Genomic DNA, 60,948 nt, shown 5'->3' on the forward strand with positions numbered 1-60,948 from the left:
GACAGCAACTATGTCTGGTTCATCTTTACTTAGAGAGCCAGTCAGAGCAGTAGGCAGCGAAAAAATGCTTGTGGATTTAGTGAAAGCACTCTAAGGAACAAAATTAAAATAATTAGTACTTATTTTTTTTGTGTGTGGTGCCGTGAATGGACCCAGGGTCTCACACATGCTAGGAAAGTGCTCTAACACAGAGCTACATAGAGACAGAGCCATGTTAAGCTGCCTAAGGCTGGCCTCAAACTTGTGATTCTCTTGCCTTGGCCTCTCCAGTTGCTGGGATTACGGGAATGTGCCACCAAGCCTGGCTGAATGTTATCTTAATTTCTTTTAAAATTCAGTATAATCTAAGTGCATTAAAAATTTAAAATCCGGCTGCATTGGCACAGGCCCGTAATCCCATCAATCTGGGAAGCTGGAGCAGGATGATTGCCAAGTGTATGATTCCTAAAAAATCTTAATCAGAAAAAAAATTTTAAGATGTGGGTCTCATGGGGATAAATATGTCTGAAAGCATTCTTAAGAGAGAAATGAACCTCTTCCTTAATTCAATATAACTTGGCCAACATATTCATTCCAAGGCCTTAAAATAATCATGTTATTCATATGCAAGTGTTTTAAAAAAACTAGGATGACATACACAAAACATAAAATTAACCATTTTAAAGTATACAATTCAGTGACAGTGAATGAATTCACAAAATTATGCAACAATATTAAGTTCTGAAATAATCTCATTAACCTTAAAGATAATCCTGTACCCATTAAGGATTTAGTCCACCGTCTCCCTCTGGACCCTAGAAACCACTAGAAACATTAACTTTTAAGATGTACTAAGTAACTGGGTTTTTTTGGTAGTGGAACTGAGCCCAGGGGCACTTCATTAGTGAGCTACATTCCTAGTTCTTTTTATTTTGACCCAGGTTCACCCTGAATTGCTGAGGTCTGGCTAAGTTGCTGGGGCTGGTTTCAAATTTGCAGTCTTCCTGCCTCGGTCTACTGAATTGCTGGGATTAGAGGCATGTGCCTGGTTGTACTAACTTAAAATATACACAGTAGATATTTTAAAAGACAGATTTTAGAGGTGTACACACATATTTTAGTTATACAGAAAAGAGAAGTACAGTTCTTTTTCAATAATCTCAAAATTTTCAGTTTTTATTAACCATTTTATGTACATTGATACTAAGTCCTGAAACTGATAGAAACATGTCCAGAGTTTCTTACATAGTTAATGTACAAATACTCATTTATATTTTGCATAATAATGAAAGTGAAAATAATACAATAGTTACAGTTACATAAAAATATGTACAAGGATACAAACTTTATTATCTGACTTATAAAAGTGTAGATACTACACAAAAAAATGAGATTATAATTTTCAGAAAAGGAAAATGTGACCAAAATCCCTTTTCTTCTTAGAATTTAAAAATAAAATTGCTGATAATAAATTCCTAATGGACAGCCAAATCTTGGACTAATTCAAATTAGCAAGGGTTATCGAGGTGAAGCATTATGCTTTTTTCCCCACAATGCTCGGGGTGGAACCCAGAACCTCAGGAATGTTAGACAAGCACTCTATCATTGAGCTACATGCCCAGTCCAACATCAGGCATTTAAAAAATAAGGTTTGTAGTTTAAAAATACATCTTCTAAAAATTAAAAATGGCTTATTCATTTTCTTCCAGATTCTGGAAACACACTAGGAAAAGTAAATGTTGAAAACTTGATTCTTTGGAAAGATGTACCTCTAGTTCTGGAAAACATTGTCAGGGGGACCTGGTGGTCAAACCCTAAGAAGAAACTCATGATATACCAATAATACTCAGAACAAAGAGGGAGAAATAATAAGCACCTGTTTTACTGATCTGCATTAGAATTATAAGACATGACATGATTTTAATGAGTTTTGAAAAGGATTTCAAATATTAGTTTAGAGAACCACTGATCTTATGACAACCTTGAAAATAGTATATCACACATTATCAAGATGCTATCTTTTTTTGGTGTGGGGGTATATTGGGCACTGAACTCAGGGGCACTCAACCACAGAGCCACATCCCCATCCCCTTTTTGTATTTTATTTAGAGACAGGGTCTCACTGAATTGCTTAGTGCCCAGCTTTTGCTGAGGCTGGCTTTGAATTCTGGATCCTCCTGCCTCAGCCTCCCAAGCCACTGGGGTCATAGGGATGTGCCGCTGCACCCAGCTCAAGATGCTATCTTACTAAGGAAATTTAGTTTTTAATAAGAGTAATTAGAATTTTATTCTACTGGCTTGAGAAGCAGTTTCCTATTTTGAATTACATGACAACACAATCATTAAGTTAATGTCATAAAAAGAATAATGATACTAGTTTAGAAAAGGAGCAAGAGCCTCTTTCACTGGGTTGTAACAATGAGCTCAGAGGGGTCAGGACTGGAAAGCAAGCACTGGGGGCAGGGCAGGGGCTCAGGTACCAAGCTGCTTATGTTCAAGGACAGAACAACACAAGGCACCCAGACAATTCAGAATGGCAGTGGCACCTGGATGCATAGTTACCATAGAGGGCCAGAGAAAGGCTGCTGCTGCATCAGCCTTGGCCCATGTACTATGGGAATCAATCCCTGCCTTCAATAGTAAATTGAAAATAGAAATATCTAAAAGCATACTTACCAAAAATAGATTATTTATGCTCATATTACAAAGCACAGAGGAGACATAAATTTTTTTTTTCTTCTGGTACTGGGGATGGAAACTAGGGATGTTCTACCTTTGAGCTACATTCTCAGTCCCTTTTAAAAGTATTATTATTTTTTATTTTGAGATAAGGTCTAGTTGCTAAGGCTAGCCTCCAACTCCTGCCTCAACTTCCAGAGTCAGGAAAATTGGTGTGTACCACTCTGCCTTGAAACATTTGATTATTATTGTCATTATTATTATTTAGTACCAGGGATTGAATCCAGGGGGACTTTACCATTTGAGCTACATCCCCAGCCCTTCTTAAAATATTTTATTTGGAGACAGGGTCTCTCTGAGTTGCTAAAGCTGGCTTTGAACTCATGATCCTTCTACCTCGGCCTCCCAAGCTGCTGGAATTACAGGCATGCACTACCATGCCTGCAACATTCGATTATTTTTAAAAGAAATCTAAACAATGATGAGGTTTCTCTTTACTTCATCTTAAAAACTAACTTTGAGGAACAAACACCTAAAAAATCCTATGACTATTAATATGTAACAAGGCACTTGAAACATTCCTTTCCAATCCAACTAAAAATATACCTGTCAACGTTCTGGGAAAAAACTTTTTAAAAAGCACTTAATTTTGGTGCAATTTTTCATGTAACCCAGTGATATTTATCATTTACAAGGCAGAAAGCCCCAACTTCCTGCAAAACAACCTGAAAAGTGCTTTCATCAGTAACAGGAACACTGCTAGTGGTTTGCTCTTTCACTGACAACATCCTGCAGTCGTTTGAGTAAAACATCATCATTTTCTTGGCAGAGGCGTTTGGCAGGTGATTCTGCATCTCCACTGATGGCTATTGCTCGCTTCTTGGTTCTCTGGTCACCTTGCCTTATCATGTTGTTGATGTCTTTCAAACTCTATGCAAAAGTAGAGAACGTGTGAATGAAAGGAGTGGGGTAGGGAAATACTAACAAAAACTGCTTTTTCCTACCCTCTTTTACTCAAATCTAAACATCGGAGTAGAAATTATTTTTTGAATCTAGACCAACCTCACAGGGATAGCTAGAACTAATTTTTTGGGTGATTTTAAAAGTTGATGAACCTCATAACAGCACTCCTCAGACCAAAGCAGCAGAAGCATGTGGGGACTTATTAAGAATACAGATTCTGAGTCAGACATTTTGGGGGTGGCCTCTAGAAATCCATATTTTGATAGGCCCTTCCAGTGATTTTGATGCTGTCTAAAGTTTGAGATCCTCTTCCTTAGAGTAGTGCTTTTCAAAGGTTAAGATGGTTACTAATCATCTGGGAATCTTGTTAAAATGCAGATTCAGATTTAGCTGGGGCCTCTGATTTTTTATTTCTAATAAGTTCCCAAGTGATGCTGATGTTGCTGGTTCATGAACCACCCTGAGTAGCAAGGACTCAGAGAAGTGACTCCTGAAAGATGTGCATCACAGTCATCTTGGAAGTGTGTAATAGTTAGAGTCTCAGAACTGCCTGCTAGTGTTTTGTTTTTCAGGAGGTCTGTGAGACAGGTTTTTGAGTTCAACCAGTTTCCCAGGTGATTCTGACTCATGGTTTCAGAATCACTACCTCAGAAATCAACTGGTCCAGGGCTGGTGCTGTAGCTCAGTGGTAGAGTGCTTGCCTAGCATGGGTGGCAATAGGTTTGATCCTCAGCACCACATAAAGTAAATAAATAAAATAAAGTTACAAAAAAAAAATTAAAAAAAAAAAAAGAAAGAAATCAACTAGTCCACCCCTTGATCACAAGCAAGGATCTCTTCTACATAGAAATCAATTTCTACGAGGAAGAAGTACAGGTCTGTATCTTAGTCAACTTTCTTTGCCAAATATAGTAATAACTCAGTAAGTGTCTGTTGGAACTGAATAGGAAATTAATGAGCTTAGGAGCTGCCATTGCATTTGGACCAAGAATTTATTCCAGTCAATACTGATCTGTCTTCTGGAGACATACTGAATATATCTGCTTGACAGCCCAAGATATATCTGAAAATGCCAATCATATATATCCCTATTCATCACTGTATGGAAATGAAGATGAAGATAATATTTTCATAAGAGTGTACATAAGAGGAGGCCCTTGTTTTCAGACTTTTCACTATCGTGGTTGTCATCCATCAAATGCACTTGAAAGTGCATTCCTAGTCCTTTAAACTTAATATTCACCAACGAGGAATGTGCTACAGTTCCAACTACTCAGAGATTGAGGTAAGAGGATCACTTAAATCCCGAAGTTCAAGGCCAGCCTGGATATAGTGAGATTGTGTCTCAAACTCAAACACACACACACACACACACACACACACACACACACACACACAACACTCCCCCCATGTCTGATCACTTGTAGATGCTGCCTTCCTGATCTCTTCTTGAACAGGGATATCCATGGGACTTTTGAAGTGAACTCTTTTAACACACCAATAACAATAGATCAATAGATATAGCAGTATATTCAACAGAATATACTGCTCCTTTTTATTTTCTACTTCCTTTTTTTCAGTGCTAGACCCAGAGTCTCATGCCTGCTAGGAAGCACTACACTACTGTATTGCACCCCTGCCCCCTGAATATACTGGCCCTGTTGTGTATTTTATTTAGGGACAGGGCCTCACTGAGTCGCTTAGTGCCTCACTTTTGCTAAGGCTTTGAACTTGTGATCCTCCTGTCTCAGCCTACTGAACCCCTGGGATAACAGGCGTGCACTACCTCGCCCAGCTGGAGCAGTTGATATTTTATCAGTAGTAACTTTACAAAAAAAAACAAAACCAGAATCAATGATTACTGACTGATAATTTGAAAGCCATTATTATTATTATTAATTTTTTTGGGGGGTAAAGTTACTAGAAATCCAACTTTTCTGGCAAAGTTATATGACAATCTTAGCTTGAAATCCATTTTTTTTTTTTAAATGTGGTTTTGGGGATCGAACCCAGTGCTTTACAGGTGCTAGGCAAGCGCTCTACCACTGAGCCACGACACTAGCCCTGAAATCCAATTTTAACAAGTACACTCACTTAAGTTGTTTTGGAGTGAAGTCTCTGTGCACCTTACCTTAGAAGGACTGCCATTGAACTTGTACAGCAGAGCACTCCTTGGTGTAAGGCCTGACCCATTCTTGTGTGGCGAAACATAAATGGAATGCTGCTGAGAAATTCGGCGTGGTGAACCAGGTTGTTGCTTAATATGTGGAAAAGGAGAGAGTGGTGGAGCATCCATCTAAAGTAACCCAAAAATCAGATTAAAAAAAAAATTTTTTTTCTTGTTTTGAACTCACCTTTGTTTTTGTTTTTTTTTGTACTGGGAATTGAACCCAAGGGTGCTTTATCACTGAGTCACATCCCCAGCCCTTTTTATTTTTATTTTGAGACAGACAGGGTCTTGCTAAGTTGCTAAGGCTGGCTTTGAACTTGTGATCCTCCTGCCTCAGCTTCCCGAGTGGCTGGGATTACAGGTGTGCCATCACGCCCAGCTAGAGCTTTCTTTTTTATAGCCCATGCCTGGTCTTCTGGAGCTACCTCAGCCTAAACAATGGTAACACTTCCTCAGTCCAACTGTTACTGCCCAAACTGGGGTCTATGTAAACATTTCTCAGTATTACCTTTATTAAAGATCCAGGCCTACTTATTTCCTTTGAGAAAAACACTCAACTCACAATATAATAAGAGAAACCAAAAGCAACAGAAAAAAAAATACCCAAGTACCCAAATTAATTGTTTTAATATTTTCTTGTTCCCACTGAGCCTTGCCAATATGTATACCTAATTTTTAGCAATAAAACCACAGGTCTCTGATCTATAACAGCCTTACTCACTAATTTCCTAGTCATTCTATAATTAATTGCCAGTGAATATGCTACTATATAAAGCACCAGTGAGGCTTTAAACTATGCAATACTTATTTAGCAAAATACACCAACTATAATTATTAATTTAGTAATAAAATGTAAAACGTACCACATGATCCTGATTTGACAAGTCATATTTCAGTGCAAATGACTTCACTCTTCCTACATATATTGTATTGTAAAATTTGATAAGATCACCTCTTTCCTCTTTCACTGGTCCACTGGGACAGTTAGGTGTTTTTGTGGCATTTTCCAAATCTGTTAAAAAAAATTCAGTGTTGTGATAGGCTTACTTTAATATACAAGCTAGTGATTTGAATTATAGCCATCTTTATGATATAAAAAACCCCCACAAATCCTTATGAAAAGCAATTAGCATTTCCAGAGAAGGTTCATAAATCCATCTGCATTATTTATAGATCAAATTGGAATCTAAAGAAATATAAGCATGTGAACTAAAGGTGGTGCTCTTTCTCTAGATGCCACTTCAGCAAGCATTTTTCACAGCCATAGCCTTGAACTCACCATCAAGGTTGCACCATCCTTGGCTAGAATATAGTTAAAGCTTCATGGTATGGGTGGCAATAGCAAACCCTGAGCTTCAGATAACAAAAAGGCCTGCAGATATTCTGACTCTTTTTTAAAAGGTAAAAAAAAAAAAAAAATTTAAAAAATTTTTTTTTGTTGTTGTTGTAGATGGACACAATGCCTGTATTTTTATTTATTTTTATGTGGCGCTAAGGATCGAATCCAGGGCCTCACACATGCTAGGCGAGCGCTCTACCGCTGAGTCACAATCACAGCCCTCAAGGATGCCCTTTTAAAAAGAAATGATGTTTAATCAAGTTGTCCCATCAGTCCTATATAATAAGAACATATCATAGAGCAATCAAGAATGAGTTCTGCAGCCAGCCATCTCAGAGTTAGCACCCCTAACTGCCTCAGCCTACTGAACTACTGGTTATTAGCAATAAGAAACAAACAAAAAATAACAACAACAACAAAAAAAGGGTGTGGGGTGGGTATTGTGTGGATTAGCTGGGGAAAGCACATTTGCAAGGCTCTAGAAACCTAAGTGTTAACCATGGTGAGAATCTGTGTAGCAGAGAAAGGTGTAATTTTAGTGAATGTTATATTAACAGATAGAACAAAATGGATTTGCTAGGCAAGTGCTCTACCACTGAGCTACAACCCCAGCCCAAAATACAATAAATCTGACACTGCTTATAAACAAAATAGTAAATAAAAGCTGCTATTTACTGAGATATTACTGTAGGCAAGCCTTATGTTAAATATTCTATAATTCTTTTTAACAAGTCCTAAGTAAATACTGTAAAATTTTCAATTTACTATATCTACTTGAGCATTATTATGTTATTTAAGTCATAATTTAGTCCTCATAAGTCTTCAAATCAAGAATGCCAGCCTGGGGTGGTCTGCTAACATGGCAGTGAAGAATTCACAATCCACGAGTGGGGGGCTAATATGTTCATCAGGTAGCTCATTCTCCACAGGGCTGGTCTTAGGCATAGCTCAAACAATGAACAATGCTTTGCTAATTAATATAATCAACATCAGAAATGGGTTTTTGGTGATGAAAGAAGTGACCATTTATTAAGTGTGACTGTAACAGGGGTCCCTTTCACAAAATGGAGTCCACTTCATGCTTTGCTGCTAGACCACTGGCAACTTATTTTAAAACTGACATATTTATTCATCCTTCTTCTCCCTTTCCCCTTCCCAACCACAGGAGAAGGAAGATTAATTCCTGCCCTAAGTCGAGTTATCCGAACTTCTACTCACTATGCAAAAGAACAAAGATACTGTGAACCTGGACACAGAAATAACAGCTCTTTTAAGGACATAAGTCTTAGCATGGTGCATAAGATGACAACAGGGTGCAATCTTGCTTGTAGTGGCAGAAACATCTAGGGACTTATAAACAGGTAATTTCCTTAATTGGCTCCTCAAGAAGATCATGGACAGCTGTTTTCCCTGTCATTCATATTTTCAAATTTTAAGAATCTTTTATGTGTTTGATCAATGTATATATTTAGAGTAGAAAACTTCACCCAAAACACAGTTTACAGAGGACAAATTAATGATCCCTGTGGAAGAAAGCACATGACACATTCTTTTTCTCAAACTTATTTCCTTTCTTTTTTTTTTTTTTTGAGACAGAGTCTCACTATTTCACCCAGGCTGATCCTGAACTCATAAGCTCAGGTGATTCTCCCATCTCAGCCTCCCAAGTAGCTGGGACTATAGGCCAGAGTCACCATACCTAGCTTGTCTATTTCTTTTTTAAAAAATGTGTGTACTTCCCACCATACCTACATCATGACTCTGTGTTACCTGCATCCACTATGTGATGTACAAGATAATCAAAGGTGTATTACATACTGTTGTATACATGTCAAATTGGATAGCTTACCATCATCTGTCATTTCAAAATCACCATTTATATTACTGTATGCCACTTCTTTTGGAACACTTTTCAAAAGAACACTTCTATACACCTAAGGGCCAAAGGGAGGGAAAAGTATAGCTGAATCAAAGATGCACATGTTCAGCAAAATCAAAATAACAAGAGAAAAATATCAAGCCAATTAAAAAGAATGTGTCACATGGGTGATAATCAAAGATAAAATGTTATTAAATCTCTTAAGTGTAGACTAGGGCAAACATCATGGAAGAAGAAATACTAAGGCAGAGCCTATTACCTAAAATGTACCATCTTAGTTTATAAAAAAAAAAAAATTAAGAAGTAACTAGTCTCATAACAGGTTCTTATGAAATAAAAATCACCTCAAAGATAAGAACTCATTCTTCCTTTGAATTCATTTTCATTTTTTTAAGTTATCTTTTTCTTTAACATTTATTTATTTATTTATTTTTGTGGTGCTAAGGATTGAACCAAGCACCTTGCATATGCTAGATGAGTGCTCTACCGCTGAGCCCCAGCCCCAGCTTTGGGTTGCCCCTAGAGCATTCCAATCTCCTTTCTGATGGAGAAAAGGAAATTTTTTTCCTCCCTGATTTTTCTACCTCCAAGATAGCTGGAAAAACAAGTTCCATTTCCTTTTATCCTATAGGTAATTGATCTTGAGAAGATATTCAGAAAGTAGTGGCTAGGCCCATTTTTAACCTACATTACTCATCTTAAACATCTTTAGGGACAATCTGAACCTCTCTAGATTCTGCTCCTGAGGAGTTTTTCCTAATGAAAAGACCCAGAAACTTTTAGTTTGTCAAAAGACTTAAATTCCTGTAGTTGGCCTTTTCCAAGTCTCTATCTATACTACCCACCACTGGTCTATTTTGGGGCTTCAGGAAAGAAGTAAAACTACTTTTAGGTTCTCTTACAAGGAGGTATGACTATCTGCCCTAACTTTCTCTTTCTGTCTGTGACCTCCAGGTCCAAAAAGGAGGCTATTATATACTACCTAACAGCAAAGCAAATAGATTCTTGAATGACCAAAGCCTTAAGTTGTTTTCTGCTGCAATAGTAACAATGGGAATTGAAAGTTCATTAAATACTTCCTAGGTACCAGAGTACCATGCCAACATTTTACATTTCCATGCTAGAAAGGATTTACTAGATTCTCATCACAACTATTGTAATAAATTATCAGAGATGCTTAACATCTAATCAAAGACGCAAATGTAAAGATTCTCCATAGATGGCAGAAGAAGCTGTAATTAAATAAATTAATCCTCAAATTTCACCAGATTTAAACATTATCAGAGAATCAAGATTTAAATTATTTTTTAGTTGTAGACAGACACGATACATTTATTTATTTATCTATTTATTTATTAGTAGTTATTTTTTTAATTACAGTTGGACATGATACCTTTATTCCAAACATTTAGTTTTTTATGTGGTGCTGAGGATAGAACCCAGATAGAATCTGTGTATGCTAGATGAGCGCTCTACCGCTGAGCCACAACCCCAGCCCCAATTATTTTATTTATTTATTTTAACGTGATGCTGAGATTGAACCCAGTGCATCACACATGCTAAGCAAGCGCCCTACCACTGAGCCGCAACCCCAGCCTGAGAATCAAGTTTTATATAATGAAGACATATTATTATAATACATCTTTCACTAGACTTCCTAGTACAAAATGTCTCCCCACAAGAAATGGACAAACAGAATGGCAGTTCTTGTGAGAAGTACATCTAAGCATTTGGATGAGTCAGAAACAAGACTTCTCAGCTTCTGCTAAAATTGTCCTTTAATGAAACTAGCTCTTGAGTTTAATGGTATCCACTAAACCAGATAATCTAAAGTTAAATAAATTAATCCTCAATTTAATACAGTAAAACTATAAAGGAGGTTTATCTTTTATGTAACTCATTAGACAAAAAAAAAATAGTACAAATCTATTTTTGGATAGTAGGAAAAAGAATGTAACTCACATGACTATTAGCTTGAGGCTGATTCCTATAACTTTTCATTATTTCTTGAAAAGTTCTTTCTTCTTTTGTTACCTAAGAGAAATAAAAAGCTACATTTGCCAACTGGCTTTTGAAAGAAAAATGGTTTGAACAAAAACTTCAATTATAGGTTGGCACTGAGAGCAGCCTTGCAGAAAAGCCATTAACCCAAGGGCAATCCATGACTAAAACCCACTAACATTTATGATTTTTACTACCTTTAAAGTTCAGGTTTTTATGGCCAGTGGGGGGACTCAGTTAATAGTTTCATTAATCAAAAAGCACTGAAATTGCTAAGATATAAATCTACTGAGAATGCATTTCTTTATAAAAAGAATGAGATAAGAAAACTCAGACCTGCTGAACCCCATGCAGTCTCCAGTTTTCTTAGTTTTAAGTACTTATTTAAGAGTAATTTAACTACATATTAAATAATAGAAACTGTTTTACAGTGATTCACAGTAAAACTGAATAGCTATTATAGAATTAGTTTTTTAACATTTCAGGACAGAGTAGGGTTTCTAATATTTAGATGTCAAGAGGTGGCTCACAGAAAGGAAATATGGTTAGTGATCCAAAAGCAAATCCATTTTGTTCTGTTAATATAACATTCACTAAAATTACACCTTTCTCTGCTACATAGTCTATTAGCACTAAACCTGCTGTCTACAATGATGAGCTAGAAATGACAAAAACCTGAACTCTGACAGTTTTCTGGAAAATAGAAATGGTTAGTTTTTAACATTTATTAAGACCTATTTTGTACAGAGATTTTTAAAGAAGCATTGTGGGAGGAGGTGCTCACAAAGGAGTTTGAAAACATGTCCTTTACTTTAAAAATCTTTAAAAAATTACTTCTTAAAATTGTATTCACGAGGAGGAGGGAGGAAGTGCTGGGGAGTGATATTACCAAATTATATTGTTGTATTGTGTGCATGCACAAATATGTAACAACAAATCCCATCACTATCTACAACTATAATGTACCAATTTAAAAATATTAAAAATATGGGGATTGCATATACAAGGGCCTGGGTTCAATTCCCAGCACCAAAAAAAAAAAAAAAAAAAAAAAGTAGGGGAACAAAAAACCAACTATACATCAGTTAGAACTGATGGTTTGGCCTACAGTCAAGACAAAAGTAGAAAGAAATTTTTCAGATACAGAATCTTAAAAAACAAGTAAAATATGCTATTTTATGTCTTAAAACATGGTGTAGCATGGACTGGGGTTGTGGCTCAGCGGTAAAGCGCTCGCCTAGCATGTGTGAGACCCTGGGTTCCATCCTCAGTACCACATAAAAATGAATAAGTAAAATAAAGGTATTGTGTCCAACTACAACTAAAAAATAAATATATAAAGAAAAAAACATGGTGTAGCAACTTAAAGTAAAATGCATTTCTGAGGCAGCACGATAAAACACCAGAAAGAAATATAGAAGCATTTTGTTTTTTTTTTTCCTTTTTTGGGCAATACTGAGGACCGAACCCAGGGGCACTCTGCCACTGAGTGACAACCCTAGCCCTTTTTATTTTGAGACAAACTTGCTAAATTGCTGAGGCTGGCTTCAAACTTGTAATCCTCCTATCTCACTCTCCTGAATTCCTGGAATTACAGGCGTGTACGACCACATCAGGCTAGTACAGAAGGTATTTTACATTAGATTATAAGTGAGGAGATCCTAGGTTGCTACTTACTGTGTAACTTGGGCCAAATTATTTTGAGTTTTGGGCCTCATTAATTCACCTAAAATGTAATGATTATTTAGTTTATAAGTATCACATCAGAAACGTCAAGGAGTAGGGGTGGAAATGGCATTATTCATATATTCTCTTTTATGACCAATTTACTCTTATGAAATGAAAAGCTGTTTATGATGAAACTAACTGAAGAGTCCAGGGAATAGAGTATCTTAAAATTACTACTTAATAATAGTGGGTACTGTTGTTTTGTAGCACAAAAGCAAACGAAGGATCAAGTTCAAGAAATTTTTGCTTGATATTTTAAATAAGGTAACTAGAGCCAAGACCTTCTCTATGCTTACCTTCGCCATGATGTAAAAGGCACAAAGAAGGAGCTGGTCCAAATGCCTATCTTTCATCAAATCAGGGCAGTGAACTAAGGTGAATTCAAAACATGTCCATATCTTTCTTCGTAATTCATTTGAAACATCCAGTTTTAAACATAAATCGCGTAAGCGTACACTTGCTAAATGATAAACCTAAGATATAAGATAACACATTGATATAAAAAAATTAAGTGAGTCATTTCTCAAGCTTTTATGTTTTACCACTGAACATGGGCTTACAGACCAAGACAAAACAATATCTAGGCTGCTGATATTTTACTTAAAATTTCTGTTCAATAACACTAGTTAACTGCTATGGCAAGAGTACACAGATTAAAGAGAAATTCTCTTTGGAATAACCCTTGCACCCCCAGTTTGGGACTAGGGATTGAACCTAGGGTGCTCTACCACTGAACTACAACACCAGTGCTTTTTTGAGACAGGGTCTCACTAAATTGCAGAGGCTGGCCTTAAACTTTGCAATCCTCTTCCCTCAGCTCCCAAACCACTGGGATTAGTCAAGCAGATCTTTAGCATACTTTAAAAAACTTCCCCTCCCCCTATTTTATGGTGCTGGGGATCAAATCCAGGGTCTCTTATATGCTAGACAGGTGCTCTATGAATGAGCTACATTATGAATGAGCTACATATCCAGCCCCTAAAAACACTTTTTAAAGATGCTACTTGTTATTCTATGTTATTAACTATAGATGGGGCTGGGGATGTGGCTCAAGCGGTAGCGCGCTCGCCTGGCATGCGTGCGGCCCTGGTTCGATCCTCAGCACCCATACAAACAAAGATGTTGAGTCCGCTGAAAACTTAAAAAAAAAAAAATATTAAAAAAATTCTCTCTCGCTCTCTCTTTAAAAAAAAAAAAAAAACATAGAAAGTAAGAAATACTAAAAAGTAGGGTTTATCTACATGATGACCATTATGAATGCATAATTTTTCAAGTGGTCAGGAGTTTATGTTTGTTTTCTTTGGGTTTAGGTAAAATTGTTAGAAAGGTTAACATAGCAGACAGTAAAGAACTAAAAGTTGGGGCTGGAGTTGTAGCTCAGTGGTAGAGCACTCGCCTAGCAGGTATAAGCACTGGGTTTGATCCTCAGCCCCACATAAAAATACATGAAATAAAAATATTGTGTCCATCTACAACAACAACAACAACAAAAAACTAAAAATAAATAAATAAATAATTTTTTTTGGATACTGCAGATTGAGCTCAGAGGTACTTTACCACTGAGCCACACCCCCAGTCCTTTTTACTTTTTATTTTGAAACAGAGTCTCCCTAAGTTGCTTAAGGCCTAAGTTGCTGAGGCTAGCCTCAAAACTTTGATCCCCCTGCCTCAGCCTCCCAAATTGCTGGGATTACAGGTGTGAGCCACTGCTTCTGGGGAAGGCTTCAAAGAATAGGTTTGTGTGCAAAATCATCTGGAGAATCAACTGCCCCAAAATGCACAAATAAAATAATTACAGTTGAAAGCAACAAAAGACAATGAACATTATTGTAGAAACCAGGACTGTTTCCCAGTGTCTGGTCTCTTTTTTTTTTCTACGTAACAAAACTCTTGCCACTTGCCCTCCTGAAAATTCTAAGCAGCACTGGTGAATATAACTTCTGAGATGGGTTCTAAAGGTAAGAGCGAATGCATTTTTTTTTCCTTGTTGGTGCTGGGGATTGAACCCAGGTCCTTGGGCATGCTAGGCAAGCACTTTAGTAACTGAGCTATATCCCCAGCCACTGGAATGCAGATTTGATAGCTAGAGTAGGAGCAATTATTTTGAGTTGAGTTAGCCACAACTGGGGTTGTGGCTCAATGGCTAGAACATTTGCCTCACACACATGAGGCACCAGGTTTGGTGCACCAAATCAGCACCACATAAAAATAAATAACAAAATAAAGATATCGTGTTCATCTATAACTAAAAACAAACAAAAAAAAAAAACCTAAAAAATCCCTAGAAAGAACCTAAGTTATTATTATTATTTTTTTTATTTTTTTGTGGTCCTGGAGATTGAACACAGCAATACTCTATTACTGAGCTACATTGCTTGTCCTATTATATTTCATTTAGAGTCAGAGTCTCACTGAGTTGCTCAGGGCCTTGCTAAGTTGCTGAGGCTGGCTTTGAACTCACAATCCTCCTGCCTCAGCCTCCTGAGCCGCAGGGATTACAGGCATGTGCCACCATGCCCAGCGCCCTTTTTTATTCTTTAATGAATCAAAGGATATTACCAGCAAAATGAAAAAATGACTCACAAAATGGAAGAAAATATCTATAAATTATGAATGTGATAGGGATTAATATCAATATCAAGAATATATTTAGGGCTGGGATTGTGGCTCAGCGGTAGAGCGCTCGCCTAGCACGGGCAAGACCCAGGTTCAACCCTGAGCACCACATAAAAATAAAGGCATTGTGTTGTGTCCATCTACACCTAAAAAATAAATATTAAAAAAATATATTTAAAGAGCTCCTATAACTCAACCAGAAAATAAATTAAAAATTATTAAATTAAAAATTGAAGGGGCTGGGGATATGGCTCAAGTGGAAGCGCACTTGCCTGGCATGTGTGCGGCCTGGGTTCGATCCTCAGCACCACATACAAATAAAGATGTTGTGTCCACCGAAAACGAAAAAAATAAATATTAAAAAATTCTCTAAAAAAAAAAAAATTAAAAATTATTCAGATGGGGCTCGAGTTGTGGCTCAGCAGTAGAGCGCTCGCCTAGCACATGTGAGGCCCTGGGTTCAATCCTCAACACCACATAAAAATAGATAAAAAACATTAAAAAAAATTAGTCAGAGGGGCTGCAGTTGTAGCTCTGTGGTACAGCACTTACAGACACTGGGTTTGATCCTCAGCACCACATAAAAATAAATAAAGTTATGTGTCTCTCTATAACTAAAAAGAAAGAAAGAAAAAAAGACAAATTTATCAAAAAAACATTGGGCAGAGTACTTGAATAGACATCTCTCCAAAGACAATACATAGAAGGCCACTAAGCCCATGACAAGAGGCTTAACATCAATAATAAGGAAAGTGAAAATCCAAACTACAATGAGATTCTATTTAACACCCATTAGATGGCTAAAAAAAATTAAAAGTCCAGAAAATAACAACTATTGGCAAGGAGAACTGTGTACTGCTAAAAGAAATATAAAATGGTACAGCCACTATGAAAAATAGTATGGTAGTTTTTCAAGAAATTAAATACTGAGTTATTTTTTCAATTCTGGGAAAATATCCAGAACACTGAAAACAGAGATTCAAACAGTACCAGTGTTCATAGTAGCATTTTATTTACAATAGACAAAAGGTGAAACCAACCCAAATGTCCACTAAGAGATGAATGTTGTACACACATATAACAAAGTATTACTTATCCTTAAAAAGGAAAGCAATTCTAACATATTACCACATGGATGAACATAGAAGACATTATGTTTAGTGAGGTAAGCCAGTCACAAAAGGACAAAATATTATATGATTATGTGGTATGTAGAGTAATCACATTCAAAGAGCTACAAAATAAGTTGGTGGTTGCCAGGGGTTTGAGGGAGAGGAGGGAAGAGTGAGAAGATGAAAAGTTCTGGAAATGGATGGTGTAAATGGCTACAGAAAAATATAAATATATTTAACGTTGAATATCAAACATGTTTAAGATGGGGCTGGGGTTGTGGCTCAGTGGTAGAACACTTGCTTGGCATGTGTAAGGCACTGGTTTCGATTCTCAACAACACACAAAAATTATAAATAAATGTCTATCAACAAATAAAAAATTAAAAAAAAAATAAGCTTAAGATGGCTGGGTGTAGTGGTCTACACCTGTAATCCCAGTGACTTGGGAGCCTGAAATGGCAAATTTGAAGTTTGAGGACAGCCTTGGCAACTTAGACTGTCTCAAAATAAAACATGAAAAGGATGAAAAGTGCTGAGGTAGCTCAGTGGTAGAACTCCCCTGCGGCTCCATCCCCAGCACCAAAAATAAAAAAAAACTATGATCTCCATTTATTTTTAATTTTTTTGGTAGTGCTGGGATGGAACCCAAAGCCTCATGCATGCAAGGCAAATGCACTATCACTGCAACTTCTCCACCCTTTTAATTTTATTCTAAGACAAGGTCTTGCTAAATTGCCTAGGCTGGCCTGAAACTTGTGATTGCCTGTCGCAGCCTCCCCAGTAGTTGGGATTACAGGTGTGTACCATCCACACAACTAAGATGGCAAATTTTATCTTATGTAGATTACCAATAAATAAATAAATACATAAATAAAAAGTCAATGTTTTTCTTATCTTGCATTGTTTAAATGAGCTCTTTTCATATACTATAACAACACATACCTTTCTGTAAAACAGTGCTAAGGACCCAGTCCTCTTTGGTTTGCTTATTCCAGTCATATGAACTTCTTGTGCTTTAGTCAGATGGGTATGTTTTGGAGAGGCACCAATTAATGACTGAGCAGTAAGTGATACAGGACTCTCAATGTTGGACTCCCGAGTTGTATTCATGGAAATAGGTATCAGTGTGATTTCTCCAGCATCATTGGCAATACCTGAATGTATGAGCAAGAGTTCCCAGTTTTAGAAATGAGCAATGTGTTCTAGGAAAGTTGTCAATTGTATATAGTTTGTCAATTATATAAACATGTACACATAAACATATATATGTCTCTGTATATATTAGCATAGGAATATGTTACAAAAGAAGACAAAGATTACAAAATAGTAATTGTATCTTTTTTTTTGAGATTTTTTTTTTTTTTTTTAGAAATTGTATCTTATAACTGAATTCTTTTTTCATTTCTCTCCTGAAATGAGAATATTCTATTTTCTTTTATTTATACTGGAATTAGAAAAACAAACTTTGTTCTCATTTTTGTATGTGCCTGTGATGTTCTTATACTTTAAATTATTTTGGAAAAGCAAATTTTGTTCTGTTTTGACTTTTTTTTTTTTTTTATCAAAATACAAAATACTTGCTCAATACATTCATTTGAGAAGCTGACACAACAAAATAAGTCCTAACAAAAAGGGTAATAAATTTAAAAAATGTAAAAATTCAAAAGCAGTACAGGTTCAGTACAAAAGGTGAAACACAGAGGATTTTTAGACAGTGAAACTACTCTGCATGATACTATAATGGTAAATATATATCAATATGGTTAAAATACACCAAGAGTGAACCTTAATGTAAACTAAGGGCTTTGGGTGATGTTTCAATGTAGGTTCATCAAATGTAACAAATTCTAGTGTAGGATGCTGATGGTTGGGAAGGTGTGTGTGTGAGGATGGAAATGTCTGTATTTTCCTCCCAATTTTACTGTGAACCTAAAACTGTTCTAAAAATCAAGTCTATTAAAAACAACAACAACAAAAACTTGAGAAAAAAATGCTGAGTTAGAAAGATTACATGATCCAAATCCACTAAGACACTGCTTAAATTTTTTCCTAACTCAGAAAAAAATATGATTTTAAAGTGCTTTATTAAAATGTTACCATGCAATGGAATTGTAACTTTATGTTTCGTTGTCCCTGTTACTGTGGCTGTGGCCATTGTTAGAAGAGTTTGCCCAGGTGATATGGATATATTTTCAGTAGTAATGCTTGAAGAAGGAGCAATTTTCAATTTTGTTCCTTCTGTCAAAATCTTGTCCATTAGCATTTCCTTTGGGGGGTCCTCTCCAAAAAGTCTTCTCTTGGCACTCCCTGCAGTAGGAGAACTGTACCGTTCATGGACAGAAATTGGAGACAATGGTTGCGTATCTAATAAAGAGAAAAATAAATTTAAAACAGTTTGAAACACATTCCAAAATAATAAATCAGGTTCACTTATTCATATACTAAGTACCAGGGATCTAGCAGTGAATAACATGGCATCTGCCCTCATGGAATATCCTGTCTAGTAGGTGAGAGAAGCATGAAGTAACTTATTACAATAAAATGTGAAAACTATTACAGCTCATCTTCCTGGATTCTTAACCTCTGACTGTATCAAAGGAGCAAAATAGAAGTTGAGAGGATAAGGCTGGAGATATAGATCAGCTGGTACATGCACAAGGCTCTGGGTTCTAACCACCAGCACACCACATACACACACACACACACCAAAAAAAAAAAAAAAAAAAAAAAGTAGTTGAGAGGATAAAATAAAAGCTGAGAGGTAGAATGACATGACCACTAAATTTAAGAAACAGTCCATTTAGCGTCTGTGTCCCAGCTGTATCTAGTAAATGGCACCTGAGAAAAAGGATTTTGATAGCAAAAATCAGGGATTTGGGTCATGGTTTTGCCTCCTCCCACACTTCAAGCAGTTTAAAGCAGTGGCTGTGGTCTTGTGATTTAGTAGACACAGAATCATATTTGTAAAAAAAATTTGTTTTAGCTGTAGACAGACACCTTTATATTATTACTTATTTTTATGTGGTGCTGATGATCAAACCAAGTGCCTCACACATGCTAGGCAAGCACTCTGCCTCTGAGCAACAGTTGCAGTCCCCAGAATCATCTAAATAGATTCACCAAAAGTCCTGAGTCAAGGTGCTAGGACTCTGCTGACCTGTCCTGCTTTGCATTTCTTTTCTACTAGGTGCACAGCTTCTCTAGCCTCTTTCAACCCTACATCTTTTTGCACAATTCTTCCCACTTTCCTCAACCAATTGTCTCTTCACAGGTATATAAATAATATACTTTTTTAAGATATATTTTTTAGTTGTAGATGAACACATTATCTTTATTTTATCTATTTTTAGGTGGTGACAGGAATCGAACCCAGTGCCTCACAAATGATAAGAAGGCACTCTATCACTAAGTCACAACCCTGGCCCCTATTTCACTTTTAAAGTGAAGGCAGTTTAATGTTTGTTTTTACATTCTCTAGATAATTAGACAATCAATAATCTATTTTGAAAATATGCTTAAAAATACAAAAATTACCTCTGCAATGATTTGAAAACTCTGTATTAGTGAGATGATTGGGGACATAGTCATGGTTTAATAAAAATCTTTCCATTATTCAGGTTACGAAAATAGCTCTGACTTCTTTAGTACAGAACAAGTGGAAATATCAACTGTAGCTTTCATGAACCTTTGTACAAGAGTCTACTTGCGTATTTTTTTTTTTTTAAAGAGAGAGAGAGAGACAGAGAGAGAGACAGAGAGAGAGAGGGAGAGAGAGAATTTTTTTAATATTTATTTTTTAGTTTTCGGCGGACACAACATCTTTGTTTTTTGTATGTGGTGCTGAGGATCGAACCCGGGCCGCACACATGCCAGGCGAGCACGCTACCGCTTGAGCCACATCCCCAGCCCTACTTGCGTATTTTAAAGATAAAAAAAAAAATCCAAGACGGTCCTTGAATCTGACAGGAATGTTCAAAGGTGATATTTCAAGGAGACTTGAGTTACAGACATGAAACCAGCTATAAACTCCTTTTGAAATAATCTTTTGTCAGCACAATACTGGAAAAGCTATGGCAAAGACTAAAAAGTTTAAGGAATATACAAATGAAAAACTGACCCAAGCTTACAAACATGACAATATGCTAAGACACAGAAAAGGTGCTCAGTTATAAGTTAAACTACTGGTAAGTTTTGTTTTTTGTTTTGCAGTGCTAGGTATCAAACCCAGGGTTACTTACATGCTAGGTAAGTACTTTTCCAATGAGATACACTCCCACCTGAATCTTATGAGTTTTTTTTTAATATTTATTTTTTAGTTGTAGTTGGACACAACACCTTTATTTCACTTGTTTATTTTGTATGTGGTGCTGAGGATCGAACCCAGGGTCTCGCACGTGCGAGGCAAGCGCTCTACCACTGAGCCACAACCCCAGCCCTGAACCTTACGAGTTTTTTAAGGAGAAATAACCCTCAATGTTTTATATTATGCTGTATTAAGACATTTTTACTAGCCAGGAATGGTGGTGCATGCTTATGATTACAGCCGAGGCAGGTGGATTGCAAGCTTGAGAGCAGCCTAGGCAACTTAGTAAGACAGTGTCTAAAAATAAAAATAAAGGGCTGAGGATGTAGCTCAATGTTAGCATGCCCCTGGGTTCCATTCCCAGTACTGGGGGGAAAAATTCCGTCTCTCTAAACATTAATAACTAAAAGTAAGAAGAGTTTTTTTTTTTTTAATATTTTAATTGTTGATGGATCTTTATTTTATGTTTATTTATATGTGGTACTGAGAATCAAACCCAGTGCCTCATAAATGCTAGGCAAGCACTCTACCACTGAGCTACAACCCCAGCCCAAGAAGAGCACATTTTGTGACAGGATAATTATCACCATTGATTAATACTGATTGCACTTACAGCATGCATATTTTTTTGAAAAATATTTTTAGTTATAGATGAACACAATACCTTTATTTTGTTCAGTTTTTTTAAAAAATATTTTTTAGTTGTAAATGGATCTTTTATTTAATCAATTAATTTATTTATATGTGTGCTAAGGATCGTACCCAGGGCCTCACACAGCCAGGCAAGTGCTCTACTACTGAGCCACCACTCCAGCCCTTATTTAGTATTTTTTTATGTGGTGCTAGGGATCAAACCCAGTGCATCACATGTGCTAGGCAAGCACTCTACCACTGAGCCACAACCCCAGCCCTATAGCATGAACATTTTTAACATCCTACACAGCATGTAAACTCTACTGCAGATACACATACGACAGTCCAAAAGTGAATGTAGATCTACCTTCTATGTAATCTGAATACTTGTTCTTCTGAGATTTCTTCAGAGATACTGTGGGGACAGATTTCCTTAACCCATTTTCAAAAAATTAAACAGTAATATAATCCAAAAGATGCACATGTTAGTTTGCTATATCAAAATCTAAAATCTCTCCATTGGTAAGGCTCAAAAGGAACATTTTTAAGAGATAAGTCATTTATTTATTAGATGAACTTAAGCATCCCAAAGAGAATATGAGAAGTTTTGCTTAAATATTTATCTCTCTACAGAAACATACATAGACAAAGGAAGAATATAACTTTTGTCAAATCTAGAAAAGTAGGTATGAGTTTATTTAAAATTTTTCCCATTAGCATTTTTTATGACTTTATGATTTATTTTATATGACTTTAGGAAAAGTCATATATGTTTATTAAAAGTCCAAAATACTACTTCTACAATAATTAATACTACAATTATATTATAGTGTATTGCACTTATTTTTTGTGGTATTGGAGATTGAATCCAGGGGTGCTCTACCACTGAGCTACACTCCCAGTCTTTTTTATTTTTTTTATCTTAATTTTTATTTTGTTTATTTTTTTATGTGGTATTGAGGATTGAACCCAGGGCCTTATGCGTGCGAGGCAAGCGCTCTACCACTGAGCTACAACCCCAGCCCCCCACGTTTTTTTTTAAGAAAAGTTTTATTTTGATTCAGGGTCTCACCAAGTTGCCAAGGCTGGCCTTGAACCTGCGATTCTCCTGCCTTAGACTCTTTCATTTTTAGGACTATAGGCATGTGCCTGAAATTTAAAAATTGCAATATCTGTGCTCAGCAGATACTGAAATTTTTTAAAAAGATCATATTCAAAATCAGATTAGGGCTGGGGTTGTGGTTCAGTGGTAGAGTGCTTGCCTAGCATGTGTGAGGCACTGGGTTCAATTCTTAGCACTGCGTTATCAATAAGTGAAATAAAGTTCCACTGACAACTTAAACAATATTAAAAGAAAAAAAAAAGATCATTTAAAAAAAACGTTTACTTTACTATAATATTAAAAAAATAACAACATAAAGATGTTAGAAGCACTAAGCCGCTTCTCAAATCCTGATGAAGAAACTAGATTTTTGCTGGGCACAGTGGTGCATGCCTGTAATCCCAGGGGCCTGGGAGGCTGAGGCAGGAGGATTTTGAGTTCAAAGCCAGCCTAGGCAATGGTGAGGCACTACGCAGCTCAGTGAGATTCTGTTTCTAAATAAAATACAAAATAGGGCTGGGGATATGGTTTAGTGGTTGAGTGCTCCTGAGTCCAATCCCTGTTACCCTACCCCATCTTCCCCCCAAAATAAACTAGATTTCTGAATTACATACTATCAAGACTTGAAGTTTTCGCTGACAAAAATGATCTTTGTAATTTTTCCAGTATTTTACCAATGCTGAACCTACCCCTTCGAAGACTTCCACTGTCAGTCCGAACTTCCTTGACTCTTGGATGCATTATAGGAGACATTGGCATCATGGGAAGATGTCCTTGTACATTTCCTCCATTTCCTGTTTCAAAGTTATTTGGGAATATAACCTGTAGAAAACAAAAACCCTTTGCCTTACATACAGATAAACACAAACCCACTGATTAAATCGTAGAAAAAAGTTTTCTTGAACTTCTTTTTACTGTTTTATTTCCCTTTCCTTATTTCTTTGCAAAATGTAACAACTTTCATAAAGTGTTCAATTAACGTTAAATATGAGTTTGTTTGAATTTTAAAATTTATCTATGTAAACTAATGGCTACAGTGAGTAAACCTATGAAGTAGACACTCTCATCTTTTATTTAGGGATGAGACAATTGAGATTCAGAATGTGAAATCTGCCCATAATCATACTAAGTAATAAGAGGAATGGCTTTGATCCAAGTATGTTTCCTTTAAGTTCACAGCTTTTTTTTCACTTTCTAATGGACATATACTGATGAATATCAAAAGTTGACCAATTAATCATAGTTTCCTGCAAAAGGTAAAGAAGTACCAAGCCTGGAGGATCACAAGCTTGAGGCCAGTCTCAGCATCTAAGTGAGGCCCTAAGCAACTCAATAAAATCCTGTCTCAAAATAAAAAATAGAAAGGGCTGGAGATATGGTTCAGCCTCCTGAATCACTAGGATTACAAGTGACTTCCATCATGCCTAGCTGAAAGAAAAATTTCAAGAAACTATCTTATCTTCAATTCTTCCTGGTCTTGGATCCTTCTTCCATTAGTTTGGATTAGGAAAGAATCAAGAAGTTTAGTGAAGTAAAAGGAGACACAGAAAAGTAAAGAGGGATCAAAAGATGAGAATTACAAAAGAATAACAGAGATGGAAGGAAAAACTCCTTTTCATATGAATTGGAGCTGTCGAATGTGATTTCACAGAACTTTTGGCACAAACTTTTGATTTTTTAATTCTATATATCACTAATGAAACCTTTCAACATTTGAAAAATTTAAAATGATGAGATTAATTGGTTTCCTAGATATGACACTAAAAACACAAGCAATACAGGAAAAAACAGATACATTGGGCATCAGCAAAATGAAAAATGTGGGGCTGGGGTTATGGCTCAGCAGTAGAGTGCTCACCTTACATGTGCAAGGTCCTGGGTTCGATCCTCAGAACCACATAAAAATAAATAAATTTTTCAAACAAAGGTATAAAAAAATGAAAAATGTTTGTGTTCTAATAGATAACCATATTAAGAAAGTGAAAAGTCAACCTAGAGAATGGGAGATAAGTTTTGCAGGAAATGCAAATCAAAACCACAATGAAATACCAATTCATAAGAAGGCTATAACCAGAAACACAGATACTGGGCTGGGGTTGTAGCTCAGTAGTAGAGCACCCAGTACCTAGCATGTATGAGGCACTGGGTTTGATCCTCAGCACCATATAAAAATAAACAAATAAATAAAATAAAGGTATCTTGTCCATCTACAACTAAAAATATTTAAAAAAAGAAACACAAATACTAACAAGCATGGGCAGGGATGTGAAGCAACTGTAATCTTTACACACTGATGATGGGAACAAAATTCTTGTAGCCACTTTAGAAACCAGTCTGACAGTTCTCCAAAAGCTTGAACAGTTACCACATGATCCAACAATTCCACTTGTAGATATACAACCAAGAAAAATGAAATTATGCCCACATAAAATCTTGTGCCTGAATGTTCACAGCAGCATAATTAATAAGAGCGAAAAGATAGAAACAACCAAATAGATGAATGAAGAATGGCATATCCATACAACAGAATATTATTTGACAAAAAAGGAAATGAAATATTGATATATGCTATACAGGATGGATGAACTTTAAAAATATAACAAGAAACTGGTAACCAAGGACTACATACACATTGTATGAATTAATTTATATGAAATGTCCAGAATACACAAATGTGTATTATAGAAACAGAGAGCAGAGTAGCATTGCTTTAGTTAGAAAGAAGGTAGCAGGACAGGAAGTGATAGCTAAAAGGTATGGGTTTCTTACTGAAGTGATGAATATGTGCTCAAATTGACTGTGGTGATGACTGCACATATCTACATGCAAAAAATCACTGTACACTTTAAATTGGTGAGTTGTATGGTATAGAAATATACCTCAATAAACCTGTAATTTCTTTTAAATGATGGGAAGGGAGTATTAACCTTGCCCTGACTCACTTCTTCACAGGTAGGAACTTTGTTTGCAGAAGCCTGGAGAGTCTCCCATAGTGTAGAATTATGACTCCATGCTAAACTCTCCAAAATCTGTTCTTCAATGCTGTTTAGGTGTTTTACCATGTCCCTGGAGAGTCCATCCTCTGAGCGGATCACCACCTCAATAACCTGGAGAGGAGAAAGTTGAGAAGGCAATGTGGTTTCAAGCAATCAGTTCTGGTTTGGGCTTGCAAGCACTTCTTCTACAAAGAAACTTTTGCAGTCTTTAATAAAAATATTTTCACATACATTTCTGTTTTTTCATGTCTTACAAAAACTGGTCAAAAGTCTAACAGTAGAAGTTAGGTCTTGGGTTTCCAGTTCAGTTCTAATTTTTAGTTTATTGTCCCTTCACAGACTATTCTTCCCAATATCTCAAAAGAACAGAAGGAATGAACTATTTAAAAGTAACTATGTTTCTTCTCCAAGCAAATACCATATGGTAAATGACTTTGGTTCAGGGAGGGGACCCAGAAGCCCTATAATGGGAGACCATGGCAGGTGGGTCAGGGTCAGGAAGTTTGTGGAGGCAAGCTGAGCTGTGTGGTCAAGGACATAAAGGTCAAATCCCTTGAGATCTATCTTTCTATCCATTAAGAAATCAGAGTTCACTGACTTTTTCCAGGGAGAATTTCCCTCAAGGATGAGGTTTTAGAGGTGATGCTGGTACAAAAGCAGGCTCAGGTTCAATGCATTAGTCCACGGGGACTACAATGGCCATGTCAGTCTGGGTTTTAAGTGGCTTAAGGAGACATCAATGGGGCATGCGGGGGAAACAAGATTACCATCCTCACATTGTTCCTTGCAAGATGACAGGCTTTTGTGGTTCTATGCTTGCACCCAGTGCTCCACCACTAGGCCCCAGAGGCACTGGCATCCCATCAGCCCATGTGCCCAAGAAGCTACTGCTGAAGGCTGGAACTGACAACAGCTATGTCTTAGTCAGGGTCTGTACGGACACCCTGGGCACCTTCACCAAGGCTGCCTTCTCACTGCCAATACCTACAGCTACCTGAACCCTGTCCCCTGGAAAGAGAATGTGTTCACCAAGTATCCCTATCAGGAGTTCACTGACCATTTTATAAAAATCCACACCAGAGTCTCTGTGCAGAAGACTCAGGCTATAGATAGCTTTGACTAAAATGTATAGTTTTTACACATGAAAAATAAAGTGAACTTAGAAGGCCTGCTTTAAAAAACAAAACAAACAAACAAACAAAAAAAAAAAACAAAAAAAGGAACTTCTTTACTTATATACACTATATTCTATTTTATTTTTTAATTGCTGATGGACCTTCATTTTATTCATTTATTCATACACGGTGCTGAGAATCAAACCCAGTGCCTCATACATGCTAGTCAAGTGCTCCACCACTAGGCCCCAGCCCCAGCCCCAGCCCTATAGTTATATTTTAATAAGGGAAAATAGCTAGAACAAATCTGTGTATAGACAAAAAATATTAATAGTTATTATTACTAATAACTAGATTATAATGTGATTTTAATATTCATATTTATGTGTATTTTCTGTTTTTCTTCAACAAGCATATAATTATTTATTGGAAAAAAACAAAAACAAAGGTTTGAGGGCTGGGGGTGTAACTCAGTGGTAGAACACTTGCCTACCATGCATGAGGCCTTGGATTTGATCCCAATCACCACACACACACACACACACACACACACACACACACACAGTCCTGGGGGGGGGGGGGAAGAATCAAAGGCTTTAGTTTCTTAAATGAAATGCGAATGTTACAAATTAAAACAAATTGTTGGGTTGACAGATGGCTCAGTGGTACAGTACTCAAGGCCCTGGATTCAATCCCCAGCATCAGAAAAACAAAACAAAACATAAACAAACCACTCTCAGGTTACGGGGAAAACTAAATTTCCTAATGGAAAAATCTGAATATGCACATGAAAGTAATTATAGCATCAGAACCAATTTCCCCTAAGAACCTTAAACTCTTAATCATAGTCAATAATTCAACCAGATAAGCTTACCCATGATGTACATTTTCTACAACTCTAACTGATTCGGGCAAACTTTAGGTACAAAATGTTAACTCCTGTGCTAGAGATGTAGCTTGGTGATAAAGCTCTTGCCTTAGCATGTGCAAAAGGCTCTGGGGTTGATCCCTAGCTACACACACTCTCTCACACACATATGTAACTCTTCAAACTAATTTTTTTTATCATTAATAGTTTGAAAGTAGCACAGATGACTAAATATTAACTAAATCATGCCAATAAACAGTCCTAAATTTGAAAATGAGATATCATTAATCGTTACTATGATGACATAGCTCAGTAGCTATGACATACTTTATAAGAGAAATGTTAATATTTTCTAATAGTTCTAAAGCAAAAAAGCTTTCTGGAGAAGATTTCTTTTTTTCTAACACTCCTCACAGAGAAAATAAAAAGGGTAGAGTAAGTAAGACTTACTCACAGAGAATTAGCTCAACTTTAGGGAATAAGCCTGACCTGTTATTACAACTTCACAATCTGTTTTACTTGGTTTCACCCCTGGTCCCTTTTATCCTTTTTGCAGTGCTGGTGATCAACCCCAGGGTCCTGTGCATGCTAGGCAACTATTCTACCACTGAGCTACACCCCCAGTCCACCACAATCAACTTTAGACCTTTGCTGCCTTCCTCTAGGAGAAAGGGTTTTTGTTCTTCATTGCATATTTGGTTAATAGGATTATGATTTTCATTTATAAATATGGAAACTTTGAGGTTAAGTACTTAGTACCAGGTCACATTTGCAAGTAGTGATGAAAAAAGAACTGAAGTTATGAAATTGGCTTAATTTACTTATATCCTTATTCTCTCCAGTTTGTTCTCATTCCACTCAAAAAGCATTAGAATACCTCTAGAAATATTTTTCAGAAATCACAACTGTGTTTCTTTAGCACTAAGACAAATACAACATTTATGTGTGCCACACTATAAAAGAACTTTGTTATTATCTCACCTTATAAAAATAAAATGGCTGCAAATCGAGAACTTCAATAATCCAAGGAAAAGTACGAGGTGAGCTGTAAGCAAACAGCACAATTTCCAAACAACAAGCCATCAAAGAACGATGAAATATATCCTGCTCTAAAAGAACCTTGGGGAAGAAAAAGACCACGGCTTAACATTTCTCAGCAATTTTAGTCTCTGTCATCCTAAAAAAGAAAACTATAACAACAAAATATATTATGCTAGCATATTAGAGATAAAAATCAGAATTCTTGGGCTGGTGGTATCTCAGTGGTAGAGCCTAGCATGCTTGAGGCCCAGGGTTCAATCCCCAGCACTGCATTAAAAAACAAAATCAAAAACAAAAACTGAGTTCCCAAACTAGTTTTCTTATATCTAATTTAAAAAAATATATTTTTCAGTTGTTGATGGACCTTTATTTTTATTTATTTGTATGTGGTGCTGAGAATCGAACCCAATGCCTCACACATGCTAGGCAAGCGCTCTACCACTGAGCTACAACCCAAGCCCCTCTTATATCAAATTTTGTTCAGTGATAGATCTTAAATCTACATGAGGTGCACATAACAATCTGATTTGAAATCTGAACAAATAATAAAATATTTAATATTTCCATCAAAATAAAAGCATTAGAATTGTTTCTTTTTCTTTTTAATAACAGTTAATTGTTTTATCAGCAGAGTATTTATTAATCAAAACACTGAAATGGAAGGTGAAATGATACAAAAGCTAAGACAAAAAAGTTCAGAAGAGGAAATATTTCACAGAGAAGATAAAGTTCTCTTTCACCATTGATTTTAAGACCTAATATGTTTTCATGGTTTTTTACTTCTATTTTTTTCTTCCTTTTTTGGTAGTGGGGATTTAACCCAAGTCATTCTTTTTTTTTTTTTTTTTTTTGGTACCAGGGACTGAACTCAGGGGCACTGCCCTTCTTTGTATTTTATTTAGAGACATGAGTTGCTTAGTGCCTTGCTTTTGCTGAGGCAGGTTTTGAACTCATGATCCTCCTGCCTCAGCCTCCTGAGCCACTGAGATTACAGGCATGCACCATTGCGCCCAGCCCTTTCATTTTTTATTTTATTATATTTTGAAACAGGGTCTCCATAAATTGCTAATGGTCTTCCTAAATTGTTGAGATTGGCCTTGAACTTATGATCCTCCTGCCTCAGCGTCCTGAGTTGTTGGAATTATAGGCATGTACCACTGAGCCCAAATGTAGCAAAATTCTTTTATGAAACTACTGGACAGAGTGGTCAAACTTGGTCAGATGTTCAAAGAAAACCAAGTCTTTTTTTCTTTTTAAAGGAAAAATACCACCATTTCATAATCGAAAAATCTCTGGGAGGTATGGACAAATAAATACTTTAATTATCAGTTAGCTTAACAGTATGTGTATGTGTGTGGGGTTCATTATCACTAGTTGAGAATGAAGTACAAAAATAAAAAGGACCTTAAAGGACCTACAGGAAAAGACTGCTGATGGTACTTCAAAAATAAATATTACATATTTCACATTTCTGCCTAGACCTAGCTAGCCCCAGATATGCCAAAGTCAACTAAAGTCATAATTGCAATGTTATCTTGGTCAACTTTGCTATAAAGTGTTGACCCCACATCCCTTTAGGGTCTCTCAAAACACTGTTTCCAGACTAGGGCATTTGGTTCTTGCCAGTAGCTGAGAGAGTAGATTTACTTACTGACATGTCCATTCCACGAAGTCTTCGTGTTTCCTGAACCATTACAGTCTCCAACATTTTATAATACAAAATTTCTGCCAGCTTTAGTCTGTTTATAGCAAAGTCTAAAGGGAAACAAAGGAAGAACACAAGCTATTACAATCTAGTTAAGGACTAAAGAATAAAATTTACATAAACTTGAATCTGGTATATTAAGGGCAGCGGGTGTAGCTCGTAAGAGAGCACTTGCCTCACATACATGAGGCCCTAGAGTCAATTACCAGCACTGCAAAAAAGGAAAAAAGAAAAAGAAAGAAAAAAAATAACAGAAAAGTAAAAATCTTGAATTTCTAATTTTGAGAACAATCTATTTTCAATATTGTGCCAACTTCACTTTTCTTACCTATGTGAGATCCCGGCTGTTCATCTGTTGATTGAGTATAGTGTTGGCAGAAAGTCTCTCCTATTCCTTTTACTATTTTCATAATGTTTTCCTTAGGATTCCGTATACAAGATCTATAACATATAATAGGAACCCAATTACCAGGGGAAAAACCCAGACAACGAACATTTCTCCTTTCAAGAATTAGTTTGAGGGGCTGGGGTTATGGTTCAGTGGAATAGCAGTTGCCTGGCATGTGTGGGGCAGCGGGTTTGATCCTCAGCACCACATAAAAATAAATAGGGAGGCTGGGGCTGTAGCTCAGTGGCAGAGTGCTTGCCTAGCATGTGTGAGGCATGGTGTTCGATCCTTAGCACCACATAAAAATAAATAAAGGCTCTCTATCCATCTACAACTACAAGAAAGAAAAAAATTAAAAAAGAAATAGGGGCTGGGGTTGTGGCCTAGCGCTTGCCTAAGGCACTGGGTTTGATTCTCAGTACCACATATAAATAAATAAAATAAAGGTCCACTGACAACTAAAAAAATGTTTAATAAGTAAATAAATAAAGTAGAATTGCTTTGTCCAACTACAACAACAACAACAAAAAATTAAAAATAAACTAGTTTGGGGGGGTTGAGAATAGGAAAGACAATAGAATGAATCAGACATTGTCTATACACACGACTAAACCAGTCAGGGTCACTCCAGGTGAACTGGGCTGGCGCGAAATAATCACACAGAAACAGAGAAATACCTTTATCTTTGGGTTTCTGTGATGGCTCTTCAGCTCCCACAAAGAAGGCAAGGCAGGCAAGAAAGAGAGAGAGCATGCCTCCAACCCAACCCGGGGGAGGCTGTTCCATGGAATAGTCTATCCCAAAAAAGGGCAAAGGGGTAGGATTACAAAGGAACAGATGATGTAGCTCAACCCCACCAGGTGACACCTACTTCTAGAGCCAGCCTACTCCTGGAGCCATGCCTTGTTATCTGAGTTGGGGTAATGCCCAAGTTACTGAGACCTTGACCTGGCACTGCCACGCCAGACTGAAGGCAATAATTGTTTAGAACCTGGGACATGAGGACTTAAGGCGTCTGCATCCAGGGCAGCTCCTGACAAGACTTAAATTTTCTGTGTTCATGTACGAATACACAGCCAGTTTAACTCCACATCATGTTCAACCATAAGAATGGGATCCTAATTAGAATAAGTTATGCTCCATGTATGTATAATATATATAATATGTCAAAATACACTCTACTGTCAAGAAAGAAAAAATTAAAAAAGAAATAGGGGCTGGGGTTGTGGCCTAGCGCTTGCCTAGTGCTTGCCTAAGGCACTGGGTTCGATTCTCAGTACCACATATAAATAAATAAAATATCTAAAAAGAACAAATAAAAACAAATAAAAAATTAGTTTAGTTTTTAGTGACCAGAGCTCTATTCTCAGTTATAAACCTACAAATATAAACAAAGCTTTACTTATATAAAATAATATAGACATATAATTTCATATATTTTTTTACATATTAAAACTTTGGTTTTTGTGAATTTGACTATTTAATGTACCTCATATAAATAAAATCATGCAGTATTTGTCTTTTTGTGACTGGCTTATTTCATTTAGCATAATATTTCAAGGTTCATTCATGTTATAGAATATGACACGACTTCCTTCTTTTTTTAAGGCTAAATAATACTCCACTGTATGTACAGACTGTTTTCTTTATTCATTTGTCCATGGACATTTCAGTTGCTACCACATCTTAACTACTGTGAATAATGTGCAGTGAATATGGTGTATAAATATCTTTTTGAGATTCTATTTTCATTTATTTTGGATATATTTCCAAAAGCAGTACTACAGGAGCTTATGCTAACTTTATTTTTGCTTTTTTGAGGCAACTTCAAATAGTTTCCATAATATTTGCACCATTTCACAACCCTACCAACAATGCACAGGGCTGTGATTTTTCCACACCCTCACCAATACTTGGATTTGTGGTGCAGGGGAGGTGGGGAGATGTGGCCATCCTAATGAATGTGAGGTGACTTCTCATTGTGAGTTTGATTTGCATTTCCTCAGTTCAGTATTTTTTCATAGGTTTACTGGCCATCTATTTATCTCCTCTGGAGAATTGTCTTGAGTCCTTTATGCATTTTTCAAATCGGATTATTTAGGTTTTTTTTATTATTGAGTTGTAGGAATTCTTTATATATTCTGGATCTTAACTCATTATCAGAGACATGGTTTGCAATTTTATTTTCCATTTCATAGGTTGCTTTTTCACTCTGTGGATTGTTTACTTTGCTGCATAAGTTTTTTAAGCTTGAGAGTCCCATTTGTCTATTTTTGCTTTTGTTATGATTCAGGAAATCATTGTTCACTCCAACAAAGCATCCCCTCATATTTTCTTTTAGGAGTCTTATAGTTTCAGGTCTTCCATTTAGGTTTTTAGTGCATTTTGTATTAAATTTCCAATATTGTATAATGTCTTAATGGTTCTGTATGTGGATATTCCATTTACCCAAAAGTATTTATTGAAAAAAAGACTCCTTTCACCACTGCACAGTCTTGGCACCCTTATTAAAGATAATTTGAGCACATTTATGAGGGTTTATTTCTGAGCTTTCTGTTCTGGCCTTCTGGTTTATAGGTCTTTATGGAAATACATACTATGTTTTTGTGATTACTGTAGATTTATTTTATACACACACACACACACACACACACACACACACACACATATATTTTTGATACTGAGGATTGAACCCAGGAGTGCTTACCAATTGAGTCACATTCCCAGCCCCCCCCCCCTTTTTTAGAGAGAGAATTTTTTAATATTTATTTTTTAGTTTTCGGTGGACACAACATCTTTATTTTTTTAATTTTTATGTGGTGCTAAGGATCGAACCCAGTGCCCTGCGCATGCCAGGCGAGTGCGCTACCATTTGAGCCACATTCCCAGCCCCTCCAGCCCTTTTTAATATTATATTAGACACAGGGTCTCTTGCTAAGTTGCTGAGGCTGGCTTTGAACTCAAGATTCTTCTGCCTCAGACTCTTGAGCCACTGGGATTATAGGTGGGTGCCACGGTGCCTGGCTTATAATATATTTTGAAATAAGGAAGTATGAGGCCTCCAGCTTTATTCTTTTTCAACCTTGTTGTGGCTATGTGTGGTCCTTTGAGATTCCATATGAATTTTAGAATGTTTTTCCTACGTCTGCAAAAATTGCCATTGAGATTTTGATAAGGATAGCACTGAATCTATAGATCACTTTGGGTAGTATGAATATTATTCAGCTTTATGTCTTCCAACAACACGAGATGTCTTTTCATTTATTTGTCTAGGTTATTCTGCATTCTCTGCTTCATTCCTTTCTTTTCTTGTTGATACAAAATGTTCTTATAGTTGACTTGACACTTCATTTCAATTTACTAAAGCTTAGTGGGTAGTTCAGTATGGACCAACTGCCATTAAGGGCAGATCTCTGAGACAGTCTTTCTACATTACCTGCAAACTGCTTATCTTATCTCCTCAGCTAATTTTGAAACTGGGATTGTTCTGTTTTCCTATAACTTGAAAGTCTGGGAAAAGGGGGAGAGTTCATCTGGTACTATGTTAAACTTTTGTTGGAGAATCAAGGCTTTGCTTTCTCTTCTGAAATTTAGTTAAATGTCTCCATTCCAGGATTCCCTATACCCAATCAGGGATGTTCTCTACTTTTATGAGATTCTGTCCTCAAATCATTAGATATTAGGAAAGGAAGTTCTCTGATATGGCTTCATTCTATCATCTTTACCAGGAAACATTCTCTTTTTAAAAAAATTTACCTAAAATTCCATTTTATAGCTGTACCACCAATATCTAATCAGTCTTAACTTTGGTGGACATTTAGATTGAACCTATTTAAAGTCAATTAAAAATTTATATAACTTAAGGTAGTTACAAGAGTGGAATGTCAGAGGTAAATAAACTTTAAGATATACTTCAAAGGGCTGGAGATGTGGCTTAAGCGGTAGTGTACTGGCCTGGCATGCGCAGGGCACTGGGTTCGATCCTCAACACCACATAAAAATAAAATAAAGATATTGTGTCCACCTAAAACTAAAAACTAAAAATAAAATAAATAAAATCGAGGTATTGTGTCCATCTACAACTAAAATATTTAAAAAGATATACTTCAAATTCTATAATCCTGGGCTGGAGATGTGGCTCAAGCGGTAGCACGCTCGCCTGGCGTGCATGCGGCCCGGGTTCGATCCTCAGCACCACATACAAAGATGTTGTGTCCGCCGAAAACTAAAAAATAAATATTAAAAAATTCTCTCTCTCTTTCTCACCTCATCTCTCTCTCTTAAAAAAAATTCTATAATCCCATGAAATAATATTTATACACACATGTATACTGATATATAAACATATAGTTTTGTTGTTGTTTTTGATAGATGCTAGATAAGTACTCTATCATTAAGCTATATCCTCAGTTGTTGTTGTTCTTCTCAAGAGGTAGCGTGCTCGCCTGGCATGAGTGAGGCACTGGGTTTGATTCTCAGCATCGCATAAAAATAAAAATAAAGATTTTGTGTCCACCTAAAACTAAAAAAAAAAAAAGATGGACACAATATCTTTATTTTATTTATTTTTATGCGGTGCTGAGGATCGAACCCAGTGCTTCACATGTAAGGCAAGCACTGTACTGCTGAGCTATAACCCAGCCCCTCAGTTCTTCTTAAAAATTTTTAATTATTTATTTTTGGGAGGGATGGGGAGTACTGGAGATTGAATCCAGAAACTTATAAATGCTAGACAAATGCTCTACCACTGAGCTAAATCCCCAGTCCAAAAATTTTAGTTTAAGATAGGGTCTTGCTAATTTATCCTGACTGACATCAAATTTGCAATCCTCCTGCTTTGTCCTCCCTGGTAGCTGGGATTACACACATGTACCACGGGGCCTCACTATATTTATATGAAATTTTCAGTAGGTAACTATCTGGTTTTAGGTTAAGATATTTTCAGACTGAAATGATACAGAAAAAGGTGCCAGAGGTATATTCGCCATCTCTGACTATACTAAAAACAGAACGGAATAAAGAATTTAATTTTTAAAAAGACATTTAGAAAAATCATAGTATGGTACTCACTCAAAAATATTTATAAGTTGTTCACTTGGTGCATTTTTAAGTCCAGCCACAGTACTCTGCAAACGGCTCACACTTTGGGTAGCTGAAGCAACAGGAGTAATAATGGCTTCTTTTTCTCGTAAATATCGCCGTCCTGTCAGTGGGGTAGAAGGTGCAAATGTTCTTTTCTGTAAAAAAAAAAACAAATAACCTGTGAGATTAAAAAGTTACTTTCTTCCTTATTATGTTTAATTCAGTACATATGCCATCTTTATTATTCATATTTAGTAGTGGCTTACTTTTCCTGCTTTTTTTGCTTACCCACCAAATTTTTAGCCATACTATGCTAACAATGTCTGAGTTTGAATTATACATTTGAATAATACTTTTTCAAAGCACTTTCTATAACATTTTATCTTCATAAAACTCATTTGAAATAGAACCTATGCATATTTTTAAAAATTATTTATAGTTGTACACAATACCTTTATTTTATTTATTTTTATGTCGTGCTGAGGATTGAACCCAGGGCCTTGCCTGTGCTAGGTGAGTGCTCTATCACTGAGCCACAACCCCAGTCCAGAACATTCACATATTTTAATTTTATATGTGAGGAAACAGGTATAGAAGTTAAAAAATTTGTTTAAGCTAAGAAAAATATTAACTGTCAACTTGACAACTGTCCTGAATAAGAAAACTTTTGTTCTTAAAAAACAAAGTTAATAGTAGAGTTTGGATTAAAACAGGTTTCAATCTTCTAGATGACTGAATTTTCCCTTAGACTTTATCTTCCTACCCATTTTACACATAATTACAGAATTAACAATCATTTCTAGAGTTATACAGTTAAAATCAGAGAAAAGCATGTTTGTATCATAGGAAAGTAAATAAAACTTTAAAGCAATGTGACAGAGGCTAAGCTGAAGTAAAGAAAAAAATGGTAAGAAAGCATAAATTTCTCTTTATGTCAAAAGACCACACAATGTAATGATAAACCCAGGTATGCTGGGAAAATATTCAAAATATGATTAACAGCAAGAAACAAGGTAAAAATATTAAATGTCATAGTTTTTAAAATTACCTTTTAAGGCTTTCATGGGAAATATGAATTAGTAGAAGAAATTCAAGATTTAACTTGAAAGATGCTTCTGCTGTTAGTAGAATCACACAGAGAAAGAAAAAGATCATTCAAGACTGAGATCAGGCTAGGTTATATTACTTTTTCAAAATGCTGTTGAAGGTTATACTCCACATTAGCCTGTGCTGTCAGTTTCCCCAATGGGGTGTCACCAGTGAACTTTCGAGGTGTTCCAATTTCCTCTTCTGCATCTGCTCCCAAAAAGATCCTCTCATCAAAGTCACCAACAGTTAGAACATATTCTTCATACTCTTTGTTCACTGCTTTGCTGGAAAGAGAATTATTTTAAGTTGCTAGAATAAAACTAAGTTATACAATGTATTATCTAGTCCCCCCAACCCGCCCAGGGCCAATGACTGAACTCAGAGCCTTCTGCATGTTAGGCAAGAGCTCTGCCACTGCGCTAAATCCCCAACCTTGATTATCTAATCTTAAGGATAGATTTATCCTTAAGTTCATAGCTTGGGAAAGCTAATAACTTCTCAGGTTTTATTAACTTTGCAATAAATTAATTTTAAAAAAGTGTGGAAAGAGAATATATACTTAATCTGTAAACCAGTTGAAGCTAAATGAAGCTAGGTAAAGAAAAAAAAAATATCTGGAACTTGGGTTGTGGCTCAGTGGTAGCATGCTTGCCTAGCATGTGAGAGGCACTGGGTTTGATCCTCGGCACCACATAAAAATAAAAAATAAGCAAACAAATAAATAAAATAAAAGTTATGTCCATCTACTACTAAAAATATTAAAAGAAAAATAAAGAATATCTGATCACTAAAGAAACAGAGACTTTGAAATGTGGTCATTCTGAATTTGCTAACATTGATTAATGAAAGAATGTAAAATCAGATATGGAAGTCATGGGCTCATTCATGAGGTTCTCGGCAGAGTACAACTGTTTCAAATGTCAATGGTTCTTAAATGTACTTAAAGTCAGAAAGGCTTAGTGATACCACCATTCAGTGCTATTAAAACAGAAGGAATTTGATTCTGAAGGTGACCTTGATATATAATGTTTCACTTGACAAATTTTCACAGCTCTGATATCACTGTCAGGCTGTCACATGCCCAACACCATTAGTGCTAGATACTTACCTATTATCAGTAAAACTGGAAAGGTCCAAGAGGCATTCTCCTTTTAAAATCTGTGAAGAAAAAAAAAAAAAAAAATTTGTACATCATATAATAAAATTAAATATTTTTAACATTTAAAAAACATAAAATCTCTCTAAATCTTCACAATAATATGCCATACCCACAAAGAGAATTACCAAACATTTCTTTTGGAGCAGTAAGACCTACTAAGTAAGCAAATAAAATGGTTTTTAAAAATTTAAAGTCAGGGCTGGGGATGTGGCTCAAGTGGTAGCGCGCTCGCCTGGCATGCGTGCGGCCCGGGTTCGATCCTCAGCACCACATACAAAACAAACATGTTGTATCCGCCGATAACTAAAAAATAAATATTAAAAAATTCTCTCTCTCTCTCCTCTCTCACTCTCTCTAAAAAAAAAAAAAAAAAAAAAAAAAAAATTTAAAGTCAAATTTTATCTCTAGCACTGTAAAATAAATAATAAATAGGTAAGTAAATAAGTAAATAAGTTTTGAAAATACTTTGAGGTTAATCTATGGCAGTGCTTTCCAAAATGCAGCGATATAAGAATCACTTAGTGGGGGATGGGGCTGTGGCTCAGAGATAGAGCACTCACCTGGCATGCGTAAGGCACTGGGTTCGATCCTCAGCACCACATAAAAATAAAATAATGGTATTATGTTCACCTACAACTAAAATGCACATTAAAAAAAAAGAATCACTTAGGGGAAAACCTGTTATAAATGGAGATGGATAGACTTTAATATCTCAGCTAAGGTGGTATTTCTGACAAACTCCTTGAGTGATTCTGATGAAAGCTGTCTATTCTTAATCACTGATTATGAGACTGGAAATTAACATTTATTGATGATTAAGTGTTTCAAGTGAGTAAAAGATTCAAAAGAAATACAGGTCCTCTTGCTGGTGAGAAAGGAAAACTACATTGTTATTAATATTTTCTGTAACCACCCTAAAAATTTCTATACATGAGAGTCTGCAAGCTCAGATGCCTTCAAGAATCAGGGTTCAATATAGATGAATAGAGAGCTGAACACACACTACCTAACCGAAAAGTGGTGGCCATCATTTAATTTGATGACAGCTAGCCATGTAGAAATTTTAACACAGTATTGACCTAGCTTCTGATTTGCTTTTCATATAAAAGGTCTTAATATTTAAATTAAAAATTGAACAAAATAAAAACAAAATTGTACAAAGGTCAAACAAAACATGTGACCCAAGATCAGGAGGCCCATCATCCAAAAAGCATAATAGTTTGGATGATGGTTTCACTTTTGGAATGAAAGGAGGTGCCATAATAATTATGCCAAGACACAGCCAAACACCAGATAGTCCAGACAAACCATAATGTAATGTCATTGTATGTAGGGGCACTAGTGTACTGCTCCTGTGGAGCCTACTAGACGTAATCCCTGGTTCCTTTAAAAGTATACTTTGCTGGAGTATTTAACACAGAGACAAGGGGCTATAACATATGGATGAAAGCTAAGGCTAAATGATGAAAGTATATGTGAGGAAGAAGATCCAGTTAAGGAAGACTTCATGCTTTAAAAAAATGAAAATCTCATTATACACATAAAGTGGAGGACCACAGAGATGTCTTAATTCAAATACCTCATTTCCTCAAAAACAAATCACAAAGTCTAGCTTGTGATTTTATATAGTGGCTTGATGTTGGAGAAATAAGAAACTGAGATTCTTCCCCAAAGAAGCTAATTTAAAAGTATAAAATTAGCTAAGTTAATAACTAAGTTGAGTTAGTGAAGAAAAATACTCCAGAATGCATATAGGTACGTGGCCTACAGATGGCTCTAAAATATACCAGATTTTCTGTCTATTTACTGGAATTAAAGAGATAGTTGTTACATATTATGCTACTTTGAGTAACAGTGGTTATTCAAATTATGGCAGTAAAATCAGTCAGTTTACTCTGACTTCCTGTATTTTATAAATCTTTTATCACGCCAACTCTGATAATCTATTCTTCAGAATTTTTTTTTAGCAAAATCTGCTAGAGTTGTTCCTGACAGTGGCTTAATTGACAGTACATTTTTCAAAAGCTCAGTCTGTCATATCACACAAGACCAGAGGGCAGGGGCTGGGGTTGTAGCTCAGTGGTATAGGGCTTGCCTAGCATGTGTGAGACACTGGGTTCGATCCTCAGCACCACATAAAAGTAAATAAAAGTACTGTGTCTATCTACAACTAAAACTATCAAAAAAAAAAAAAAAAAAAAAAAAGACCAGAGGGCAACTGTGCATCACATCAAAGACTAAAATGTGGGAATCTTGACCCTGAGTCCTACAAAAGTGAGAACACTTTTTTCTTTGAGACTGCTGCTGAACCCTAAACAGCTTAGTCATTTAATAATAAGTACGGTACCTTCCTATCAAAGAGTTTTGAGATATATGGTTTAAAGTAGTGCTCCTTTATTCCTTTTGCTTCTACTAAAAGTCCATCATGTAGTTCACATAGTACAGCAATAATGCAGAGAGGCTCTTCAGAAGCCCGGAAATCAGCAGTATGGAAATCAGATGGTAAACCTGGTTTGATGAAGTATGAAGAGAAGCGGGGAAAAGGGGGCAGAAACAGTTAAGTGTTAAAACTCTTTTTCCAAAAAGTAGCAATTAGTTTTCAAAAAAGGAAAAGACCTTACCTTTAAAAGATGGATTTAGCAAGTCTCGTCTATTGGGGCACATAATGGCATTGGCAAAAATCAGATCCAAGCAGCACAGAAGTAAATGATAAGAGTTTACTAAATCGTCCCCAATCATACGAAAATTACCTTTATAAGAAAAAAAAAAACAAAGACAAAAAAAAAAAAAACAGATACCTCTCATGTCAAATATACCAAAGTTCTCATGGAAGACATATAAAACCACTGTGTCACCTTACCCTTAGTATAAACAAAGAGTGTCCAACAGAAATTAAAGAGATCCTTAACACTGCAAGGAATCCTCCTACAAAGAGAAAAAAAAAATGTGATTTTTTTTTTGTGTTTGGTTTTTTGTCTGATACCGAGAATCATTTTTTTGAAATAGCATATATACATATATACTAAGGTCAAAATACATGTAAAATTCCATTCACAATATAGAAAAATATGTAAAAGTACTACCATGAATTTCCAGTTATGGATACATGGATTTAAAAAGAAATAATAAGTCTTTGCACATGGATACTTTTGGTAAAATGCAGACTTTTGAAAGGGTAAACTTTCCTAACATGTTTTTATAGTAATCTTTACATCAATTACATAAGAATTAAGGGTCTCACCTCTGCTTCCTGCTTCGTGGTAACTTTGGTAGCTCTTCATATGGATTTTGAAATATATCTAAAAATATTGGCTCAAATTTTTTAAAAATTACAGTAGACACTTCAAAATTTCTCTCTAGCCTTTCTATACGTTCACGAAATTCTTGTGGCAGATCTGACATGTCCATCCACTTCTTCATTTTACTAAAAAACTGTATTAAACTAAAAATAGAGAAAAAAAGGCAACTTTAAAATTAGTTCATATAATGGATTGAAAACAATTCTATTTATGACTAAGAATTTCTATTTAAAAACCTGAAACTATTAAAAAATAAACAATAAAAACCTTTACTCCCAAGTGCCATGAAATTTGGTTTCAAGGATTACTGTGGAATGTAGATTTTTTAAAAAAAATTTTTTTTAGTTGTAGATAGCCACAATATCTTCATTTTACTTATCTTTATATGGTGCTGAGGCTTGAACCCAGTGCCTCATGAGCAAGCACTCTACCACTGAGCCACAACCCCAGCTCATGGGATGTAGATTTTGAGTTAGTCAACAGTGTCTTCTATGCAGACAGTGAGAACATCTATCTACTTCTTTTATTCTCTCCAGCAACTAAATATTGCTCTGCATATAAATTACAAAGTAAATGTTAATTAACAGACTGGTAGGTTTACAAAATTAGTTTGAAGATCAAGACTTTTTGCAACTTGGGAGGCTGAGGCAGGCGGATTGCAAGTTTGAAGTTAGCCTGTGTAACTGAGTGAGGTTCTAAGTAACTTACTAAGATCCTGTCTTGAAATTAAAAAAATAAAATAGAAAAGGCCTGGGGATGTGGCTCAGGGGTAAACACTACTGGGGTTCAATCTTCAATACAAAAAAAAAAAAAAAAAAATATATATATATATATATATATATATATATTATAAAATCACAAAGCACCGGACTATTATAGGTAAGTAGTAAAATTCAAGTGTTTTGAGTTCTAATGTGTGGTTCCACCCCTGAAATAAAGTAGGTAGATATGTACTCAGAAAATCACTTAATAGATTATTACCCCACCTTCCTGACCTATCCATTTATGGGTACAATCCCTATGTTAGTATAATCTTAGTTTGAAAATGTTTAGTGTCAGCTCAATTGAGTGTCTAGCATTATATATAGAATAATACTTGTAATTTTAAAAATCTAATAGAAGATATCAACAGCTAACTGGCCACAGATATTCAAACTCTGTACATTGCTAAAATCTGAGATCTGAAAGATTCTTACCAATAACAAAATAATCGTCAAATTACTAAACTTTTTTTGGCTCACAAATTAGTCCCTATAGACTAATGAGTGAGTGGAGTGAGGGGAAAGGATCCTCAGCATGTGAAGTACTTTTCTTTGAGAAATTTCCCATTTAAAAAAAAAATGTCTGTATTAGTGCATTATAGTTACATATAACAGTGGGTTTCATATATGCATTCATACATAATTTGCTCCATGTCAATCCCTAGAACTCCACTTTCTCTCCCCTTGTTCCTATTCCTCTACTTTACTTGTCTTCCTTCTATTTACTTATTTATTGTTTTTTAAGTTGGTGCTTTATAGATAAAGGTGGAACTCACCGTGGTATACTCATATATGTACACAGGACAATTTGGTCAATTTTTTTCTGTAGTTATTCATTCCTCTGTTCCTCCTGCCTCCTCACCAACCCCTTTCTCTACTACACTGGTCTCTTCTATTTTCATGGGATCTCCCTGCCCCTCTTTTTCCTTTTTTCACTCTACTTTCCATATTCAAGAGAAAACATTCCACCTTTGACTTTCTGTGTCTGGCTTATTTAACTCAGCATAATATGCTTCAGTTCTGTCCATTTATCAGCAAATGTCATAATTCCATACTTCTTTATGGCTGAGTAAAACTCCATTGTGTGCATATATATTTTCTCTATCCATTCATCTGCTGATGGACACTTGGACGGGTTCCAAAACTTGGTTATTGTAAGTAGCACTGCCTTAAAGATTGATATGTCTGTATCACTCCAGTATTTTGATTTTAGTTCTTTTGGATAAATACCAAGAAGTAGGGTAGATGGGTCAGATGATAGTTCCACTCTTAGCTTTTGAGGAATTACCCATATTGCTTTCCAAAGTGTTTATACTAATTTTCAGTCCCACCAACAATGTATAAGCATACTTTTTTACATACAATCTCACCAGCATTTATTATTATTATTATTTGGTAACAGGGACTGAACTCAGAGCTCAAACACTGAGCCACATCCCAGCCCTATTTTGTATTTTTGAGACAGGGTCTCACTGAGTCGCTTAGTGCCTCACTTTTGCTGAGGCTGGCTTTGAACTCGTGATCCTCCTACCTCAGCCTCCTGAGATGCTGGGATTACAAGCGTGCATCATTGCACCTGACTATTTTTTGTATTCTTGATGACTGCCATTCTAACTGGAGTGAGATGAAATCTCAATGTAGTTTTTTTGAAAAATTTTATAGTGTGGATGGACCTTTGTTTTATTCATTTATTTATATGTGGTGCTGAGAATCGAATCCAATGCCTCACGTATGCTAGGCAAGCGCTCTACCACTGAACCACAACCCCTGCCCCTCAAAGTAGTTTTGATTTGCATTTTCCCAATGCTAAAAAGGTCAATCATTTTTTCCACTTATTTGTATTTCTGGAGAAATGTCTGTTTAGTTATTAATTATGTTATTTGGGTTTTGGGGGTGTTAAGTTTTGATTTTTTGCATATTCTAGATATTAATTTCCTGTTAGAGGAGTAGCTAGTGAAGACTTTCTCCCATTCTGTAGGCTCTCTTTTCATGTTCTTATTTCCTTTGCTGCATACAAGCTTTTTAATTTGATGGCATCCTACTTATTGATTCTTGATTTTATTTCTTGAATTTTAGGGGTCTCATTAAAGAAGTTGATGCCTACACCTATATGATGGGAGTGTTGACCCTATATTTTCTTCTAGCAGTTGCAAAGTCTGGTCTAACTATTAGGTCTTTGATCCACTTTGAGTTGACTTTTGTGCAGGGTGAGAGATAGGAATCTAATTTCATTCTTCTACATATGAATATCCACCATTTGTTAAAAAGGCTATCCTTTCTTCAGTGTATATTTTGGTAACTTTGTCAGAGTATCAGATAATTGTACCTATGTGGGTTTGTCTTTGTCATCTATTCCACTGGTCTAATGTCTGTTTTGATGCCACCACCATGTTGTTTCTGTTACTATGGCTCTAGTATAATCTGAGATCAGGCATTGTGATGCCTCCAGTATCATTCTTCTTGCTCAGTATTGTTTTGGCTATTCTTGGTCTTTTATTCTTCTATATGAATTTTAGGAACTTTTTTTCTAGTTCTGTGGAGAATTTCATTGGTATTTTGATGGAGATTGCACTGAATCTGTACATCATTTTTGGTAATACAGTCAATTTAACAATTATTAATTTTGTGTATTCAAGAACATGAAAGGAGGATATTTCATCTTCTAAGGTCTTCTTCAAATTTCATTCTTCAGTGTTCTATAGTTTTCATCATAGAAGTGTTTATTGTGTGCATGTACAAATATGTCACAACAAATCCCATCAGTTTGTACAACTATAATGCACCAATAAAAAATGTAGGGGAAAAAGAGAAAAGTCTTTCACCTCCTTGACTAGAATTATTCCCATGTTTTGTTGTTTTGTAGGTTATTGTGGATGAAAAAGTTTTCCAGATTTCCTAGCAGATTTATTACTGATATATAGAAAACTATTGATATTTTTTTTCTCAAGAGAATTAAATCATTATTGATTACACATGATGATACACAAGCTTTATTCCCATCTATTATTTACCTGGTACTATTATTCAATTTAGATATTGCTGAGGATGTGCCAACAATCATTTTTATAACCAAATAATTCCATGATTGTGCTTGGGTGACCCTTTCAATGGTGACCTTCAGAAGGTCACAACAACTACACCAAGGTTTCTTCTTTTTTTATGAAGCAGGGTTTATTTAAAAAGGGGTTGTGAGATCAGGCAAGGCGGGTGGCGACCAAAGGAGGCAGATTTAAAAAGATGGCTAAACAAGGCTTTATTTGAGACTCACCCTTGGGCGGAACTGGATCAGACCACAGAGTGGACAGGAGAAGGGTCTGAGGAGAAACTGCCTACACCAGGGTTTCTTAACCTGGAATCGTCCTAAATGAATTCTAACTTCACACTGTTGGGGAAGTTTACCAAGGTGGCTTCAGAGACTAACTTTACTCAGCACATTTAAAAAAAAATTTTTTTTTTTTTTAAGAGAGAGAGAAAATTTTAATATTTATTTTTTAGTTTTCGGTGGACACAACATCTTTGTTTGTATGTGGTGCTGAGGATCGAACCCGGGCTGCACGCATGCCAGGAGAGCGCACTACCGCTTGAGCCCCATCCCCAGCCCTCAGCACATTTTTAAAAAGACACATTTATTCAGCATCATGATCAGACTATTACATTTAGCAATCAACAGCATGGGTGCAAAAAAAAAAAAAAAAAGTCTCCATTAAAGTACTTTGTTGGAATGCTTTACCCTTTCCACAGAACAAAACTAAAATAACATTTTATACAATTAATGACAAATACAGTCCTCGAGGTTTTTTTACCCACACTCATATGAGTATTGTCTAAACCATGCCTTCTTTATAGCATCTGGGACCTGCCACCACTGTGCTGAGTTCATAAATCTGTTGTAACTTGTAGCTTCCCTGTCACTTCTCTGGCTCTCCTCTCCTACTAAGCTTTGTTTCCTGGCAGTATTAAAACCTTCTGCCTCCAAAGTTTCCACCCTTCATGGGTCCAAAATTTGATGGCTGATTGTTGTAACTGCCAAAATCCTCAGAGCTTCTACCACCTCCAAAACTGCTTCCGTCATTACTAAATCCATTGTAGTCTTCCCTGCTGCCATCATATCCACCAACACCACCACGGCTGTCACCAAAGCCACTATGACCACTAGTTTCCTCCACTACCAAAATTGTCATTTCCACTAAAACCACCTTCATGACCACCACCAAAGTTTCCAGAACCACTTGACCTCTTTGGCTAGATAAAGCCCCAGCCATCTCTTGCTTTGACAGGGCTTTCCTCAGTTCACAGTTGTAGCCATTCACAGTATGGTATCTGTGAATGACAATCTTATCTATAGTCATGGTCGTCCAAAGTTACAAAAGCAAAGCCCCCCTTCTTTCCACTGCCTGGTTCAGTCATGATTTCAGTAACTTCAATTTTCCCATACTGTTCAAAATAATCTTGTAGGTGATATTCTTCAGCATCTTTTTTAATGTTACCAACAAAGATCTTTTTTCACAGTTAAGTGGTCCCTGGTCTTTGAGAATCTTCTCCTGAGACAGCTCCTTTTGGTTCCAAAACTCTTCCATCCTCCTCGTGTGGTCTTGCATTCATAGCTGCACCCACTTCCTCCACAGTGGCATAAATAACAAACTCAAAGCCCCTGGAGCACTTGGTGTTTGGGTCTCATTACCGCACAGTCCATGAGTGTTCCCCGTTGCTCAAAATGACTTCATCAGTTGTTTCAAAGCTTAGCCTTCTGATGAATAGCTTCCACAGCTGTTCAGGCTCTTTAGGGGACTCTTTTAGACATGATGGCAGTAGGAAGAGAGACTTTAATAATGTTTTCTCAGTGGCATCCACGGGCAGAAAGCACACTATTGATATTTATGTTAATCTTATATCCTACTTCTTTATCAAATGTACCCAATGGACATCTAAAGAATATTTCATCAACAACCCAATTCACTTTCTTCTCAGGTATACATGGAATCTTCTCTAAAATAGACCATATTTTAGGACACAAAGCAAGTCTCAGCAAATACAAAAACAAACAGATAATTCCCTGCTTCCTAACAGATCATAATAGAAAGAAATTAGGAATCAATAACAAGATAAAAAACAAACCCTCTTTAAGATGGGAGGCTTTAATAAAAAAATATATATATATATATATATATATATATATATATATATATATATATATATATATATATATATATATATACATACACACATATATATATTGTGTGTGTGTGTGTGTGTGGGAGGGGGTGCTGAGGAACATAGGACCTTAAGCATTCGAGGCAAGCACTATACCAATTGAGCTATATCCCCATCTCATAATAATATACTTTTGAACAAAGAATGGGTCATGGGAGAAATTTAAAAAGTTCTTAAAAACAAATAAGAATGGAAATACAACATATCAAAATCTCTGGGGCAGTATGAAGGCAGTTATAAGAACAAAATTAATAGCATTGAAGAACAACAACAAAAATCTGAAAGATCTCAAATAATCTAATGTCACATCAAAAGACCCTAGGAAAAAAGAACAAATTAATTCCAAAATCAATAAAAGACGGGAAATAAGATCAGAGCCAAAATTGAAATTGAGAATTAAAAAAAAAAAAAAAAGAAGGAATACAGCAAAGAATTGGTTCTTTGAAAAGAAACAAGACTGATAAACCATCACCAAAACTAACCAAAGGAAAGAGAGAGAAGACCCAAATCAGAAAAATTAGAGATATCACTACAAACATTTCTGAAATCCAGAGGACCATTGGGAACTATTTTGAAAATTTATACTTCCATAAACTTGAAAATCTAGAAGATATTGATAAATTTCTAGACACAAATGAACTACCCAAACAGAACCAGAAAGATATAGGAAGCCCAAACAGACCCAACATCAAGCAATGAGATCGAAGCAACAATCACAAGGCTTCCAACAAAGAAAAGCCCTGGACCAGATGGATTCTCAGCCAAGTTCTTTAAAGAAAAACTAATGCCATTAGAGGTGGGGGGTATTGGGGATTGAACCCAGAGGGGCTTTATCACTGAGCCACACCCCAAGCCCTTATTTATATTTTATGTAGAGAGGGTCTCACTAAGTTGCTTAGGGCCTTGTTAAATTGCTGAGATGGGCTTTGAACTTGCAATCCTCTGGCCTCAGCCTCCCAGCTGCTGGGATTACAGGTATATACCACCATGCCTGGCAACTAATGCCAATCTTCCTCAAATTATTCCATGAAATAAAAGAAGGGAACATTTCCAAACACATTCTGTGAAGCCAGTATTGCTCCAATACCAAAATCAGACAGAAACATCAAGGGAAAAAAAAAAAAAAACTGTACACAAATATCTCCGATGAAAATAGATGCAAAAATCCTTATCATTAGGATGTATATGCAAAAACACTTATATTATACACCATGATCAAGTGGGTTTCACCCCAAGTTTGCAAGGTTGGTTCAACATAAGTGAATCAATAAATGCAATTCTCCATGTAATTAGAATCAGGGACAAGAATCACATGATCACCTCAACAGATGCAGAAAAAGCCTTCGACAAAACCCAGTACCCATTCATGTTAAAAACTGAACAAACTAGGGATAGAAAGAACTTACTTCAACGTTATTTGGACTATGTACGACAAACCCAAAGGCAACATCATCCTGAATGGACAAAATTGAAAGCATTTCCTCTAAAATCAGGGGGGGAAAAAGGAGTTCACTGTCACAATTCGTATTCAATGTAGTTCTTGACACTCTACCCAGAGCAATCAGGAAAGAGAAGGGAAAAAAATTCCCACTTTTGAGTCTTATCTTTCTCTAGGGTTAGTTTCACTGGAAGTTAGGATGACACATATAGCTTGGAATTCTTTATCAAATACATCTGCTTGAGATCTTGAATCTTGGTGGTGCAGAGAAATGAGGAAGTGTAAATTCTTACAGTAGAATCAATAGCAATATTCATTGAGTAGGAGAAAGAACAGCAGCAAGGTACAGGGACAGCACTGCTGGTCATACAAGCTGTGTCTGATAAATGGATTCTGTGATATACTTTTGGCTGTGCAGCCAGCCTCCTTTTGTTCTTGGTCCCTTTTCTAAGCCTGATTGCAATCTGTAAAACAAAACTAAGCAAAGTAGCTTCACAGTTTTGAAAACAATTCTACTCACTGAGATTCTGTAACAAAAAGTATACTACTCCAATAAGGACATGAGAAGATGCCCCACACCATCAGCTATCAGGAAAATTCAAATCAAAACTGCAGTGAGATATTGCTTCATATCTATTAGCATAACCAGAATAAAAAAGAGAGATAATAACAAGTATTGGGAAGGATGTGGAGAAAGTTGAACTCTCACATACTGCTGATGGCAATGTAGTCTGGAATGGTCACTTTGGAAAACAGCCTGACAGTTTCTCAGAAGATTAAACATACAGTCAGCTTAAGATCCAGCAATTTCACTTCTACATATACACACACAAAAGAAATGAAAACATATATCCACAGAGAAAGTTGTACATAGATGTTTGAAGCAGCACTAGTCATAAAACTCAAAAGGTACGGGGCTGGGGTTATAGCTCAATGGTAGCATGTGTGAGGCACTGGGTTTGATTCTCAGCTCCGCATATAAATAAATAAAGGTCTATTGACAACTAAAAAAAATTTAAAAAAAAAAAAAAGTCAAAAGATGGAACTAACCCAAACTTCCATTCATTGATAAAATAGACAAACAAGATGTGCTACCTCCTTGTAATGAAATATTATTCAGTCATAAAAAAAAAATGGAGTACTGCTATCTCTACAACATGGATAAACCTTGAAAATATTATGCTAAGTAAAAGAAGCCAACACAAATGCCACATATTATATGATTCCATTCATATGTAATATCCAGAATAGACAAATCCATAGACAGAGAAGTTAGGTTGATTAAATAGTAAATATGTGACATATGTTCCAACAGTGGCACACTACTGAATTTAATAGGAATTCAAAAGTTAAAAAAAGAAATTATAACAAATTAATATTATGAATGTTACAATTAGAATGTATAAAAAAATTTCTGATGAACTAATTTTCATTCCAGTTTTATAATATGAAAAGAATGAATAAAAGTCATCTTGATTTAAATCACGTTACTAAAAAAAAACTTGTGAACAATGTGGATAAATTCCTACAACTACAAAAATGAGATAAACAAAACTTCTTTATTAAGGTGAAATAAAAATTCATATTGCACAACAGATACTGCTTTTTAATGTAATACTTAATGGCAAACGAAGGTTTTTGTTGTTGTTGTTTGCGGGGATACTGGGGATTGAACTTGGGGCACTCGACCACTGAGCCACACCCCCAGCCCTATTTTGTATTTTATTTAGAGACAGGGTCTCACCGAGTTGCTTATCGCCTCGATTTCGCTAAGGCTGGCTTTGAACTCATGACCCTCTTGCCTCAGCCTCCCAAGCCACTGAGATTACAGGCACTCGCACTTCCCTGGCAGCAAATGTGTTTTATTTTATTTTATTTTTTGTGGTACTGGGGATTGAACCCAGGGCGTTATGCATGCGAGGCAAGCACTCTACCAACTGAGTTATATCCCCAGACCCACAAATGAGTTTTTATATGATACTTTTTTCTTTCCAGTGCTGGGGATTGAACCCAGGGTCTTGAGCATGCAATATATGCGCTCTACTATTGAGTTACATCCCTAGCCCGATACTTTTTTTAAAAAATATATTTTTAGTTGTAGATGGACACAATATCTTTATTTATTTATTTATTTTTATGTGGTGTTGAGGATCGAACCCAGGGCTCATATCTGCGAGGCAAGCGCTCTGCCACTGAGTTACAGTGGTAGAATTTGCTTTGGTGTTAAGTTTTCTTTTTCCAAACTGAAGCTAATTAAACATAGTTTAAGAGAGAGACATACTAATAAGTATCTGTGTACAGACACATGTAATATAGAATAAATTTGGAGGCCATGCCAGTTAGTAGATATTTCTTTTTTTCCTTCTTTTTGTACCAGGGATTGAACTCAGAGGAGCTTAACCACTGAGCAACATTCCCAGCCCTTTCCATTTTTTATTTTGAGACTAGTCTCACTAAGTTGCTTAGGGCTTCCCTACGTTATTGAGGCTAGCCCTGAACTCGTGATCCTCTTGCCTAAACCTCCAGGATCACTGGGATTATAGGCATGTACCACCATGGGCCCAGCTAGTAGGCATATTATTTCTAGGAAGCAATTTAACTTCTTGTTCACTCAATTTTCTCATCTGTAAAATGTGACTTATTTTATGAGATTACTGAGAAGATTAAATGAATAAAAACATGCAAAACACAGCAAATAATAAATGCCTGGAACATTGGTAAAGTACTCAGTAGAAATTTGCTGTTTGGGCATATATGTATCTATAATGTATACTCATTTATTATTTTCCAGTATGAATTGTTAACAATACTTGGTGAGCATTTTCCTATAGCTATAAAAATTTACATAATCATGTAAAAAGTATATTCGTAGTTGAAATTTTGGCCAGCTGCAGTGGCATGTGCCTATACAGGAGGCTGACTGCAGGTGATTACTTCAGGTAAGGAGTTCAAGACTAGCCTGTGCAATATAGTGAGATCCTGACTCCAAGGAAAAAGCTCAAATTATTAATGAACAAATAGCATTACTTTTGATTACTTTTTGTGTGAATGAACATGTTGCTGTTTATCAACTGCACTTTGGTATTAAGAATATGACACTTTTTTAGCTGGCCACTTTTTTACATGCCAGTAATTCCTGCTACTTGGGAGGATAAGGCAGGAACATAGCAAGTGTGAGGCCAGTCTGGACAACTTAGTGAGATCCTGACTCAAAATAAAAAATAAGGGCTGGGGGGCTGGGATTGTGGCTCAGTGGCAGAGCACTTGCCTGGCATGTGTGAGTCACTGAGTTTAATCCTCAGCACCACATATAAATAAGTAAAAAATAAAGGTACATCAACAGCTAAAAAATATTAAAGAAAAAAAAGGGGCTAGTAATACAGCTCAGTGGTCCAGATACTAAGAGCAACAATGGGTTCGATCCCCAGAAATGCAAAACAAAAAATTTTAAAACTTGTTGGAATTAAATTTGAAAATATCAATTCTACATCTTAACAAAACGGGTTTCTTCAGAAAGACTTCAAAAATATAAAGTAAAAACTTCAAAACAATACATGTTTTATGAATCATTTATATCTAAAACAACTAAACAACACCCACTAAAATTTGTTGGTTTTTTTTTTTTTTTTTGCTTTTTGTACATAAGAGAAAAGTGGTTTTGGTGGTTAATTCTGGAGAATGGAAAAAGAAAGAGTTCTTTTTACTTTAAAGTCTTCTGTATTATTTGTTTTTTTTCTCCTCCTGTAGTGCTGAGGATTACCTAGGCCTTTTTTAGCATTTTTTTTTTTTTAGCATGACACTAAATTATATCCCCAGACTATTTAAAACTTTAAAAATTGTCTTTATGTGTTTATAGAAAAATATACGTAATAGTGGCATTAAGTACATATAACCATCACATTATCCATCTCCAGAACTCATTTTATTATTGGAATTTTTCTGAGCATGTGTTGCTCTAAATTTTTTAAAGTTATAATTCGTTTTTGCTCAGTTTCCCCAATAATCTATTATTACAAAGATTTTAAAAATTATATGGTCAGTGATGAGAAACACTGACAGAAAAAGATCATACTGTTTTCTACTACAACTGACAGGTTTTGTTCAATTTAAAAAGCTATCTTGACCCTATTGTATCATCCTTAGAAATAGTAAAACACTATGATCCTGAATGCCCCCCTTTTTATTCCCCCAAATCTAATCAAGTTAGGAGAACAATGAGAGCAAGCCTGGACTGGAATGTCCAAATCCATATTATCCTGAAGGATACTGGCTTTCTCTCGTACACACCGGAAATCTGGGGCATGCTAATGTTATCTATAGAAAGTTGCTTTTTACAAATTCTCCAAAACAGTTGCACCTTGCAATGCTGATCTTACAAGCAAGCTAATGCAGATGATGTCACTAATTCTGCAGCCTAATAATATAAAATCACTCTCTCAGTGGCAACTGGGGCAGAACTGAGGGCACTGTGGAAAGGATACATGTAAATACTCATCCAGTGGGCTGCTTCTGGACAAAATGCTGTGAGGGACGAGGTACTATCTATTTAGTCTACCACCACTGGACCTTCCCTGTATGTATTTCTCCATAAAGTTTTATGCCTCATATGCTGTCTCTGGGTATTTTCTTTGGTCTCAAAGCAACCTATCCCAATATCCTGGTACAAATGGGCTGTGGATGTTAACAATCTTAACAATCTTCATTTTATTTTTATCATCAATGACAAAAATTGGCATCTATTAAAAGTTTTTAAAAAATCATCTTGATTTTTAAATTTTTCATTGCTAGAACCAAAACTGTTCGGAGATTTTGTTTGTTTGTTTTAATTTAGCATGAAGTAAAACCAACTTGCCATCCCTGGACAGGGCTTTAAAGTTTGCCTCTCTTCTACCCTGGAGTGTAGAGAGAACAGACAGATAATAATCTCAAATAGTTTTGTACCAGGTCAAAAAAAAGAAAAAAAAAAAAGCCCAAACAAATAAAAAACAAAAACCAACCAACCAACAAAAACCAAACAGGAACAGAAATTAGCACCTATTTAAATCTGAATCACTCCATTTCTATTTCCTGTCAAGGCAAATAATTCTATGTGGTTGGCACAAGAACAAGTAAGATATAGCTAAGACCTACAGCAATTACTAGTTGCATGTGAAAAAAATATTAACTATACAGTAAAAAAACAGGATAACACATTGACCAGATGACCAAAATTAACAACACTAACAAAAGGCAAATGGATATGTGCATTCCATCAGATGTGATATCCTGAAGACATAAAATTGCTTGTGTAGTATTCAATCTTGGAATGTATAATTTGCATGTAATCATAAGAAAACATCAGATAAATCCAAATGAGGAACAATCTATCAAAGAGAGAGTAGAGAACAAGGGATGTGGCTCAGAGGTAGAAAGTTTGTCTAACATGTGCAAAACCCTAGGTTTGATCCTCAGCACTGCAAAACAAAACAAAATAAACAAACAAAAAAGGGTTGTAGATTTTATTCCTCAAAATGTCAGTGTCATAAAAGACAAAGGGTGTGGAACTGTTCCTGACTAAAGGGGAATAAGTAGACATGACAAGTGAATGCAATATTAAATCTTAGATTGAACATTGTGTCAAAGAAAACAAATTCTATAAAGAATATTATCAGATCAATGAAAAAAGCCAGAATAGAGATGGCATACTAGATAAAATGAATGTTAGTGTTCACTTTCTTTTTTTAAGTGTTAACTTTCTTGATGTTGATAATTATTCCATAGTTTACTAAGAAATACCATTGAAGCATTTAGAAGTAAAGGGATATATAATATGTGCTACTTACTGTGAAATGGTTGAGGAAAAAATATTATTTAAAGGAGAAAGAACTATATATTTAAGAGAGAGAGATCAAATGAAAAAGCAAACAAGGTAAAATGTTAATGACAGGTAAAACTGGGTCAAGGGTATATGGGTATTCTTTGTATTTTTCTTATTTTTGTAACTTTTCTATAAGCTTAAAATTATTTACAAGTTAAAAAAATTAATAGACTGGCTGGGATTGTGGCTCAGTGGTAGAGCACTTGCCTAGCATGTGTGAGGCACTGGGTTAGATTCTCAGCACCACATATAAATAAATAAAATAAAGGTCCATCAACAACTAATAAAAATATTTTTAAAAAATTAATTGAAAAATTATACCTAGGGCTGGGGCTGTAGCTCAGTAGTAGAGCACTTGCCTTGCATGAGTGAGACCCTGGGTTTGATCCCCAGCACCATATAAAAATAAACAAATAAAGATATTGTGTCCATCTACAATTTTAAAAATATATTTAAAAAAAAAAGAAAAATTATACCTAAAAACAATTTAGCACAGAAGTCCTTGGTTGAAAAAGTTAGAATTTAAAGAGAGGAAGAATCTGAGACTTGGGAGAGAATATCTATGCAATAACTAAGTTAGAACTGATGAAATCTAATGATTTAAAATAAAGAAATTAAGTTCTAAAGTTAAATTTAGGACTTACAAAACAACACTTAAAAAATCAAAATGCTTTACCTTAATTTAGCTGAACGTAGTATTCTGGTAAGTGAAACACAGTTTCCTTCCATGATACCCTTCCCAACTGTGGGAATGATGCTTTTGCGGCACGCAACATATAATGAACATGCCAACCAATGCATAACTTCTCCCTGGCAGGCAAAAGACAAATAGCAAACTGGATATGTTAAAATGCTCGTGTTTCAGAACCAGAAGAGATCTTAGAATTAATTACCTGGTCTAAATCCTCTTCTATAGATAGAAGGCCAAAGAAATGAAGATATCTGCCCATCAAACTAAGTCACCCTAATGAATATAAAACTCCTTTCTTAGTCCTGTGTTTTAACAACTATACCATGCTAAATCAGTACTAATTCCAAAATAGATCTCTTCTCTCCAATCTAATATTATAGAGTTCTTTTAAATTAAATTTCTCAGAATTAACTTACTCAATTTTCAAATACCACTCATGGTATTTGTGATGATGGAGTTCCTTTCTATATTATATTATATTATATATTTTAAAAACCAGATTTAGAGAGAAAAGAAAGAGTAGGATGTTAGTGAGTCACAGATAAAAAATTAATACCCATCTTGTGCAATATAAGGAGACTGTCATTTTTGTAAGGGAAAAATTAGGGGCATTATTTACCTCCAAACACATTATCTTTAAAATAGTATGTCTTTCCATCTTGATATCTCAATTTACAAAGCTACAAAAAAGGTGATACCTGGAAATTCAACACTTAATTTTCTGCTTTAGACTTGAAATATCTCCAAGCTTGACTCATTTTATGATTTTACTGTAAAAACATAAGGTGACATTTAAGGATTAAGAATCACAGCTGGCTGGGCTGGGGTTGTGGCTCAGCAGTAGAGTGCTCGCTTAGCACGTGCGAGGCCCTTGGTTCAAACCTCAGTGCAACATAAAAATAAAGGTATTGTGTCCAACTACAACTAAAAAATAAAATGTTAAAAAAAAAATTACAGCTGGGTGCAGTGGACTACTCCTGTAATCCCAGCAGCCTGGGAGGCTGAGGCAGGAGGATTGTGAATTCAAAGCCAGCCTCAGCAAAAGCAAGGTGCTAAGCAATTCAATGAGACTCTGTTTCTAAATAAAATTCAAAATAGGGCTGGAGATGTGGCTCAGTGGTCAAGTGCCCGAGTTCAATCCCCTGCCTCCCCCCTCCCCCCGAAAAAAGAATTACAAGCTAGATGCAGTGGCACATGACTATAATCCAAGGTATTCACAAGTCTGAGGCAGGAGAATCACAAATTTGAGGACTCCAGCAATTAAGCATGACCCTGTCTAAAAATAAAAAAATTTTTAAAAAGAGATGGGGGGGGCGGTGCTGAGTTGTGGCTCAGTGGTAGAGTGCTTGCCTAGCATGTGTGAGGCACTGGGTTTGATTCTCAGCACTGCATATAAATAAATTGATAAAATAAAGGTCCATCAGCAACTTAAAAAAAAAAAAAAAAGAGCAAGAGAGAGATGGGGAGGGGGGTGTAGCTCAGTGCTTGCATACCATGCAAAAGGCCCTGGGTTTAACCCCAAGTGCCAGTGGCCCCCCAACACAAACACAAACCCACACATGCAGGTAAAATCACAGATAATAATCTCTTAGCATATGATATTGCTCTTATTCGCTGTTCTACAAATCCTATTTAAGAGACTCTAGAAAAATTAAAAGATTGATAAAAAAATTTGTCACAATAACCTAAAGGGGAATAGACAGAAATAGGTGGTCATCAATAAAGTTAAAACCCAGTATTTCTAACATGTAGTGGGAAATGAGGATCAAGACATTAAGAGCTGCAAGCAACACATTATTAGTGGCTCCAGAGCCCAGTGAGAAAATTCCCAAAGTCTGAGCAGATAGCACAATGCAAAGTTTTGGGTCCATCAAGGCAGGAGAGTTGGTGCAATTCTATTGGAGGGTGCATTCTACATTCCTTATATGGGTACAAGTTTGTCAATAACCTAGGGACTTTTACTGCACTAAGCCTAAAGGGGGAGTGTTCTGTCCCAGCTACATTGTTTCCTGCTTTTGCATTATCTGTTCTAGGTAATGTTAGCTACTGTAAGCCTCAATGAATAAATGTCAGTAAGAAGAGCTGCTATGTGTTGGCATGCAAAACCACAGCCTGTCAGTTCTTAAAACTGCTAAAGTTCCCATTTTATTCTACCACAATCCTCAGAGGGGTTTTATTTGCTCAAAGCACTGATAAGCCAGGTAAGTTTATCCTTGAATTGATGAATTGTTTGGGAATAATACCCTATTACAGAGCTTTTGGATACAGGTTACTATATGAAATCTCTAGTAAGGTAGAGAAAATAGTATGGGAATTATTTCAATTTTTCCTAAAAAAAAAAAAAAAAAAAGTGTATTTTTTATTCTAGTTTCTAGCCCTTGACCCTAGAACTTAGAAATACAAAGATGGTGTTTGAACTCAGAGAATTCCAAGTCTACAGCTAAGAAGAGTGACAGAAACTATCATCTACAATTGGTGATACAGTACAGAAGCAGCAAGGAAGATAAATTGTTGTGAAAAAATACAGTGTAGTAACTGGCTTTGACTGGAAATCAGGGAAGGTTTCATAGAAGATTTAAAATTGCTAAGTATAAATCACCAAAAAATGGGAAGTGAGGTTCAAAATGGAAGAGGATTGTTGGGTAATCTAAAAAAGAGATAGGGACTGGGGAGAGGGTTCTTAGGAAACAGTAGAGAGATATGAAAATATCTATTCCAAGTGTCTTTCATCAAAAACTGAAAGGAAAAAAAAAAAGGATGAAAAATTAAACACTGGGTAGAATAAACACTTGCAAACTCTCAACTCACACATCCGTGCTTTCCAAAGCAAACGTTTGAAGTATATTGATCAATTCTACCTAACCAGAAATTTAAATTTTCACCCTCCCCCTGGGGTTATGGATAAGGAGAAAGGTTCCAGGAAAAGTCAATGGCATGCAGAACTACACAAATGAGAATGAGTTTGTCACATTCAGAATCTGAAGCTGATATCTAGTTGAGTTCCTTTGGCCATAGTGTGCACTCAATAAATGCTTATTCAATGAGAGATCAAATGAAGCCCTGGGTTATCACAAATGCTTTCTCGGGCTTTCAAAAAAAACCAATGTTTTCAACTGAGACTCCATTAATTCATAATCACCTTTATTTTCTTATTCTTCCCTCAGTTTTGCAATCATGCCACTCAGATGCAGATCACTGTACTTTTTCCAATCTAATAAGTAATACCCTGGAGATAGGAGTCTCTCACAGGTAGTTTTCCCCTCATACACAGTCACACACATAGTCAACTCTATATTTCCAACTCTATGCCTTTGGACCCAGTTATTTCACTGAGTGTTGAGTCAGAGGAACATCCTGTGTGTGAGTCCAACCCTCTTGGCTCATGAAAGCCTTTGAACATGAGGCCATTGGAGCAATATGCTGAAACACAGTCTTGCCTCAGTAATCCCCTTCGGAGGAATTGGTTCCAAAGAATGCCAAAATTTGGGGATGCTTAAGTCCCAGATATAAAATGGCATAGTGTTTGTATATAACCTATGATCAGCCTCCTATAGACTTTAAATCATCTGTAGATTATTTACAATATGTAATAAAACGTAAATGTCATGTAAATATTCATACTGTATTGTTTATAGAACGACAAAAGTCTGCACATGCTTAATACAGATGCAAAATTTTCCCCCAATATTTTTATCTGCTAAGCCGATGACGATGGACGCCCATTGTACAATTCTCTCTGTACTAAGCTTATGCTCTTCTGGGTTTCTATATAGAACGACCCTGGGTAACAATCTTCTGAGCCTCGATATTACCAACTGGAAAACAGGTATAATACTCCCTGCCCTGCCACGCCACATTCTCAGGCTGCTGGCAAGACGAGATACAAGAATGTTGGGGAAACCTAACATCGACAGCAGTTGCTTTACTCAGAGGCACTATGCTAAGCACCAGGCTCAGGCTCCGACGGAGGAGTGGGGACAGCTCTGCGTGCATTCCGGCTTGAGCAACTGCTCCTCAGCGCCGGGGTACGATCGGCGGCCCAGGCCCGCACCCTGTGAGGCAGGAGGCTGGGAGTCTAAATGGCTCGGCCTCCGAGTCCGGGTCCGTCGCCAACCGCGTGACCCTGGGCACGCAGCTTAGCCTCTCGGGGCTCCCCTTCCCTCTACTGCGGAACAGGAATCAATGAGCGTGTTCGAAAAGAACCGAGGTGACAAATTGGAAGCGAACTGGGCACGCTGTCATTTTAGCTTTCGCAACACGTTTGCTGTGTCGACTTAACGGCAGTGCCACGACCCCTGGCTCTTGGTAGGGCAGGGAGTCCGGCCTGCAAACCTGGAGTCCGGGGACCCCGAGTGGCGCGGGACCTCTGACAAGCCGCAGCTTCTCTGGGCTTCAGTTTCCCGCCTCAAAACAAAATGGGAGGGCTGGCCGAGCTGCACCACCCTCCCGCGCCGGTCCTCGCAGCGGAGCCGATCTGCGACCCCCGGGGTGGGGAACTCCCACCACCCCACCGGCGGGGGGTAGGGGCGGGGCGGGGCGGGGGTGGGGCCTGGCGAGGGTCGGGGCGCCCACCTGCCACCGCTCACCTCTAGGCTGTAGTTGCCTCGGATGGCGGTGAAGTCGTCCAGGGCTTCGGCCGCGCTCCCCTCGTCCAGGTTCAGCTCCTGGCACAGGGCCTGCAGCGCCTCCCCGGCCGCGGCGACCACCGCGGCCCCGTCGGCCTGGGGCTCCTCCTCGAACATCCCCGCGAGCCCTGCGGGGCGCGCCCGGCCCCCAGCTCCTTTCTCCCTCCCGGGCTCACTACCCACAACCACCCGCGACAAAGCGCGCGAAAATCGTCCATTCAGAGCTGCGTCCTTTAGCAGTCTGCCTCCGCTTATCGCCTCGAAAAAAGTCCGTTGCTCTTTCAGAGCAGCCAGGCGCCCTCCTCCGGAAACGTGATAAGAAGACGGACCTCGGACCCTGAGAAGACCTGGCTTTGGCCCTGGGCGGGCGCGGGAGTCCACCGGGAGGGGCGAGGGAGCGGGAGCGGAGGGATCCGCGCCTCGCGCGGGGTCCGCTGGGAGTTGTAGTCCGTTCCACGCAGGCGTCTGGGGCACCGCCCTGTCCTGGGGCGCTTTGGTTTTAGGCAGGACAGGGTTAGCTGCCTGTTGGAGGTGGCTCACGTCTTCCGGGTGAAACGTCGTCTCTATCCCCGCCAGCTTCTGGGCCCTGGGTTTGTCACTGCCCCAGGCGTCAAACCTATCCTGACTGAACCTTACCCCTTAAGTTAGGGATGGGGGCGGAAGCAGCAGAAAGTGTTCCCTTGCTGGGCACCGCGACGCTCGCCAGTAATACCACCCAGCGACTTGGGAGACTGAGAAAAGAGGATCGCAAGTTGGAGGCCAGCTTCAGCAATTTAACGAGAACCTCTCTCGAAAAAACAAACAGGTCTGGGGATGTAGCTCAGTGTCTGTGTTTAATCCTTACAGAAGGAAAAAAGAATTACCCCTTGACGCCGGAGTGCCTTGTCAGAGTCTCCCCAAGGTCCCCAGCACCGAGAATGGACTGCTGAATGTATGGAATGAATGGCAAGACAAGGATATTAGGGGACACCTCGCCAACCCAACCTATTAAGTCCCAAATTTTGAGTTGCAAATATTTCAACGACACAGGAACATTAAAATAGGTTGGAAATCACAATCGTAATCTGTGGTCTATATAAAGAACAAAAATACAGATGGTCCCATAAGTAGGGCACTGGG

General features: G+C 36.7%; 1 protein-coding gene and 1 pseudogene across 3 annotated transcripts; one reads left to right on the plus strand and one right to left on the minus strand.

Moving 5' to 3' along the window:
- Positions 1-1,129: 1,129 nt before the first annotated feature.
- On the minus strand, positions 1,130-60,101 carry Rbl1 (RB transcriptional corepressor like 1). Of its 3 annotated transcripts, none has more exons than XM_027945353.3 (22): positions 59,791-60,101; positions 55,190-55,323; positions 41,189-41,389; positions 40,808-40,872; positions 40,569-40,697; positions 40,295-40,455; positions 37,897-37,946; positions 36,886-37,072; positions 35,688-35,854; positions 30,558-30,670; positions 30,176-30,279; positions 28,465-28,602; positions 25,447-25,611; positions 23,194-23,326; positions 18,564-18,830; positions 17,409-17,620; positions 13,035-13,211; positions 10,972-11,043; positions 8,980-9,064; positions 6,655-6,803; positions 5,753-5,917; positions 1,130-3,588 (listed from the first exon to the last, which is right to left on the minus strand). In XM_027945353.3, the coding sequence occupies exons 1-22, from the start codon at positions 59,944-59,946 to the stop codon at positions 3,418-3,420; spliced, it is 3,201 nt and encodes a 1,066-aa protein (XP_027801154.2). In that variant the 5' UTR covers positions 59,947-60,101; the 3' UTR covers positions 1,130-3,417. The 3 variants fall into 3 exon arrangements, with proteins under 3 accessions (XP_027801154.2, XP_071465013.1, XP_071465014.1); XM_071608912.1 differs by having other exon boundaries at positions 25,432-25,611; XM_071608913.1 differs by lacking the exon at positions 55,190-55,323 and having other exon boundaries at positions 25,432-25,611; positions 59,791-59,857.
- Positions 25,875-26,623, plus strand: LOC114100411 (small ribosomal subunit protein uS5 pseudogene; annotated as a pseudogene).
- Positions 60,102-60,948: the final 847 nt, after the last annotated feature.

This window comes from Marmota flaviventris, chromosome 2 (genome assembly GCF_047511675.1).
Source record: "Marmota flaviventris isolate mMarFla1 chromosome 2, mMarFla1.hap1, whole genome shotgun sequence".
Lineage (NCBI taxonomy): Eukaryota > Metazoa > Chordata > Mammalia > Rodentia > Sciuridae > Marmota > Marmota flaviventris.

Coding starts and splice junctions, on each gene's coding strand:
- Rbl1 (XM_071608912.1), bottom strand. CDS start 59,946: ATGTTCGAGGAGGAGCCCCAGGCCGACGGGGCCGCGGTGGTCGCCGCG. Junction 23,327..25,431: donor AAGAAGTGAGTCAGGGCAAG/GTTAATACTCCC, acceptor TGTTTTCTACAG/GTTATATTCCCAAATAACTT. Junction 11,044..13,034: donor CCTTTTACATCATGGCGAAG/GTAAGCATAGAG, acceptor TATTTCTCTTAG/GTAACAAAAGAAGAAAGAAC.